Raw genomic sequence first — 59,359 nt, 5'->3', positions numbered from 1 at the left:
AGGCTTGACTTGTGACCCAAGATATGATCTATCCTAGAGAATGTTCCATGAGCACTAGAGAAAAATGTGTATTCTGTTGTTTTTGGATGGAATGTTCTATAAATATCAATTAAGTCCATCTTGTTTAATGTATCATTTAAAGCTTGTGTTTCCTTATTTATTTTCATTTTGGATGATCTGTCCATTGGTGGAAGTGGGGTGTTAAAGTCCCCTACTATGAATGTGTTACTGTCAATTTCCCCTTTTATGGCTGTTAGTATTTACCTTATGTATTGAGGTGCTCCTATGTTGGGTGCATAAATATTTACAATTGTTATATCTTCTTCTTGGATCGATCCCTTGATCATTATGTAGTGTCCTTCTTTGTCTCTTCTAATAGTCTTTATTTTAAAGTCTATTTTGTCTGATATGAGAATTGCTACTCCAGCTTTCTTTTGGTTTCCATTTGCATGGAATATCTTTTTCCATCCCGTTACTTTCAGTCTGTATGTGGCTCTAGGTCTGAAGTGGGTCTCTTGTAGACAGCAAATATATGGGCCTTGTTTTTGTATCCATTCAGCCAATCTGTGTCTTTTGGTGGGAGCATTTAGTCCATTTACATTTAAGGTAATTATCGATATGTATGTTCCTATTCCCATTTTCTTAATTGTTTCTGGTTCATTATTGTAGGTCTTTTCCTTCTCTTGTGTTTCCTGCCTAGAGAAGTTCCTTTAGCAGTTGTTGTAGAGCTGGTTTGGTGGTGCTGAACTCTCTCAGCTTTTGCTTGTCTGTAAAGGTTTTAATTTCTCCATGAAATTTGAATGAGACCCTTGCTGGGTACAGCAATCTTGGTTGTAGGTTTTTCTCCTTCATCACTTTAAATATGTCCTGCCAGTCCCTTCTGGCTTGCAGAGTTTCTGCTGAAAGATCAGCTATTAACCTTATGGGGATTCCGTTGTGTGTTATTTGTTGTTTTTCCCTTGCTGCTTTTAATATGCTTTCTTTGTATTTAATTTTTGACAGTTTGATTAATACGTGTCTTGGCATGTTTCTCCTTGGATTTATCCTGTATGGGACTCTCTGTGCTTCCTGGACTTGATTAACTATTTCCTTTCCCATATTAGAGAAGTTTTCAACTATAATCTCTTCCAGTATTTTCTCAGTCCCTTTCATTTTCTCTTCTTCTTCTGGAACCCCTATAATCCGAATGTTGGTGCATTTAATGTGTCCCAGAGGTCTCTGAGACTGTCCTCAGTTCTTTTCATTCTTTTTTCTTTATTCTGCTCTGCAGTAGTTATTTCCACTATTTTATCTTCCAGCTCACTTATCCGTTCTTCTGCCTCAGTTATTCTGCTACTGATCCCATCTAGAGTATTTTTCATTTCATTTATTGTGTTGTTCATCATTGTTTGTTTCATCTTTAGTTCTTCTAGGTCCTTGTTAAATGTTTCTTGCATTTTGTCTATACTGTTTCCAAGATTTTGGATCATCTTTACTATCATTATTCTGAATTCTTTTTCAGGTAGACTGCCTCTTTCCTCTTCATTTGTTAGGTCTGGTGGGTTTTTATCTTGCTCCTTCATCTGCTGTGTGTTTTTCTGTCTTCTCATTTTGCTTATCTTACTGCGTTTGGGATCTCCTTTTTGCAGGCTGCAGGTTCGTAGTTCCTGGTTTTTTTGGTGTCAGTCCCCAGTGGCTAAAGTTGGTTCAGTGGGTTGTGTAGGCTTCCTGGTGGAGGGGACTAGTGCCTGTGTTCTGGTGGATGAGGCTGGATCTTGTCTTTCTGGTGGGCAGGTCCACGTCTGGTGGTGTGTTTTGGGGTGTCTGTGGACTTATTATGATTTGGGGCAGCCTCTCTGCTAATGGGTGGGGTTGTGTTCCTGTCCTGCTAGTTGTTTGGCATAGGATGTCCAGCACTGTAGCTTGCTGGTCGTTGAGTGAAGCTGGGTGCTTGTGTTGAGATGGAGATCTCTGTGAGATTTTCACCATTTGATATTATGTGGAGCTGGGAGGTCTCTTGTGGACCAGTGTTCTGAAGTTGGCTCTCCCACCTCAGAGGCACAGCAGTAACTCCTGGCTGCAGCACCAAGAGCCTTTCATCCACATGGCTCAGAAGAAAAGGCAGGAAAAGTAGAAAGAAATAATTAGTAGAAGTAGAAAGAAAGAAAGAAGGGAGGGAGGGAGGGAGGAAGGAAGGAAGGGAGGAGGGAAGGAAAGAAAGAAAGAAGATAAAGTAAAATAAAATAAAGTAAGATAAAATATAATAAAGTTATTAAAATAAAGAAATAATTATTAAGAGAGAAAAAAAAAAGGACAGATAGAACCCTAGGACAAATGGTGAAAGCAAAGCTATACAGAGAAAGTCTCACACAGAAGCATACACATACACACTCACAAAAAGAGGAAAAGGGGAAAAAATCATAAATCTTGCTCTTGAAGTCCACCTCCTCAGTTTGGGATGATTCGTTGTCTATTCATGTATTCCACAGATGCAGGGTACATCAAGTTGATTGTGGAGCTTTAATTCGCTGCTTCTGAGGCTGCTGGGAGAAATTTCCCTTTCTCTTTTTTCTCACAGCTCCCAGGGGCTCAGCTTTGAATTTGGCCCCACCTCTGCATGTAGGTCACCATAGGGCATCTGTTCTTCGCTCAGACAGGATGGGGCTAAAGGAGCAGCTGATTCGGGGGCTCTGGCTCACTCAGGCCAGGGGGAGTGCCGGGCGAGCCTGCGGCGGCAGAGGCCAGTATGACGTTGTACCAGCCTGTGGCGCACCGTGCGTTCTCCCGGGGAAGTTGTCCCTGGATCCTGGGACCCTGGCAGGGGCGGGCTGCACAGGCTACCCAGAAGGGGTGTGTGGCTAGTGACCTGTGCTCACACACAGGTTTCTTGGTGGCGGCAGCAGCAGCCTTAGCGTCTCATGCCTGCCTCTGGAGTCCGCGCTTTTAGCTGCGGCTCGCACCCGTCTCTGGAGCCCCTTTAAGCAGCTCTTGCCTCTTCGGCAGGTCCAGCCTTTTCCCTGGACTCCCTCCCGGCCAGCCGTGGCACACTAACTCCCTGCAGGCTGTGTTCACGCCGCCAACCCCAGTCCTCTCTCTGCGCTCCGACCGAAGCGCGAGCCTCAGCTCCCAGCCCCGCCCACCCCGGCGGGGAGCAGACGAGCCTCTCGGGCTGGTGAGTGCCAGTCAGCACCGATCCTCTGTGCGGGAATCTCTCCGCTTTGCCCCCCGCAACCCTGTGGCTGTCCTCTTCTCCGTGGCTCCGAAGCTTTCCCCCTCCGCCACCCACAGTCTCTGCCCGTGAAGGGGCTTCCTAGTGTGTGGAAACCTTTCCCCCTTCACAGCTCCCTCCCACTGGTGCAGGTCCCGTCCCTATCCTTTTGTCTGTTTTTTCTTTTTCCCTACCCAGGTACGTGGGGGGTTTCTTGCCTTTTGGGAGGTCTGAGGTCTTTTGCCAGCATTCAGTAGGTGTTCTGTAGGAGCTGTTCCACGTGTAGATGTATTTCTGATGTATCTGTGGGGAGGAAGGTGATCTCCGCGTCTTACTCTTCCGCCATCTTCCCAGAAGTCTCCAGAATTAGGTATCCTTCGATCAGCAGCAGCATCTTTTGAAATTGAAGTTGGATAGATTATATGGTGATCTGCCTCTTCTCTCCTTCAGAGTTCGACTGGGATATATGAGCCTTGGGAAAGGTGATATCCAAGATCCATAACGGCTCTTCAGTTCCACAATTCTACAAGCTCCTAGAAGATTGGAAGTGTGGGCAGAACCTCATCATAAAGAGGAAATCTTTTCAGATGAAAGCCTTTCAAGCCGGGGTCCCACAAGGGTCCTCCTGCCGGGTGTTGCTGGCCCCAAGGGAAAGCTTCGTTCTTTGATGAATGAACACGGAGACCGAAATATTTTCTATCAGTCCCCTTAAAGGAAAAGTTAGCTAGCCCCTGCTTTGGAGAATGGGCCAGAGTTTCTTGGTTCTTTTTATGTCAGGTAATTTTGGATTGTAGTCAGTATATCATAAAATAAAATACTGGATTCTCTTATTTTTCACCAATGAATATGGCTTCTTTTGTTTTAGCAGGCAAATAACTGGGTTGGACTGCAAACTCTGTTTCTTGTGTTCCAGCTCCAATCTCAAGTTAAATTTTTTTGTTTGGTCTAGCTGCTTTGCACCTGCGTTATGCATGTGAACATATTCAGGGATCAATCAGAGCTATGGGAAAGTAGGATTTGGGATGCCCTCTCTAGTGTTTTCCTTTCCAAGAAAGGAACTCCCCTCCCTTCACCCCACTCTCTTGATAGCTGCAGTTGACCAGCCATCAGTCCTCTGGATTTCTAGGCCAGAAACACTGCAGTTCCCCTGCCACCCAACACCACATACACAGTTGACTTCAACTGTCCTGAAACTAAAAACAGTGAAAACAGGGAACTCCAAACAATTTTCCTCCTCTGAGTGTGGACACCTCATCCAAATCTTCCTGCTTCTCATCACTCTCTGGGGCTTTCAGACAGCTGCTTTTTGAAGCTTACTCTAGTTTTCTGAAGGAGAGTCTATTTGGCAGGATCTTAGCCATTACTGGCAGTGGAAATCACATATTTAGAATGTATGGGTTCAGGAAATTCTTATCCACAGAGCTTGATTACCATTTCTGAGTACCTGATTGGGAACCAAAAATTTGTTTATGTTCTTACAAGAAACCCAGAGTACAATACAATTTCTTTTATGTGTTTATAAGATATATGAAGAAGATATACTTCTAAAGATATCACAGGGAGATCAGCTTGGTGCTTTGCAACGACCTAGAGGGACAAGATAAGGAGGGTGGGAGGGAGGCTCTAGAGGGAGGGGATATGGGGATATATGTATGCATATGGCTGATTCACTTTGGTGTACAAAAGAAACTAACACAGTACTGTGAAGCAATTATAGTCCAATAAAGATCTATTTAAAAAAATAAAATAAAAATTGGGGGAAAAATCACTACTTAAGGTTTTTGGTAAAAAATAAAATTAATAAATTTTAAAAATTAATAAAATCCATGAAAAACCACTGGAAAACAATAAAGAAAGAAAAAAATAAAGATATGTTCTAGGGACTGTCTCTCCTCTAAACCAGAGTTATATGATCAGGCATTATATAAAATGACATAAACTTATTTGATAACGAAATAAGAAATTAAGCTGATACGAATTTTAGGGCAAGCAAACCTCCCAGATCTTTCCACCCAAAGATATAATCCAAGAGTAGTAATCAGATAAATATTTGTTTTACTGAGGTGAAATTCACATAACATAAAATAATCCTTTTAAAATGGCATTTCTTATATTCACAATGTTGTACAACCACCACCTCTATCTATCAACAAAATATTGTCAGCACCGCAAAATAAAATCTTATGCCCATCATGCAATTACTCCCCATTCCCTCCTCCACTCCCTCCCCTCAAGGCCCTGGCAACCACCACTCTGCTGTTGCTATGCATTTACCTATTCTGAATATTTCATATAATCATAATATGTGACATTTTGTGTCTGATTCACTTAGCATAATAGTTTTTTTGTTTGTTTATTTGCTGTTCCTCTTCTTATTCCAGCCCTTTGATGTCTCTGGTAGCCATGGAGAAGCATAATGTTCTGAAGGTTCATCTATGTGACAGCATGCATCAGTACTTCATATCTTTTTATGGCTGAATAATATTTCATTGTATGTATGTACCACAATTTGCTTATTCATTTATCTGTTGATGGACATGTGGGCTGTTTCCATCATTTGGGTATTGTGAATAGTGTTCCTATAAACATCAAATTTTTAATTTTTTTTTATTGTGGTACAATATACATAACACAAAATTTTCCACTGTAACTACTTTCAAGGATACAATTCAGTGCATTAAGTACATACACAGTGTTATGTTAGCATCACCACTATCAATCTCCAGAACAATTTCATCATCCCAAACAGAAATTCTGTACCCATTAAATAACAGCTCCCCATTCCTCCCTCTCCCGCAGTCCTGGGTAATCACGCTTCTACTTTCTATGAATTTGACTAGTCTAGGTACTCCAAGTAAATAAATCATATAATAGAGGTCCTTTCTTGTCTGGCTATTTCACTTAGCATAATGTTTTCAAGGTGAATATCAAATTTTTTATCAAATAAAAACTACACATTCCATAGGTAAAAACTACTAAAGTTTAACACTGTAATCAAAAGCAATGACATCATCAACAACATGTACAAAGCACCTTTTGCTGGTACCACTTCCTTCCTTCCTCATAACTGCCCTGTGAGATGGGCTTTACAGATGAAGGAATGAGGCTCAGAGAAAATGAGCAACTTGCCCAACGACATGAGTCTTATAAATCAGACAAGCATGCTTAGGTCTTCCAGCTCCGCTCCCAGACTCCCAGTCTTTTTTATGTACAGGGTTAACTGCCTCCCAGCATACCATTTATAAGGATGGTCAGGAGACACCTATGTAGAAGGAACAGTCAGGGAAGCCTCCAAAAACAAGAAGGATTTTTGAGCCAGAACTTAATAAACTAGTTTTTGCTAGAAAGAAGGGAACAGAAAGGGCATTCCAGGCAGGTGACCATCAGTGACCTGGGTGCAGAGATGAGCCTGGTGGGTATTGGGCAAGAAGAAAAGAAGCAGCGTGTGCACAGTGACAGTGTGTAACCTAATCTGATTTGAAAAGAGCTTAGAAGAATCCTTTCTTTCATTCCCATCTACAATGGATTATCTTAAACAAGGACTTTTGTCCTTTTTGTTTCCTTGCTTCACCAGCATATACAGACAAATAGAATTTCAGCCAAAAGCTACAGGTCCCCCCTAGGGCTTCCTGGTTGGCATCTGCTGCATCTGTCTCTTCCCACCACAACCTGGACTGGGGCAAGATGTGGAGGGATGAATATCACTTAACACACATTAGAGCCAAAATCCTGATAACCAAGTAGACACTAAAGTGTTATTCGATAACTTATGCCATAGGCTACCCACGTCCTTAAGATTGATTTCCAAAGATAAGAAAATAATAAAAACAAAAATAGCCTCAGTTATGAATGCTACCCCAACCACAACTTTCTAGAATTTGTTTCACTTTTTTTTCAAAAATAAATAGTTTTTTTTATTTTATAGAAGAACCCATCTTTAAGAAGAAAACTCATGATTTTGCTATTTGGGGCAACATTGCTGAAGATATAAAGGCATTTCGTTTAACAATTACTCCTATCAAAAGATATCTTTAGGGCTTCCCTGGTGGCAAAGTGGTTGAGAGTCTGCCTGCCGATGCAGGGGACACGGGTTCGTGCCCCGGTCCAGGAAGATCCCACATCCCGCGGAGCGGCTGGGCCCGTTAGCCACGGCCGCTGAGCCTGCGTGTCCGGAGCCTGTGCTCCGCAACGGGAGAGGCCACAACAGTGAGAGGCCCGCGTACCGCAAAAAAAAAAAAAAAAAAAAAGATATCTTTAAAAAAACAGATTGTTTATTACAAAATCAAGAAGGAAAACTGAGAGGAGCAACGAATAGGCATTTTCAATTTGTAGATGTCAACCATTCATAAGCAGAAGAATCATAATTTGATATTAGTGAAAAGGTTTGTTGGTCTACTAAGGTTAAATGACAAAGACTTCTTTGGACAACTCTGTATATCAATTGATGATATATCAAAATAGTGCCAACAGATGAATCAATGAAAAAGAAAAGTTAAAATAGGTTAGCCTCAGCACTGGAAATCCAGCAAGCTCACGAATTTGAAAACGAAACCCACCAAGGTTCATCTCCTCCTTAAACAAATCTTTCCTTGTCAAATGTATAATATAATTTATTAAGAGAATTTTATTAACCTTTAGGCCCCTAATAATTGAAAGTTAGAGGAAAATATTTTAATATACATTTAACTTTCTATACTAAACAAAACGTTTTTAAATAAAGACATTCAAAAGGAAAGTTTAGACTGTAAATAGCCTGGCACTTATAGAACATAAACACGGAAAGTTCACATCTCAAACCCTAAGCTACTTATGATAAACACCTGTATAAAGAACAAAAACATATCATTTTACCCAGTGAAAGATGTAAGATACATCGCTGAGGCTATTATTTATGCCAGATAGAATTTAAGTCCTTGGACCAATCAGAAAGAACACATAAAAAAGTAAAATATGCCTCCCTAAACTTTTTATTTTAAGAATGTAGAGTTTTGCTTGTTTCCTCTGCCTAAGATAGTTATGTTCATTTGTTACAAGGTCACGGGAATGTAAAGGGAAGTATCAAACAACGGTTATAAACAATCATGGTTAGAAAACAAATAGAACTGAAACCAGAAAATAACAACATTGGTCCCTAATTTCAGTTTGTAACCTATAACTGTTAGGAAAAGAGAAAAAGACAGAAATTTTTCAAATAAATATTAAGAGTTGGTGAATTTTAAGAGAAATGCCATCCCAAGATATTATCTAAGTACTAAAAATGAATCAGCACAAGTGAACAGTAACAAAGCAGTAGTATTATGGCGCCACCCACTGGCTAGAAGTCCTCATAGCAAACATGAGACCCAGTCATAAAATAGAAATTATTGGAACCGGAAGGGAAATAACATTGATAATTCTAATTCATTATAGCATCAGGATCTTCTAACAAAATAGTACCACCCATATTATTTTATTACCACAAGGACAAAGAATAACTCTTAAATATGTTCACAAGAGTGAATTTTATTAATTTTGAAATGCAAGTCTACAATCTCCAAAGGCTAAGACAACCTCAGAGTCAAAACAATTAGCATATAGAATGCCATTTTAGCTCTGTAGCTGAATATATAAAGACACTCTTAATCAGAAGATGCACACTTGCATTTCACTGCTAAGAAAGAAATTATAATATTAATAATATATTTAAATGTTAATGAAATGGTGTTAGCCCTACTTTCACCTTTACCAGGGAAGTAACAAAATACATGAAACAAAGGATATGTCCAAAACACTGGACTGAAAAACGTGTTTCCAAAAAATTTTTAAGAAAGGGGGTAAGGGGACAAAAATCCTAAAAAAAGACCATTCAGATAAACTAGTAAAAATTAATGTTTTCTTTAAAGTACCACAGCACCTTTATAGTCCAAAATATATTTACCTTAATACTATCTGCATTTTATCCTATGACATCTTTTATGTTTTTCCAAACAGTTATTTTCTTACATGCTAACATTCTTAAAACTTCAGCATAAAAAATATTTGAGTCATTTCTCCTCAAGTACAATCTTCCCTTTAAGACTCAGAATAATACGTAAAAGCTTGACATCAGTTTGTAGCCCATAGGACCCTAGTGAATGTTGATCTCTAAAGGCCAGACTTCTGAATTTCTCTACAGACATGGCCTGGTCTTCCTAATTAGAAGTCATGAATACGCTCCAGTCGATACAGGCATCAAGTTTTTTGGCTTGATGATAATTATCACCTGGTCTGCAAAAGCCAAGGTCTTCGCTCGCTCATAGATGGTTGATTGCAGATAAGAACATAGTGAGAAAAGTCAAATTCCCACAGACGTAAATTGCTAACACTGCCTTTTTAAAAGCATAACCCTGAAAGAAAAAAATTGAGATATGAAACAAAAAGAATAACTATCATTAAGGTTTGTGTCAATAAAGAAGAAAAAAAGACTTACTTCTGCTTCAGCTGCAGTAAATGACTGGAGGATCTGAATTCTATCATCATCCAATATTTCATCTGTCAAGAATAAGAACATAAGTTTGTAAGGCCAGTGGGTATGCAGATAAACTAATTCTCAAAAAAAAAGAAAAAAACCTGATTTGTAGCGTTTGCTGATTTCCAGGATGTTCATTCTCCCATTTCAAGTGACCAAATGTTGCAAACTTCTTGAATACTTAAGGCTCTCACAAATTAAGTCAAGCTGGCTACAGCATACATTTGTTAAAAGACTTTCTCCTAGTCAATAAACACCATACCAAACTCCTAACAATCCAAGTTTTAAGCACATATGTATTTTAAATAGCAAGCCATAATCTAGCGATCAAAAGTCCTTTAAGACTCAAAACCCATACAATATTGTAAATCAACTATACTTCAATTAAAAACATCAAAAAAAAGACTCAAACCCTATGTATGTGACCCTATCAAGAACCAAAACATGGTAGGACAGATATTTAGTACTCAGTTCCTAAAAGCTGCCCAGGCGCCTAGATTCACAGCACACACACTAGACAACAAACAGGTTTTGTTTTTAGAAGGCCACCTTTACTTATTTGAGGGGCTGAGAACTAGATAGGACACAAAAGACAGACTAGAAATCAAGCTAAAATATCACTGATTCTCTACTAATCTCTTCTAATGGCTACAGGTATCTTACCCTGCCTAGAGGTGAGACCAAAACAGACCTTGCCACTAGAGAGCACCGGCAAAATAAATCCTTCCTATCTAGCGCGCTGGTTAGCTAGCTACATATGATGTATAGGGCAACCTAAGTGACAGCACACAGGAAGTTTGTCAAATAGGTAAAATTTGTTTGCAGCTTTGCCCTGTGTTGACCATGGGCATCTCTTCTTCCTCCATCTCAGGGGTCTCTCAGCTCCAGGCATTCAGGGCTCTCAGTGCATTCTAGCCCCAAGTCAGACCAGCATGAAAAGTAAAAAGTACCTACAAAGAAGGCCTCTTCCCTAAAACCTCTTTCCCTTGCATTTTACTCACTGATTCTAATACTAATGAACATAAAAAACAAATGCAGAAATTTTCCACTATTTTTACCACAGACTGAGTAATCAAAAGAGAAACTTTTAGTAAGCTACCATGTAAGGGTCAACCATTAGTGTCAAGAAACTAATTATATTCCAACAGTTTGTATAAAAGTGATTCTACATAACACTGCTCTTTCAACAGGTTACCTTTTCTAGAGAGTCGGTAAGTGTGTACCTCCAGAACAATCTCTGTCCCAACATGCCAGGCTACAAATCCAATCATTGCATAGGTTTTCCATGGCCCAGGAAGATTCAATCCTGGTAAATCCATTCCCAGGAACATTGTTGCCACTACATTCATAAGGAATAAATACATATACTCAAATGCAATTCAAGAGGTAACTGTGTATGCATGTATGCATGTGTGCTAATTATATCAAGTAAAATATACTAGAAGAGTTTATGATATCAATTAGATTAATATTTAAGACCAAATAGTTAATTTAGTCTTTTTTTTTATTTTAACACCAGAAAGGCTAAGATGGGAAATTATAATTACAATCTACCAATTGTTAAAAAAGAGGTACCCAAATTTTTCAAAATGTTTTAAGTCTGCAATGTAGGAAGGGAGAAATGTAGGGGAACCATTTCTGATTATACCTCCCCTTCCACGAATTTCTATAGACTGTAGAAATGTGAGGGTAGGAGGTGTCAGCTTAGGTATTTATTACATAAAGCATCAAAGTACACTGGATAATCATACTTGACTTTTGAAAAACACCTTTCCCTGGAAGGTACCATCCCCATGGAGAAAACCTGGAGACAGAGGGCTGGGACCCTGTAGCCCACTTCAGCCCAACCCACGACTGACCCTCAAGTTGAGCTGCTTAAATGTTTGGTCATCAGCATAGCTTATTCTGTTGGCAAAGGCAAATGCTAAAAAAACGTCTCAAAAGGAGAGTTTTAAAGTCATTTTAAAAACCTTGAAACTGAAGAAATGGCTTAAATAGTTACCTCTAGAAATTACTTTCTGGATTTCAATGTTTGACTGATTTCTCCTCAACAGCAAATTACTCCAATTACTAATGCATCTAAAAATCATTTAAGCCAAATTACAACTTGCAATATAAACAACCTGCAATTATATATGAATAAGTAGCATCACAATTACTTACCTGCTATTATTCTAGCAGCTGTTCCCATACTCCAATGAGTCCACTTAAACATTTGCCTTCTACCAAATAAAGAACCAGTCAGTATTCTTGAAAGTGATGGAACTACAATTAATTCCCAAGAGAATAAAAAGCATGTAATTTCCCTATTGCCTAGGAATTAGATATCTGAAATACATTTTAAATCCTTTTAAAGTAAGTATAATTTATCACTGAATTTTATAAGATGCAAAAAAGGAATTGGTTTCCCAACTAATGACATCTACATTAAAAGCATTTATAAATAAAGACTTAAGTACCTTGGGTCATGTAAAGGTGGTCTGAAGGCTGCCGAAAGAAGCTGAAGAACTGCTAAAATCATCACTATACAACCAAGGTATGGGTGATAACCTGCATGCTGAACAAAGTTATATCATTTTAATGGTCTCAATCTTGCCCATCGATTAAACCCTCAGGTTAAAAATAATACACACAGATGTATTCTTAGCGTTTTTCTGTAGCTTTAAACATCTAATAATGATAGTTATAATAACAGGCACCATTCACTGAGTGTCTATACCAGGCACATACTTTATACACATTATCACTAATGTTCACTATGATGCTTGACAGTTAGTTATCAATATCCCACTTCTACAATGGGGGAACTGAGGCTCAGAGATATCAAGTAATGCATCCAAGGCCACACAGTGTGTAAATGGTTGTGGTAGAATCCATGCACAGAATGCTGCCTCTTCCCACCAGGATGTTAGATGACCACCAACACCAGCACAGCCATCTGAAGCCCACCTAGGACTAGTTAGTATCTGCATGTCAGGAACAATCAACCCAGTGTATTTTAATTACTTGTTCAGACCTCTATGTTTCCTGGAGCTGAAGGTTCTACTTGATTCCTTGTAACCCATATGCTTAACAGAGCCTTAGTCACTCAATAAATGTTTGCTGATCAAGAGAACAACCTGCACAACCACTGTATTAAAATCTCATCTCCTCTGTTCAGAACGAAGGTCTAAGCCAAGAAAAATCATCAACACAATACCTCAACAGTTTCGGCTACACTCCTCCCTCAGTGATGTGTGCCTGCTGAAAACAGCAGACAGTTGGATTAGACCACTGTGCACAATTATTTCATTTAAAAACTTAAGAGAAGAATTAAGAAGATGCTCTAATATGTTACACGTTTAAATAGAGGGATATCACAGTCTGTTGTCACTGACTCCCATGCTTGGGAAGGCTCTAAAACCTGTGATCTAGAACAAGGACATAGTGGTTTCCAAGCCAAGATAGGAAGATTTTGCAAATTAGGAACTAAAAGTTGACAGAAGAGCACTATAAAACTTTCAAGTCATGGACTCAGTTATACACAGATAAGTTATAACCTGGACCCTGGAGATGGAAAGTGCCTCTCTCTAATAAAAAACAGTAACAGCAGCAACAAAATTCTTATATATTTAGAATGTGCTGGGACTATCCTAAGTGCTTTCAGTTAATTAACTCTCAACCCTCAGAAAGCCTATAAGGTAGATACTCTACTATCCCCACTTGAGTAAACCGAGGGACAGAGAAGTTAAGCAACTTGCCCAGGGTGTCCCAAGTAATAAATGATGACATGAGAATTTGAATCCAAGCAGTCTGGCTGTACAACTGTGCTCTTAACCTTTTTACTACCATAGTCATAAACTGCAAAGACTACAAACTACAAAGTTTACAAAATAAGTATTACGCTTGTCCAAGTACCTGGATAAAATAAAGTTTCAATATCTTGAGTCATATCAGAAAATCTTCATAATTTCCTTTAAAAAAAATTAGGTTGACCATGGAGGTTCCTTAAAAAACTGACAATAGAGCTACCATACCATCCAGCAATCTCACTCCTGGGCATATATCCAGAGAACACCATAATTCGAAAAGATACATACACCTCAGTGTTCATAGCAGCACTATTTACAATAGCCAGGACATGGAATCTAATCTAAATGTCCATCAACAGAGGAACGGATAAAGAAGATGTGGTACATATATACAACGGAATATTACTCGGCCATAAAAAAGAATGAAATAACACCATTTGCAGCAACATGGATGGACCTAGAGATTGTCATACTTAGTGAAATAAGTCAGAGAAAGACAAATATCATATGATATTGCTTATATGCGGAATCTAAAAAAAGGGGTACAGATGAACTTATCTACAAAACAGAAATAGAGTTACAGATGTAGAAGTTAAACTTACAGTTACCAGGGGGTGGGGGAAGAGGGGTAAACTGGAAGATTGGGATTGACATATACACACTACTATATATAAAATAAATAACTAATAAGGATCTACTGTAGAGCACAGGGAACTCTACTCAGTACTCTGTAATGGCCTATATGGGAAAAGAATCTAAAAAAGAGTGGATATATGCTTATGTGTAACAGATTCAATTTGCTGTACACCTGAAACTAACACAACATTATAAACCAATTATACCCCAATAAAATTTTTTTTAAAAAAATAGGTTGATCAATCTATAAACTACCTAAAAAGCAGAAAAGAGGTTTCCTAATAATATTGTGACCCAAGAGTCATCAATCTTAGCCCTTGTAGCAACAGCCCAAACTGAAATATTAAATTTTAATATCAAATTCTGACTGGCTCTTAAACTAGAAGAGTATAATGGAAGCACAGGCTCTGACCTTAGGTACATCTCCAATTCTCAATAAGCCTCATTCATTCATTCCATAAATATCTACTGAATATCTCATGTACCAGAATCTGTTCTGGGTGTTAGAGATACAGTAGCAAACATACCAGTAAATATCCTGTCTTCTCATGGAGTTCACATACTAGTGTGAGAAGACGGACAAAGAAAAGATATAATATTTAAGTAAATTATCTGAAACGACATAAGGTAAAGATTGCTTCAGGAAAAAAAATGAAGCAGAGCAGGGCTCTCTGAGAAGCTATTATTTGAGCAAAGACTTGAAGAAGGTGAGGGAGTAGAGGAGGCATGACCAAGGCAGAAGGAAGAATCTTTGCAAAGACTATAAAGCAGAATAAATAAATTAATTAATTAAAAAAAAAAGACTATAAAGCAGGAGCATACCTAGCATTAGCCCAGTGTGAAATGAAATGAGCTATTGGATGAGGAAAAGAGCAGATCAATTCAGAGAGTAACTGGGAGCCAATCATGGAGGACTTTGGTTTTAACTTTGATAAAAACTGAGAGGCATTAGAGAAACCAGTTTGGGGCACAGGAATGACATCATCTGATTTACATTTTTTAAAAATCACTCTGCTTCTTGGTTGAAAACAGATTGTACACGAGCAAGGGTTGAAGTAGAGAGACCAATTAGGTGCCGATTGCAAAAAAGTCCAGGCAAAAGATGATGGTGGCTCGAAGCCACATAGTAGTGCCAGTGATGGTGAAAAGTGTTGTTTTTGACGTGTAAAGCCAATAGGATTTCCTGATGGATTTGACATGGGGCGTGAGAGCAAAGTGAAGAATAATTCCAATGTTTTGGCCTAAGAAGGGAACTGCAAACAACTAATATGGGGATGGCAGCACATGGAGCAAGATTGGGAGGAGAGGTCAGGAACTCCGTTTGAGGTGCCTTAGACATGCAAGTTGAGTTCCTGAGTAGAAAGCTGTTTGTGTGAGTCTCAACCAGGGTAGAGGTCCAAGCTGGAGATACACATTTGAGAATAAGCCTCAGTTTCTTCATTTGTGACATGGGATTATTATCAATAACAACTTCATTTGAGGTTTAAATTTGATAACACATGTAAAGCACTTAGCACAGTTTGTTCAGTAGGAATGCAACTAATGTTAGCTTAGTGATAGTCATAGTATTAGTTAGAGAAAACCACTTACAGTGTTCATGTTCCTCAGATATAATGCTTTCAATTTGTACCATTCTATAGCAAGAAAATTTATTAAAGCTATATAGTGTATATTTAAAATTTGAGGCAGTCTAAAAATACATTCCATTACCAAGTAATCTGCACTTACATTCTCACTTCATCCCTGACCACCAACCATGTGAAATAGTCATCAGATAATTCAAAAAGGAAGGAAAGAGGGATACATGCAGAAATATCTTTTTACCCATCATCTGAGAATAAAACAGCAATCTCCTTTGGCACCAAAATGAATTTTAAACATATAAATAGAATAAAAACATACTTTTTAAGATCTACTTACCCAATTCCAGCCTCCTCTGTAAATAAAAGGCAGAAGAAAAGCAATGAAAGTGAGGGCAGAAGTAGTAAGCATGAGCATTCGATGTACCTGCAAGGATGAAATCACAAATGAGAAGAGAGTTAACTACATAAGAGAAAGGAGTTGACGTCACTATGAAGGTCATGGGATGAGATTCACAGAAGGCATGCATTCAATTGACACCTAGCCACAATTTGTGGTCAGTTAAAAACAAAAATCTTACTATTCCACTGAACTTTAAAGAAAAGCCTAAGCTGCCAACCTCATCATTCTAAAGCATCTGCCAAGAATTCACCTGCCCAGAACAGCAGGAATGGATATTTCACACACACAGAGCACTTACTTGCCAAGTCCATCATTTTCTTCCAAACACATTTATTAAGTTCCACCACCAAGCACAGTGCTTGGATGCAATGAAACTGCAAGGAAACAGAAAGTACTGTTTCCTGGGGAGTCTGGGATTTAATTGAGCAGATAAGAGAACATATTTGAAATGTGTAATTCATTATCCAAATGAGGAGAATACCGAGAGTGAAAATGGGCACTGTTAGTTGATTATGTGAGGATAACTGGTGCAAACAAAAACTATCCCAGAGAATGTAGGACATATAATCACTATATACACAGATAGATAGATACACACACACACACACACACACACAGACATATATGGGGTGTGTGTGCATATATATATATACACACATCAGCAGAAAGTAGAACATATAGTCACCCGATATACATATAGACACCATAGTTTTAAAGACAGTGGAGGGTTTGAATTGGTAAAGAGGAGACATAAAGAGTTTTCCAGTTGGGAATATCCACATGAGAAGAGGGGAGAGAGAGAGAGAGAGCAATCAAAGGCAGAGACAGGAGCAAGGATGTAGCAGTCATTACTGAGAACAAATAGAACAGATTAACACTGCCAGCCAAAAGCGAGAAACAATTTTAGATACGGTAAATCTTAAAAGCTACAAATTTATATAAAGTTTCAAGAATACCTCTTATAAAGTCAAAACTGTTCCAATAAGCAGTATTTTTTTGTATAAGCAGACATGTACATTCTATCTCAACACATAGTCATTGATCTTCCACTATATGTGCAAATATCTGTACTCCATGACAAATGAAAGATAAAGGTTTGTTTTGTTTTGTCTCGAGGGGTATTTATTGACTCTTGCTCATGTTTATATTAAAAGACTGCCTCCTCATCCCACGGGAAGGGACAGCATTAAAAAGGACACTTTTAATTTCTCTTCCCATCCACACAGGAGATACATGATCTTGACTGGTGAGCTAGGGACGGCCTAACATTCACTGGCCCATCAACCAGAGGACAGACCACTGCTTTGCAACATAGTAAGCACCCACTATTTCTTTCTTCTTCTCTGCTGCCCTCCTCAACCCATCTGTACTCAGTGCAGTGGGTAAATGTTCTTCTAGTCTCTTCTTCTGCAACTAGACATGTAACTCAAGATCGTTTGGGTCCCAAAATCCATGTTCCAAAGAAACGCACATGGCACTGATACATTCTCCAATCCAGCCTGGCCCTTCATAGAGCTGTCTTTATTTTTTTTTCCATCAAGTACCTTGTGTCTATTCTCAGTTGGTTAGGAAACCAAAGAGCAAAAAGAAATTATGAGGATTCCAAAATTACAACTATAACCATACATAAACAACAAAAAAAATCCGCTTACTTCATGTGTTTTCATGTTGCAATGTTCAAATAATATGGAAATTGCATTAACCTTTTTCTCTACCTACCTGAAACCAAGCTGCATCACCAAATAAAGCCTTTAACCAAACAGGTTTGAAGAACCGGGCAATCAGTACACCTACGCTAACTGTAGTCATCCATGCCACAAACATTAAGGCACCTACAGGTGAGAAAATGCAACGGTTGACAACACAGTCTAATTAAGCTGTCTCTTAAATGACCAAGCCAAATGCGTAGAAAATGTAAATAGCCAACAAAAATACATTCAGCTGACATAAACATAACCTAAATATCAATGCTTTTACCACCACCACTACTACTTCTAATAGCTAACACTTCCAAAGCTCTTATTTCATGCCAAGCACTGTCTCCGAGTGCTTTATGTGTATTAATCTAATTGATCTTTACAACAATTCCTATAAAGTATAATTATTATTCCAGTTTTGCTGTATGGAGAAGGAAAGCACAGAGAAGTTAAGTAACTTGCCCAAGGTTACTGAGTTGGAATTTGAACCCAGGCTGGTTTGAACAACTGTGCTCTTAATCATTATACTGTCTGAAGTTATACAGCCTTTCTGAACTTATCTCAGAATCTTCTCACATTTCACTCCAAAAAATAATGGAAAACAAATAGGCACATTATTTCTGAATCCAATTACTGTTCAACTAGAGCTACTGGTAGAAGCAAAATATCAACAATAAAGATAGCTTCAAGCTTTATTGAAACTCTCACTAGAATGGATAACTCTGGAGAATATAAAGGAAATATACCAATTAAGGAAAGTTCCCACCAATATTAATACATTACAATAGTATAGTATAGTATACACTTACACTATTTCCCTATTTTTCAATCCCGTTTTTCAATAATCAACTGAACTACTTTTCAAATGGAATCAACTTTCACTTGTAGAACCAGAGTACATCAGAGCCTTATTTCTAGGCTACTGCTCTTCCAACTTGGTTCCCTTCATCACTTTAAGTATATAATACCTAAGTATAGCACTGAGTTCTTTGTATACCCTCAAATACTTGTACATTGATCAGTTCTTCAACAAAAAAATTGTATTTTTGAAACCAAACTACTATTATAATTAAACAATCACAATCATAAACCACTCTTTTATTAGCAATTTTTAATAAATGGTATAATTAATGTCTCATAAAAATTAAATTAATTAACCCAATGATACTTAATCCTGGCTGCAATTAGAGATGACTATCGTACTTTTTTAAAATTACAGATGTCTTAAAAGCTCCTCTGGTGATTTTAATGTGCAGTTAGGGTTAAAACCACTGAATTATCCCTACTCTTCATTTTTAATAAAAATTATCAAACATTAAAATAGATAATGCTACCTGCAAATGTTATTGTTTATGCTACCTACAAATGTTATTGATTTATGAACATTTGCTAAATTATGCCTGGTACCATTCTCAATCTAGCCAGCACTAAATTTATTCCACAAAGTTAAGTATATTCCACAAAGCAGTAATGATATTACACATGTAACTTACCATGAACCTTCAGAAGGAGTAAAGAATGGGATCCTCCTACGTTCTCTGGATAGCCTGTCACATTGTATTTGTCATATGTAATCAAAGGTTGCTGAGAATGCTTATGAATCCGACCTGAAATTTAAAAACAAAAAAAAAGAAGAAGACGAATTACTTTCTCAGGAGAGAAGGAATGGAGAGACAATGGCATGGCATGGAAACAAAATTTCTTAAGGTAATAAAAAATAAATAAATTTCAATAGACATGATATATATATACTATTATATATTGATATTATATTAATACACATGTATTAATATAATATAAATATATGTAGTATTAGTATATAATATAATAATATTCATTATGTATAAAATTAAATCTGTGCATGTATAGAATTATTCCAATTAGTCTGTGTATATGGGTATGTATGGGTGTGTGTTAATTCTGGGGATCTATCTTACAGAAATATTTACCAAAGGTATATTTTTAACCAAAGGTATATCTATAAGCATGTTAATAGATACTTTCTTTTTACACTGGCTAAAAAAAATTTAAACAAGCTAAATGTCCATCATTAGAAGAATGAGTAAATAAATTATGGAAAATACATTGTTTTTAGAATACAATGCAAGTGTCAAAAAGAATAAAAATAATTAAGAAATTTGATATGAGATATGTATGAATCTTTGTTTCAAACAAATAAGTGTTAGACCACAGACTACACCTCAATGATTTCCAAAAAGAAATATTTATATAGGTTATATTATCTATCTAAAATGAAACAAATTAACAACAGAAAGCTAGGAAAAAATGGTCCAGCTAGATATTTAAGAAACTCCTCTTCTAGGGCTTCCCTGGTGGCGCAGTGGTTGAGAGTCCGCCTGCCGATGCAGGGGACATGGGTTCGTGCCCCGGTCCGGGAAGATGCCACATGCCGTGGAGCAGCTGGGCCCGTGAGCCATGGCCGCTGGGTCTGCGCGTCCGGAGCCTGTGCTCCACAACGGGAGAGGCCACAACAGTGAGAGGCCCGCGTACCGCAAAAAAAAAAAAGAAACTCCTCTTCTAAATAACCCTTGGGTTAAATAGGAAATCAAAACTTAAATCACAAGTCTTCTTAAAACGAATAACATTGAAGGCACTTCATAGCAAAACACATGTGATGTAATTAAGGTACTATTCAAAAGAAGTTTTTAATCATCTTAAAAGCATTTCCTTAAAAAAATATTAAAAGACTTTAAAGTATTGAAATAATCATTTAAGTCAAGATGTGTTTAAAACAAAACATAACCCAGAAAACCAAAAAGGAGGATTGATTAAAAATAAAGGTAGAAATTAACAAACCAGTAAGTCTAAAAATGAGAAAAATCAATGCTGTAAAAGGCCAATAAAATCGATTGATTTTTTGACAATCTGACCACAAGATAAAAAGAAATATCACAAACAATATTAGAAATGAAAACAGTGACATAGCTGCTGATATCGAACATATTCTTTAAAATTATGTGAAAATGCTATATACAACTTTAAGTCAGCCAAAAATATTTCAAAATCTAAATAAAATGGATGAATTTCTGAGGAAATCTAGAATTACAAAAATTGATCAAAGTAGTAGTAACTCTGGAGAATTATAACAATAAAAATTTATTTTATGAGTCAAATATTTCCATCCCTAAAGTCTCAAGCTGTTATGTGGATGAGTTCTATCATACCATTTAAAAAATTTTTTAACTTTAAAAATTCATATTTATTTAAACTCTTCTTGAGTTCTTTTTATGAGATTATCATAACACTGAAACCAAAATGAGGCCAACATGCACACACACACAAACACACAGAATCCTATGACCATACACCAAAATCATTTATGAATATAGATGTGAAAAGCTTAAATAAAATATTGGTGAATTAAATCAATTATGCAATAATAAGAATAATAAGACATGACTTTCATCCCAGGAAAGTGAGGATTGTTCACCATTCAGAAATCTACAAAAGTAATGATAAACTTCAGCACACATCCATGACATGAACTCTTTGTAACATTAGGAACAGAATATTTCCTAAACACAATAAAATATATCCACCAGAAAAACACGACAGTGAATATCAGAAGCATTCCCATCAAAATCAGGGATAAGAATACTTACCATATCACCACTGCCATTCCACATTTTTCTGGGAGAAGTAAGCAATGCAGTGAGACAAGGAAAGAAATAAAATGAGGGCTACTATGCCTGTCATTATTTGCACAAGATATGATGTTTCATCTAGAAAATCCAAGACCATCAACTGGAAAACTAGGTGGCTACATTCAAGATAAGCATTCAAAGATCAATAACTTTCCTATACACCAACAAATTTAGAAAATGTAAGAAAAAATAATCCCATTCACAATAGTTTGTAATTAGAAATCTATAAAATACATAGGAACAAAGTAACATAAATAAATAAGCCCTACAGGAAGATATGAAGAAAACCACAGGATCTGAATAAATGAAATATCCCAATATACTCCTGGATAGGAAGACTCAAGGACATTGATTATTCCACAAATTAATCTAAAATTTCATTTCAATTCCAGTCATAACTCCAATAGGATTTTTAATGAAATTTGATAAATCATTTCTGAATTTTATCTAGAAGAGCCGATACACAAGGAAGAGGCAAGAATTCCTGAATTCCTGAAAAAGAAGGCTAGGAGAGGTGTCATGCTTTATCAAAATTCACAACCTATTATTAATCTATAGTAATTTCAACCAGTGCAGTAATAGACAAACAGATCACTGGAAGAATAAACTATAAACAATTTGATTTACTGAAAGATTTTTAGTGTATAATAAAAAGGCTTTTGAAACAGTAGAGATAAAATGGACTATTCAAAAACTGGTGTTTGGACACCGGGTTATTCATTTGGTGAACTATTATATCATGGCTTGTTATTACAGAGAAGATCCGAGATAAAGCAGAAAACGAGAAGAGTTTTATATCGTGAACACCTAGAGACCTGTGTCAAGAAGAAAGAGACAATAACTATCAGAAGCTACAAAAATGTCAAAAAGAAAAGAATGAAAAAAACTATTGAAAATGACAAGAAACACACTGAAGAATATAAAAATACTGCATTAGTAGAGTGGTAGCGATAAAAACCAGACCACATTCCTAACAGCCTGAGAGTCAAGTTGGAAGAAAAGTGTTTTTAAACTCTGATTCACCATGGAGCCATGGGCTAAGATGAACTTAACCTTCATTAAAGCAGAAGTCCATCATAATTTTGAAGTTCCACTGTATGGCTCCATTATAATTTAGGCGTTATGCTCTAAGGAACGTTGGGTTCATGTGTAGTACACGGCTCTACAGTATTATTCCTAAATTGTCAAAATAACAGGTCATGTGATAACAGGGTCTCTACTTCATTAATTATTTAAATTGGTAGATTTCCAAATTGGGAATTACTTATTCACCCAAGTGAGTTCTATCTTTCCGTTCACACACTCAGCATTTCACATGACTGCTTATTTCATGATAGGATAAAGTGAACTTTCTGGGGGCAAAACAGCAGTTAGAAAAACGTTTTAAATTTGTTTTACTAAATATGACAGTACTTTCAACTCTCAATTATCTTTAGTTTGCTTCTGACCCCTCTTCCTAGGTGACTTCTCCCATTGTGGGCCATTTCTCAACATTTTCTTTTTAAAGGAAAATACATATCTTGTTTCTTTTCATTGATCAGGTCTGTAAATGTGCTGGAAAAAAAAAATCAGAGTTTATTTATAAACAGAATAATTTACTCACAGGGAAGGTTTTTTTCCTCACTGACTTTGTGTAATGCATTAATTCCATTTGTCACCAATGGATTTCACCAGCCTTGTTTACAAGGGAGTCGGGTAAAAATTTATACTGTTTTGTTCGTTGCATTTAGTAGACATGAATGTTCAATAGTTATTAAATTGTGATGTAAAGAAATGTGACAATATTCAGGTATCTCTTTTCTGAATGTTTCAAATTCCAATCTATGAGCATTGTTGACACCCAGAGAAGAGAATAAAATTACCTGTGAAAGGGTGAAAAAAAACCTCAGCAGTTAGAAAAAGAACAGAAAGATAATTATGTGCTAGCTTACAGCAAAAATAAGGGTAACATGAAAAATTAGTAGAAAATGAAAACCTGAAAAGTTATCTGAAATCTGAAAATGTTAAGCAATTTCCCTTGTATTTTAGTTTTGATCACTCTTGCTGAATCACTTTTGCATATTTGGATGATGAAAGTAGTTAATTTTTCTATTTTTACTAATAATGTAGCATCCTTCAGAGCTTGGCATAGTTTTTAAGAATCATCTGAAGCATCTGACTCACCATGGTGTTCCCTCTGACCTTCAGACTGCCAGTAAACAATGCCACCTGAGAAACAGATTTGCCCAGGTTGACCTCATTCTACATTAACATGGGTTACAGAGATTATATGACTGCTTTGAAAAATGGTTTCAACCTCACAAAGTCTCACTGCTTTTAAGCAGTGCGCAGCATATAAATGATCCACATACATATGACTAGATATCAGAAGCGACAGTTGATTTATGTGGTGACTGTACTTTGTTCCCCAATACAAGGGAACTAGAAAGTGAATTCCCTGAAGCGGTAACGTTTAGATTTGTTTTTTTGAGGTTTTGTTTTGTTGCTTTGCACTCCACCAGTTAAAAAAAAAAATGGGGGGCTTCCCTCGTGATGCAGTGGTTAAGAATCCGCCTGCCAACGCAGGGGACACAGGTTCGATCCCTGGTCCGGGGAGATCCCACATGCCGTGGAGCAGCTAAGCCCGAGCGCCACAACTACTGAGCCTGTGCTCTAGAGTCCACGAGCCCCAACTACTGAGCCCACGTGCCACAACTGCTGAAGCCCGCATGCCTAGAGTCCGTGCTCCACAGCAAGAGAAGCCACGACAATGAGAAGCCCACGCACCGCAAGGAAGAGTAGTCCCCGCTCGCCGCAACTAGAGAAAGCCCAGGAACAGCAACAAAGACCCAACACGGTCAAAAAAAATAAAATAAATAAATTTTTAAAATTTAAAAAAAACAAAAATGAGTCTGTGACATATGTATATTTATGTTAATAAACGTATTTATGTACTATTGTTTTAACACATTATGAACACTATTAAAATAGAAATTTTTAGTGAGATAAAATAAATCTAAGAAAAAAGTTCTGGTATTGTTTTCTGTATCCCCTGGACTACCTTACAATATGTACACCTTCGTTGGAAGAACATTGTCCTAGAGCAGTAAGTTATTGAACCACAGTATACAGAACAATTACCTGAAATGCTTGTTAAAATGCGGATTCCAAGCACAAACAACAGAGATTCCGTGAGTGTGGGATGGAGCTAGGGAACCTGCCTTTTGAGCAGTCATTCCAGATGGTTCTGAAGCAGGTTATTTGAGCCCCATGCTTTGGGAAACACCACAAAACACAAGGTAGAGATTCTCCCTACCATGCCACGAGCATAGCAACACCAGCAGGAAAGGGAGATAAAACAGTGCTCTATTCTGTACATGAATCGTCCACAAACTAGGTTTTTCCAGGAAAATGTTAGAACTATTACTTAACATATTGTTTCTATCAGAAAATGCATTCCAAATTCTACAATGCTGGCCTAAGAAATTTTTGGCATCACCATACACCCAAAACCACACATAATTTATTGCACAACAGAATTCACCCATTTAAATGACACTGCTTTTCTTTTAAAGTATAAACTTTTTAAGTATAAACTTTTTTAAAGTACAAATGCAAACTGTTAAAATCTCCTAGCAATTTGTCATCCATTCAAGTCAGTAATCATTTATGGAGCACCTATAACATGCTGGGCACAAAAGGAAGCAGTTTGATATGATGAAAAGGGCACAACTCCTGTAATTGCAACAGAGTTGGGTTTAATTCCTGACTCTGCTACTTGTTTGATTTTGAACAAGTTACTTCACCACTCTAGGCTCCAGTTCTCTTATCTCTACAATGGGCAACATATTATCTATTTACAAAGCCTCTGTGAGAAATAAATGAGATATACGTAATATACAATAAGTGACAGCTGCAATAATAACAATAAGACAATAACCTGCACTTTAGAAATATTTGTTTAAAAATGCAAATATTTGACCTTCTCCTTAAAAATTCATTTCCCACATTTCCCATGTTAGAAAGTGAAACACTTGGGCTCTGAGGTCAAAGAGTTCAGGTTCAAATTCCAACTCTACCATTTACTTGTCTGGGCAAATGACTTAACCTCTCTAAGCCTGTTTCCTGCCAGATAAAATAAGGTTAATAATAGTACTTATCTTATGTAGGTTTCTATGAAGATAAAAATGAAAACCTTAATGATAGTGCTGAGCCAGCAACTGGCACTCATTAAGTACTAAGTAATTTTTGTTCATTATTATCATTTAACCAGGAAATTATTTCCAGCTACATTTGCTGTTGCTGGTGCAAGTAAGAATACATGATTTGACTAAGATAACCAAACATATCATCCACAACTAAAGCTGCAAATATTCCTAAATTTTCCCTAACACTGAGTTGATATTTTGTCCTGCTTTAAAACCTTTTGAATCCCTACTTTACTTATAGTACAAAATTTAAACCACATGAGAGAATATAAACTACGATATATAAAATAGATAAACAACAAGGTCCTACAGCATAGCACAGGGAACTATATTCAATATCTTGTAACAAACTATAATGGAAAAGAATCTGAAAAAGTATATATATATATATATATATATATATATATATATATATATATATCTGAATCACTTTGCTATACACCAGAAGCTAACACAACATTGTAAATCAACTATACTTCAATTAAAAATAAACCACATGATTGGGCTTCCCTGGTGGTGCAGTGGTTGAGAGTCTGCCTGCCAATGCAGGGGACATGGGTTCGTGCCCCTGTCCGGGAAGATCCCACATGCCGCGGAGCGGCTGGGCCCGTGAGCCATGGCCGCTGAGCCTGCGCGTCCGGAGCCTGTGCTCCGCAACGGGAGAGGCCACAACAGTGAGAGGTCCGCGTCCGGCAAAAAAAATAAAAAAATAAACCACATGATAGAATATGCAAGGCTTTTCACAATTCTGCCTGTACCACATTTCTGTTCCTGCTCCTCTTTTACCTCACCCTCATCCTTCCATTCTATATGCTCAGTTTTTCACCATTTTCAAAGTAGGCCATATGCTCAAAGTTTGGGGGTAGTATTATCTCCAGGGAGATGAGTCACTAAATATTACACTACCTTGGCATTTCCTGCAGTTCTTCAGAATATCATTAGCCAAGACCTTAAACAAAATCTAATTATTCTTATTAATATGTGTTGCAGTACCTACCAGGGCAGTCTTAAGTATAAACTAAACATTCAAACTCATAAAACTACCTTAGGCTACACTTGGCATCAGACTGATTGAGAAGGACGTGGGACAGGAAACACAGCACACCTGCAGGGCACCATGAGGCATTCTTTTTCAAAGGGAGGTCCTGTGGAAGCTCACTCAGCTGTCCAGGAGCTATTCTCTTTACCCCTCTCTACCTCCCTGGAGAAAGCTCAGGTCCAAGGCGATGAGATTCATACTGGATAGGGCATCCACAAGAGCCGATATCTCCTGCAATAACCCCAAAGTCCTGCTTCTAGCATCCCTGCAAAGGATCTAACAATGTCACTGCACTCAGGGAAGCCCAAAGACATGGCTTCTTACTAGGTATTTACTCCTGGTCCAAATGCAGTCTACCAGCCAGAAATCACTTTTATCATAAGCAGATTGCCTTATAACCCAGTAAACACTACCTTTACCTAGTTTCCAGGGGAACAAAGCTAGAAGGTCAACCAAAGTCAAATTGTCAGGCAAAAATGGAAGAGGGTTTAATAACTCTTTACCCACAAATGTATATCTTAAAAAAGAGCAATTACCATAGTCTCCCCCAAAAAAGAGGGAAAGGAATAAAGTGAGCGAAAAAAAACTTTAAAAGGTAGTTTTTTATCAATATACTTACCATGATCAGCTGCACCATCTGCTAGAAATATGTAGTAGCTTGCATTTAGATCAAATCTATTCTTAACCCCAGGAAAGGTAATGTTTCTTCTGAAAGAACACTGCATAACACCATCCGCCAACCTCCAAGCCATATCCTCAAGAGGATCCTGCAAACACATACAATGGGTCTTCTCAGCACTTTCCAAAGATTTGCTAAAAATAAGATATGATCAAAATCCTGACCTGTTCAATTTCCTTTCCCTAAGTTCCCCTGTTCATGTTTTGTCTGCAACATCATTGTTTTCCCACTTCCTCTTTGAAGAGTACAAGAAACATATTCTCCCAGTTTGTCTTTATCCCACTTGGCAAAGATAGTATTTTTACTACCTAGGCTAGAAACTTTGGCAGATGTACTAACTTCATCTGGCCACCAATATACAATCAACAACACTGAAGAAACACTTAGCAAGTAATACTCTAGTGGCCAAAATGCAACATGCAACTGAGGAGAAGTTCCAACCCCATGAGAAAGCTATGCAGAGTACAAAACATGTCATTAGATGATAGCTACTGCTCCATCAGAGCTCATTTGCTTGTCAGTTGCCATGTGAAAATGACACTTCTCTACCAGAAATAGGCCATCTTTGGCAAAGGTGCCAACAACGGGCACTTAAGACATTTGCCCAAGGCACTGAACCAGTACCTACCATATGTGCACCTCTTTCTCACCAATCAAGAAATTCTGTGTCACTTACATAAGCCTCTTAAAAATCTGTCTGTAGGTTTTTGAAAAGGGGCTGATGACCCTCTTAATAAACCATAAAATATTTTTTGTAAGATGCATTAATAAAAGGATTTAAGTAACACAAGCAAGAATTCATCTTTTCCTCAAAGAGAAACTTTTCTTATGCTTTCTAAAGCATAGAAAAAGGGCACAGTATCTGTAGTTAATACTGTACTATATACTGGAAATTTGCTAAGAGAGTAGATTTCAGGTGCTCTTATCACAAAGAAAAAGTAACTATGTGAGGCAATGGATACATTTATTAGCTTGACTCTAGTAATCATTTCACTATGTAGAAGGATATCAAAACATCATGTTGTACACCTTAAATATATATAATTTACATATATATATGTTAAAAATAAAACGCAGAAAGGCTTCTCCCAGATTATAGTAAGAGAGGAACCCTGCTGCCAGGCCCCTGCTTGGTCTCTGCTGCTATAACTGCAGGTTTGGAAGCTATCTTGCAGCATAGCCATGCCACTGTCAGCCATATAGCCAGAAGGTGGACCGGCCAGATGGAGATTCTCAGAATTTTCACACCTACCCTGGAGTCCATTACAGGGTGATTTCGCCCTGTCAGATGGGAAGGTTGTATGTGCACAGTCTGATCTTCAAGAATACACACATAAGCATCATCATCACCCTGAAAAACAATTGCAAGTGAGAAAAAGTTCAAGGGAATTTCATTTCTTTAAAAAAGAAAAGTCCCTGGGGCTTCCCTGGTGGTCCAGTGGTAAAGAATCCGGCTTCCAATGCAGGGGATGTGGGTTCAATCCCTCGTCAGGGAACTAAGATCTCACATGCCACAGGGCAACTAAGCCCGCGCGCCACAACTACTGAGCTTGTGCGCCTCAACGAGAGAGTTCACGTGCTCTGGAGCCCGCACGCCACAACTAGAGAAAGAAAACACTCATGCCATAACTAGAGAGAAGCCCACACGCTGCAACTACAGAGAGAAGCCTTCAAGCCACAACGAGGACCCGACGCATCCAAAAAAAAAGTCCCTAATGTTATCAAATACTATTTGATGCTTTTAAAACATAATTTACTGACTCAATCTTAAAACGATACCACAAATTCTAAAGAATTGGCTGTCTGATATATTAATTAAAAATGATTATCATGCAAAAGCAATAAAATTTCAGTGTATTAAAATAGACATATAACATGGTTATATGCCCATAACCCATCATCAATTGAACACCACTGTTAATGCTTTTGTATATATTCATCCAAACCTATTTGTATTTATAACCTATTTTTCTCCCCAAATGGGAAAATATAAAGTTTTGTTACCTTTTTCACTGAAGTTTTCATAAACATTGCTCTGGATATTTATTTGTAAATAAATGTGTCCTACAATTTTCATAACTGTAAGTGCACTGCATTCTATTGGATTTGGGGGGGTAACTTTTAAGATGTAAGATACTATAATCAAATATTGCTAATATTGTACACACTTAATAGATTTACTACTGCATATTGAGACCACAGTATCTGAGCTCAAGGGGGCATCCTTTGTCAGTCTAATTTTTATCTATCCTTTAATCTCCAACATTCCTTAGCTCTAAAAATTAAATCTTATTTAAAGTGGCTATCGGAGGGCAGACTGCATCTTTAAAGCACATTTAAGTCACGGTACAAAAGAATAATCTGGATTTTAAATTCCTGCGTATAGTTTTGGTTCTTTCATCTATTCTAAACTGCTCTCCATAAACTATCTAACAAGGTCTTTTATGTGCTTTAGTCACTAAACTCCTTAAACAAGATCCAAGACTAACCAGTTATGATTTAAATTTTGCTATGAATACCAATATGATATTCTAACACGTTTTAAATTTATTTTTAAAAGTTCCAGTTTTAACTCTCAAGTACATAACCTTAGCAAAGAAATTATTCCCTGTTACACATCTTATATTCAAATCAGAATTAGTGCAACTCAAGATAAGAAACTTGTAGTCGTCATAATTTAAACCGCTACACACTACAGCTCACAGACCAACTTCAGCCTGATGCCTGTTTTTGTACAGGCCACAGGCTGAGGATGGTGCTTACATATCTAAATGTGTTTTTTTTTGATTAAAAGAATAACATTTCATGACAAGTAAAAATATATTAAATCCAAATTTCAGTGTTTATAAATAAAGTTTTATTGGAATACAGCCACCAACTTACGGATAATCTACAGCTGCTTTAGCGCTATCACACCAGAACTGAGTAGCTGCAACAGAGACCATATGGCCCACAAATTCCCAAGTGGTTGCTATCTGGACCTCTGCAGAAAAAGTTGGCTGATCTCTGATTTAAACAAACAATGTGTGTTTTCTAGAATGTTTGGTATCAATGAGGTATAGGAATTTTCTTGTTATTTAAAACAAAATTTAATATAACAGAATGGTTGATTTTGAGGCAAACTGATGATAAGAAGTCAACTGAGTCATTAAGGCAGACCTCCCAAATACTGGAGAGGATGACAGGGATGGAGAAGAGGAAACTCTCAATTCTCACTACTCTACAATGAGGGTAAGATAAGGTGCTATGACAACCTTAGGCTCCAGGCAGCTGTAGAAACCCCAAATCTGGAGCATTGGAAGGACACACATGAGGAGCTTCAACCAAATCCCTGAATTGGACAGAACCTCTTACCCCCGTTTGTTCCTCTCATTCCAGCATTTAGAATGCACTCTATGAGAAAATATCATGTGGAGGAAATAAAGATGACAACATAGTTCTTACAATCAAAGACTATGTTTTAATAGAGGAGACAGTTAAAATAGTACATGAAATATGATAAAACAGAGATTTAAACACAGTACTATGGAAAGACAAATTAAGTAAGGCCAAAGGATTGAAAAGGCTTATCAGAAAAGATAGCATTAACTAGGCCTTAGAGAATAAAAAATATATGTGGATAAGGTAGAGCTGCGATTAAGAGAAAAGTTTTTCAAACTGAGGAACTTCTAGGACCAAAGATACAGAAATATAAAAAATATAGGGAAACTTTAGGAAACAGGTAGTTTTGTGAGCTAAAACATATACAGGGTAAGGCCAGAAATGGACTTTGAAGAGTTTTGAAACTATGCTAAAGAAAAAAACATTTTCCTATAACTACTAAAGTTTCACCTTACCTACTAAAGGCTTTTGGGGCTAGGATTGAGATTACCTTAAATGCGGTCAAAAACCATATTAACCTGAGTCTATTGTAAAAATTGTGGGACACTCTACAAAACAACTGGCCTAAAAGAAAAAAGGTAGGGTAACAGTTCTAAAGTAAAGGAGATTAAAGAGATATACCAATAAAATGCATTGAGTGATAACTGATTAGTCTGTATCAGAAATTTTTAAAATATACATATACATATGACTTTACTGGGATAATTGGGGAAATTTGAATATAGGCTCTATTGCATAAAATTATTATATATTGTGATAGTGATCTTATAGATAATTGTAGGAGAATATCCTTCTTAGGAAACACATGCTGCAAACTAGACTTAAAATGTCATGATATCTGCAACTTAATTTTCAAATAGTTCAGGGAAAAGAAATGTGTGTTAATATACAGTGAATAAGTCAATCTACACATATACAGAGAGAGAGAGAGAGAGAAAAAACAACAAATGTAGGTGAAGGGCTTACTGGTGTTCATTGTACTAGTCTCTCAACTTTCATGTAGGTTTAAGGCTTTTCAAAACAAAAAGTTGGGGTGCATGAGAGAAAGAAGCACCTGAAAGGTAAATAAAAAAGAAGAATCTAAATCACAAACGAAGTTTCCTTGAACACCAGAGAAGTTGGTGGCAGCAATGAATGAGATAGTCCCTAAATTGCCCCAGACAGTATCTGAAAAGAAGAAAGAAATCGATAATAGTAGTTGCTTTTTTTACTATTGTTGTTGATCATCAAGAATGGGAAACACAAAAGGACAGCAGGAGGGTAGATAATAAATTCAGTTTGACAGATGATGGTCTGTGTTGTCCAGAGTACTCAGCTGGAAGAGACCACCCAGCAGCTGGAAATTCCAATCTGGACACACACAAGAGAGGTCAGGATTGGGAACGTTGTGGAATTTGAGTGTTGAGAAATTATGTATAGAATAAGACGACACTGGGCAGGGGAACGCAGAGAACGGAAGCTAATATAGTGTATATACTTGAATACTCTATCTCATATAGCAAAATTTCTGAGATGAGGAAGAGGTGTATACTTTGAATTTCAGTTAAAATTCAGATATTAGCAAGTCACTGTTAGCAAAAATATGGATAGTTGTACTTTCACCAATTTTAGTGATGAGCTCTAATACCAAAACAACTGCTATCATTAATTTATAAAGCAAACTGAAAAAGCTATAATTTAGCTTTTTCTAGCTAAATTTATCTAGTCAGTATTTAGCTTTTATCTAGTCAGTATTTAGCTTTTAATTTATCTAGTCAGTATTCATAACATCAGATACCTTCAGTATTTAAATTTACATTACATACTGATAAGAAATAGCAGGTCACAAAAATATCCTAAGATTTTTAAAATAATCAAAAATAGAAACAACCACTTCAAAAATATTTTTGACGATGATTTATTTTCCCCCCAATTTAGGCAAACAGGTGTACAGATGATTTTAATCATCAAATAGGGTTTCTCTGTAAATCAACTGCACCTGCATAATTAAGTCTTTTTTATAAACACTGTTGATGAGTACTATACTAGAAACATAAGATTTCTAAGTAAGATAAATATATCTTGAATTAGAGACAAAGGTTTTTGTGTCATCTATGCCTACAACTTAGAAATAACTGGTCTACTTGCAGGCGCCTCATCACAACACTCACTGCAACAATACTGTCTTTTCCTCTGGCTGACGGATTTTATGTGACCAGAAAAGGAAATGTGTTAGTATACTTTTGCAAGAAGTTTGGCTACAAAGTGACTAGAATATTTTTAATGAAGTGACTAGAACACCTATCTAAATGTGTACCCTACCTTAGACATGCACCATAACGAAGCTACACACTTATTCCAACAAGGCTACCATTGTTAACCCTTGTTGGATTCATCTTCAGAGTTTCCTTCAGAGCCAGTTCCATTCACACAACAAGCCACCAACTTTCCTTATTGCTTTACAGTCATATTTTATTTTTAACCCAGCCCCCTTATGCACCTCAGGCATAAGGTTCATTTTTGCCAGAATTGAGAATACCCAAAAGGATATGCTGTAGGTCTGATGGTAATTACAAAACGGAAATGGGCAAAATGTTTTGAACAATTGCAACATCATTTGAACAAGTATAAAATTTCCCATAAAATCAACTTTAAAAAGGAAAGAGTCATAATTTATATGCTCTTTTTAGAAGTCGATGACATGTCTTCTATCTCATAGGTTTAAGGTATACCCTTCATTGAATGAAAAAAGATAATGAGCGCATTCTGGAACTATATAGTAAAATATACAGGTCATATCGTATATTACAATGACATCCCCCTAAAAAAGTTACACCTGGCTCCCTGCAATATTTGCAGCCAGCGTAACAAGGACCACCATGATTAGAGTGCACTTTGAAGGAAAATATTTGTTCTTGTATCACAGATTCTCAGAGTTCCTTTTCTCTTTTATTGAAATAATGATTTCCTTAAAAAGTGATGTTAAGTTTAAAACCTGACAGGAAGAAAACTCTCAGGAAAAGACTCCTTGCATTTGCTAATGTGGAAGTAAAAAGCCTTCTCCGTTTGTAGTCATCCCCCTCCACAGCCAGCCTGCTGGAACGGGACTGTCACATGTCCTGGCCTTTACACCCTTCTTCCCTCTCCCTGGGAAATCAGAACGCTAATGCAGAACTCTGCTCTTCCACACCACAGCACAAGGCTGCCACCTACAGAATCTTTCAATCCATTCTGCACTACCCAAGGAGAGGGAGAATCAGGTGAAAATAAATGCTACCTTCTGTACACCTGGTAAAGGATCCATTTATGCCTGGACATGCCAGGTTTAATTTCCTGTTTGGGAAATGTGCCGATGGTGGGGGGCAAGAAGATGAGCACCCCATGCTGTCGTTGCTGGCCACTTGAGAAAACTAGGAGTTGAAAAACATCACAAACAACATGAGATTGTATGCAGAGCAACTTTTTCTTAACTGCACTTCCTGTTTATCACAGAGATAGACAGAGGTAGACAGATAAAGTGGCAAATCCACTGAAAATACAACTAACTTTCCTAATGTCCTAACTTTCCTCAGGACAGCCTTGTTCTTAGAGGTATGTAATTGCCCAACTCAAAGCTGCTTAAACTTAGAATCTAAGTTAGTTTCTCTGCCCTCCCTTTCCATTCCTCCCTTAAGTATGATAATTTGACTCTGGAACAAACAACTAAACTGCTATTGATGAGAGCTCACCCCAGTGACTCTCATTTCATTACCACTTATGTAAGTGAAAGGTACAAACCATCCATTGGTCGTGAGAAAATGCAAAGGATAAATAGCCTTTACTGGGACCGCTCATTTCAACCATCACTGACTTGGCATCTCGTGTGAAGGACAAGAAGACACAGGCAAGCTCTTTCTCTGGGTCACAGTTCAAAGGACTCCTAATACAGAACTTCTTGTTCCCACAATCTGAAGCATTGAACTAGAAAAATGACAGGGGGAAAAAGTCAATTACCAAACAGGCAGTTCATTTCCAATGACAGAAGAGCTACTACTTTGAAGTATGGGTTTTAATAAGAATACGTTTTCATAATAAGGATTCAAACAAGGGAACAAAGACACATCCCAAATTAGAAATTATCAAAGCAGTAGTTAGGCTGTGAACTTTTAAACTTAATTAATTTTAATTAAACTTTAGAAGACACAACATTAATTGGACTGTAATTATGCATGAGTATTAAAATCTCTTTAATACACAAAATACTTCATGTTAATTATGTTCTGGAGCAAAGTTTCTGGTAAATTTTGAGAATTTCTTAGGGAATATTTACATCCACATTGACATTCTTGCCTAAAGGGTGTCCTCTAGTTTTCAGAGATGGAATTTTTAAAAGCAAACAAACAAACCCTTAGCAAGTTTTATATTTAGATCCTGGACTCTGCTTCTAGAATTCAGGTTCAAATTTGACATTAAGATAATGTAAGAAAAAATGGTTACTCCTGGGCTTCCCTGGTGGCACAGTGGTTGAGAGTCCGCCTGCCGATGCAGGGGACGCGGGTTCGTGCCCCGGTCCGGGAAGATCCCACATGCCACGGAGCAACTGGGCCCGTGAGCCATGGCCGCTGAGCCAGCGCGTCCGGAGCCTGTGCTCCGCAACGGGAGAGGCCACAATAGTGAGAGGCCCGCGTACCGCAAAAAAAAAAAAAAAAAAAAGTTTACTCCTATATATACCACCACTCCAAATAATAGTAAGAACAATTTAGTGGGGGAGAAACAAAAATAACCTACAATGATTTAATTCAGAGCTTCTTGGTGTGGCAAATAAGAAAGAGTATTGAAAAATGTCAGCTCTACAATCTGACAGGGCAAACAAGCAGTTATCTTGTGTTAGAATGAGCTGTGACACGACATTTCAGAAGAGAGCTAAACATTACTTTAAGTAGCTAGATTCAATGGGAACTGTACAGAAAAACTCTCATTTCTTCTTCTACTCTACCAATACATCTGGCCACCAAGTGGGTGCGGCTATTTCCCACACTAAGCAATTCTGCAGTTCTTTGGAGACATCAGCTGTGTGTCTTACAATTCAATTCTGTTCTGACACTATCTACCTGAAGTTAGTGTCAGATCCCACAAGTGAAGGGCTCAGTCCCACAAGCCTGCACCCACTTCAGATGCCAATCACAGATGCCAACCACAAGTCCCAGGTTGTCACCTGTACTTCTGAATGGTCGGCCATAAATTGGAGGTTTCCAGCACCTAATCCTCAAGTTGGATAATTTACTAAGATGGCTCACAGAACTCAGGAAAATAGTTTACTTAGTAGATTACCAGTTTATTACATTGATAAAAAGATAACAACCCAGGAACAGCAAGATGGAAGAGATGCGTACAGCAAGATGGAAGAGATGCGTAAAGCAAGGTATGTAGGAAGGGGCACAGAACTTCTGAGGCACCACCTTCCCAGCACCTCCACGTGGTCCGGAACCCAGGAGCTCTCTGAAACCCATATATCTGGAATCATTATGGAGGCTCCATCACGTGGACATGATGGATGTTTAGCTCAATCAGCCTCTCTCCCTTTTCTGGAGGATGGGGGGAGGGGGCCTGAAAGCTGCAAGCTTCTAATCATGGCTTGGTCTTTTTGGTGACCAGCCCCCATACGGGAGCCCACCAAGAGTCACCTCATTAGAACAAAAGATGCTCCCATCATCCAGGAAATTCCAAGGGATTTAACAGCTCTGTATCAGGAACTGGGGTCAAAGGCCAAATATTAACAGAAACCAGGCAGAAGCTGTTTTATTTGTTTCCTTATTTATTTCACAGGAACTTAAAGAGAAATCCTAGTCGAGTGGAGAGAACAAGCCACGAGGAGCTAGGAACCATGGGTTTTGATCTCTGCTCTCCCCTTTACTCCATCACGTTTGCTAAAGAACTTATTCTCTCAGGGTCTCTTTACCTTTAACTATGCAGCAGTGACCCTGAGGTCTCTCCTAGTTCTCTACAAATGCCATCATCCTGTGACTCTGAATGAACCTCTCTATAATTAGAGATTATAACCTTGGTGCAGAGATACAATCAAAAGCTCCAACAAGCGCTAAAGCCTTTTATATGAATTTATGGAAAGATAATAATCCTGTCAACAGATTCCTACTGGGAAGCTCAGGTCCAAACTGACTGTGGACTCGCCTAAAGCAGCTTTTAAATAAATAAACATTAACACTAAATAAACTGAGAACTAATGCAAATAATAGATCGAATTGTTTGGTCAAACAAAAGTTCATACTAATGTAATCAAATGGCTCATCATATATTGCATAATGTAGAAAAGAAGGAAAACAAAATGAGACACTGTATTGGAGTACAAGAGAAACAAAGAGTTATAGGGCTTCCCTGGTGGCGCAGTGGTTGAGAGTCCGCCTGCCGATGCAGGGGACACGGGTTCGTGCTCTGGTCCGGGAAGATCCCACATGCCGTGGAGTGGCTGGGCCCGTGGGCCATGGCCGCTGAGCCCGCATGTCCGGAGCCTGTGCTCCGCAACGGGTGAGGCCACGACAGTGAGAGGCCCGCGTACCGCAAAAAAAAAAAAAAAAAGAGTTATAAAAAGACAAGAAAGGGAAGGAAGAGAAAAAAATGAACTAATATTTACTGAATATCTATTAAGTACAAAGCCATTAGAAATTAGTTCTCATAGTAATACTATGTAAGAGCTAGATATTATTTCTCATTTTACAGGTGAAGAAACTGAGACTTTAGGAATTAAGTAATTTTTCCAAAGTCAAACAGAAATTAGACAAATCAGGATTCAGGCCCAAATTTGTTCTTGCAACTGTAATAACCTACTTTAAAACATTTTTCATTATATTTACTTCTGAATTGATAAGTATAATTTATCAGAATTGCTTTCAGTAAAACCTTTCTAATGTTTCTAATATGTATCACCCTTTCTAAGGTATGTTTTTTTAACAGTAATTCTTTTGAATCAGAGGGCTTAAATGGAATTCTAGCTGATAAGCTTGCAAAAGAGTTTCTGTGGTTCAACACACAGAATTCCCCAGTACTCATTGGCCTTAATCAAATAAGATTGAAGAGTTATATCACCATTTCAAGATTCTCCTCCAAATCTTGTCTAAATTTAGCTTAAGCTTTAAGTTCCCTCTCCATGTGTGATATTTGGCTGTGTGTTTTTGGTTTTCTAAAAAAAAAAAAAGAATGGAAGAAAGCTGCTGCTTCAGATTTACTTTCAAATGAAAACATATCCACCGCTAGTATAGACTACATGTGAATGTCATAACCACACTTTGAACATGCAGGGTCTTACACTCCTCTTATTCTAACCTATAAATCATAATGTTACAATGAAGACTTCCTCCTGATTTCCTGAAGGGAATTCAAAAACTTGCTACCACAACCCAGGACAGCTACTTCTCTACACATGTTGCCAAGCACAGAACCACAATTTCTAAGGAAGCTGTTCCTTTAGATTGCATTTGGTGAAACCATAAAAATGTTACTTACTGATTTCGTTAAATGGGAGACTGGAGGTAATGTTGGCATAGGTGCTATTGTAGCTTTAGGTGTTGTAAAAGGAAGGACGTTTGGTTGTGAAATTATAGGACCAGGAATCTTCACCCAGTAGATATCGTACTTCTCAACAACTGTGGCTCTGAAATGCAGTACCAGCGAGAGTGAGATTAGACAGAACCATGACTGTGGCCCACCATAATCAAATCGAAAGAAAAAAAGTAATGAACTAGGGACATACCACTTAATACAAGTATACCTTGGAGATATTGCAGGTTCGGTTCCAGACCACCACAATAAAGCGAATATCACAATAAAGTGAGTAACAGAATTTGGGGGTTTCCCAGTGCATATAAAAGTTATGTTTACACTATACTGTAGTCTATTAAGTGTGCAATAGCACTATATCTAAAAAAAAAACAATGAATATACCTTAATTTTAAAATACGTTATTGCTAAAAACTACTAACCATCATCTGAGCCTTCAGCAAATTATAGTAGTAACATCAAAGATCACTGATCACAGATCACCGTAACAAATATAATAATGATAAAAAGTTTGAAATATTACAGCAATTACCAAAATGTGGCACAGAGACACAAGGTGAGCAAATGCTGTTGGAAAAATGGTGCCCACAGACCCACTCAATGCAGGGTTGCCACAAATCAATTTGTAAAAAGACAATATCTGTGAAGCCAAATAATGCAAAGCACAATAAAACAAGGATGCCTGTAATACCTGACAGAATTTCATGTGAGGCAAATCTCTAATGACTCTCTTCCACTTCATCACCAAATGAATTTTAATTACTCTCTCTCCCTCTCTTCTCTTACTTGTCTGTTCTCTGGGCATATGCACAGCAACCAGGAATGTCAGACCCCGGGACTAAAGTGCACAGATTTCCACTCCTGACATAAGAGAACATACTACTACTACTACACTTTTCATAGTGGTCAAATTATTCCAAAAGCCACGTGTAACAGGCAGCTACAGCAAAAAGCTATATAGAGGCTGCATAAGCAACCATCAGTTCTTACTGGGGTCATATCCCCTTTCTCACATTCCACTCAACACACAGGTGCAAAGCTGCATTACTGTGTGCCGGTGACCTGTGCACAAAGTGAGGCAGAAAATAGTGCCAGGCCAGGAAAGCAATTCTCCCTTTAAAATATGTCTATAACACCACTCAGGAATCATTGTATGGCTTTATGACATTCCATTTCCCCCTTGCATGTAAGATTAAGAGAGAAGTACTATTCTAATTCTACTGAATTTCATAATTCTGAGGAGCACACATGATCTTACTTTTTTGACAGTCTAATCTGCAAGTTGAGACACTGCAAAAAAAAAGTCATCCAAATTTCAGGACTGCTTCTTTTCATATTCTCATACTAATACAGGAACAAATCTATAAAAAAGTATTAGTCCATATACCATATAGACTCAAGTATTAATTGATGGCTCTTATTAGTGTGAAGGCACTACAACACTTCATTCACTCAACAAATGTCTATTAAGTGTTTATTAGGTCCTTGGTCCTGTGCTAAGTGCTCAGTATATATGCTGACAAAAAAAACAAACAAAAAAGCAAAACAGCCACTTACATCAGTAAGGTGGTGTCATTACTACACCACACCGCTGCCATACAGGTGAATGTCCAATAGGTATAAAAAAAGATACAGACTATCATTATTTCAATTATACTAGTTACAGAGTTGTAAACTCTTCTACTCACAGAAACTTTATGTGGTTTGGGGCACTGCTTGGAGCATTCCAATAGACTTTAATTTCTGCTTTATTGGATGGACTTGTGTGACTCACAGCTGATCCCTGAAATAAAATGGAAAAGAACTACCATTCAGACACTCAATAGCTCAACATAGCTGGAACTACAGCCATTTTGCAAATTAATTTACCATTGCATGACCTTGGCATTGTGGTAAAGACTTTTATTTAGAACAGGGACTCAGGTGCTCAATAAATACATGTTGACTGATTGACACCAAATTAGCAGCCGGCTCTATGAACAAACTAGAGTCAGCAGAAATTTAAGAACTGAAGAGAGTTATGAATACTGAGTGTGTTGATGTTATATAAAGCCTGCTCATTATTTCATTTATACTGTAAGTTTATTTTTTTATTAATAGATGCAAACAGAATGCAGAAGATTCATCAAAAGAAAAAATTCCTGCCTCCAAATATGCAATATTATATTTTAGTAATTCCTTTCTCTTGAACAATCTTGTTTCCCACATTCTTTCACCTGGCAAATTCCTACGCATTCTTTGAGGTCTAGCTGAGATAATCTCCTCTCTCTCAATTCCCTCCAGCCTGTGTGCAGCACCTCTGCTATGCTTCTCATCCACCCTGTGTATGGTTCTAATCTAAGTCATCATACTATTCCATTTATGTGTCTGTCCTATATCCATACGTTCTACTTATGTGCCATACAGCATATGTCCATATGCTTTACTTATGTGTAAGGCTATGAGCTCTTCAAAGAACAAGTCCTGTTCATCACCATAATCCATGCAGGAAAGTTCCTGGTATAATAAATGTTCATTAAATTAATTAATTACAAAAATTAGACCTCTGTTCCACTCTAGAACTCTATCTTCAATATTAACATCTTTCGAAATTCAATATAATAGGAGTCTATACTATATAAAATATCAAAAGCTATAAACTCCTCAAGGTGCAACCCTACCTTTTCTAGGATGTTGTATAAAAATATCTTGCCAGTAGAAAAATTAGGGGGAAAGTCTGATCAACATGGATGTACTCAGATGTCTGCAATGCATGGGTAATGTCATTGTTTATCTTGCAAACACCACCTTGTAGTGAAAAGACCCATGGAAACTGACAGAAATCAGTTTCAAACTAAACACAAACCTGTATATCTTCACAGGTCAGAAGCTGTGACACTTGACTGTCAATCAATGTGAAGGAGCCAATAGGAGGGCCAGTCAAATTCTCATCACGTGCTTCTAAGAGAAAGCCTTTAAATGGTGGCCCTGACAAAGTAACTAAGAAACAAACAAAAAGATAAGTTAAGAGTTTAGCAACATCCCCCAAAAAACACTGTTTAAAGGAGGTACATCACCAAATCGGGTGTACATATAGAAAGCTACTCCAGGAGAGAAAACAGTAGAGATCATCCTATAGTCAAAGAAATTCTAAACCGTGTTCCACAGGACATTATTCCATGAGATGTAATAGCCATTCCACAGGGAAGAAAAGGTAGGTTATGGTCAGAGTGTGGTCCATGGGGCCAAAGTAGTTTGAAAAATGCTGGTTGAAAGTAAATACTTTTGTCTTTACTGCAAACGTCTCAGGCCCTTTAACATTCTACTGTGCAGTATGAAACTCTAAGAAATATATATAACAGAGTGTTCCAAATTTATTTTTCCATATACCCTTTTTGCTAGAGCGTATCTATTAATATTCTGCATTTCTAAAGTTGCAGAAAATAGAATTTGTAAAATGCTTTTATAGATACATCCTTAATAGACTATTAAGTTTTTTAGTCTTTTGCCAGAATTAGGGAAACACAAGAGATTATACTATGTCAAGAAGGATAAGGGTTTAACACCTTAAGCAAGATAAAATAAGCTTTATTTTATGTATTTCTATTGAGTAAATAGTACTGTTAATGAAGATATATTAAATACTGACAAAAACATATTTTCAAGCCTATTCTGGGGAATTCCCTGGCAGTCCAGTGATTAGACTTGGTGCTTTCACTGCCAGGGCCGGGTTCATCGTTGGTCGGGGAGCTGAGAGCCCGCAGGCCATGTGGTGTGTCCCAAAAGAAAAACACCTATTCTGAATGGATATAGTAAATATACTACTTAAGTAATATAGTCATCTGTAGTAGTTAAACACAAAAATGAGAAGTATAAGATCATGGTATCTTATAAAAGCAGATGAACAGATTAACTGAAACTGTATAAATCCAACAGTAATAAAGATTCAATTTACAGTAAAAAAGTGAAATTCAAAATGTAAATTGTTAATACCAGCACAGTACCTTTGATCTTCTCTCCTGGTCTGAATGTCATCTGACTCACTGAGATGTAGCAAGGGGGATCAGACTGTGGAGTATGACCATGTTCAGGAATCATTCCACGGCATGACTTCGTTACTTTTCCATTGGGATAATTAGCCACAGAACTAACGAGCAACAGAAGTATGAAGGCACCAAGGGTAAATCCAGGAACTGCCATCTCAAAAAGAAGATTAAAAGCACATTATTTTTAAAGGTAATTAGTTAAAATATAAATGCTTTCACATCACAGGATAGTAAGTTCTAGACAACTATTTACTTTCATAGTCAGTTAACCACATTCTCAAATATATGTACTATAAAGAATGTGATGTGTGAAGTTTGTCCTGGATTTGAATCTCAGCTCTACCAATTACCAACTGTGAAACTTTAAGCAAGTCATTTAGTCTCATTCCTTACCTGAAAAATAAGGAAACGAAAACCCTCCTTTCAAAATTTTATTAAAAAATAAAATTTAGATACAGCCAAAGGTCTGACAAGGAAGATAATAAATGTTAGCTTTCATTAGCATGATGGGGAAATAATAAAATAATCCAGTAAAAGCAAAAGGTTTTGCTCCACTTCATCCTAGAAAGCTTAAAGAACAAATAAGAAATGTTTCTTCTGGATTTAAATATCATCACCTGAATAAATCTCTGATATGATTTCTCCCAACTTCCCATTAAACTAGTCATGGTGACAATTTAATTTGCAACACTGAAAACTGAGGCTAACAACCAATTGCAAGAGACAGTATTTCTATTACCTATAGCCCAAATACTTCTGAATTAAGAAACATGATTGTTAACCCAGGCAATTTTCTTCTCTCATCCAGTTTATCTGCCTCTTACCATCTGCCTAACAGAAAACCAGTCCCACCCTTGTCTAGCTCACTTTGTGCATACATGCAGAACCTGCAAATCATAGTATTTAACAAGGCTAGAGGTAGATGGGCAGGGACATGTTATGTGGCAGTAAAGTCCACACGCTGGACAGGCTGCAGATGGGAAGAGCTCAAGAGGCAGTTCATTCTCCACAGAAATGGGCGTTTTCTATACATGGTCATAGACAAAAATAAAAGCACCCTTAGAATCACTAGAACAAATTATCCTTTTATAGTCATGTAAATTATAAACCCCACATTGGACCAGGGCTAAACTATAGAAATTCCTGCTAGACACCAGAAATTGTGCCGGAGCTCTACTCTTTAACCAGCCCTGTACATTACACCAGTAGCTACCAAGTAGGTAGCTTTGGGTCCAACTCTATACCCCTATCTTTCATCAAACATTGATGCTAGATAGAATTCTTCTCATTTAAAGATAAGCAAAAGGAACAAATGAACCATTCAAGAGCTTCTGAAAAATTCTATATCATAAGAGCAGCATAAGATTTCTCTGTAGACTCAGAGGAAAAGCATAACCCTGAAAATAGTTAATTACTATAGGAAACAATATTCAAGAAAATAACTGCTAAGGAATGGAGCAATAGAAAATCTTCTGTTCAAACATGGCTTCCAGGTCCTTTCGTTAGGGGCAAACCTGATTTTAGGATCATACAAGGTTTACTGGAGAGGATCAAGGTAATTATTTTAACCATGTGATCTTGGCCAAGTTATTATGAAAATTAAATGCAGAAATGTGCCTCACTCAGAGAATGGTACAGTGGGAAGAGTTAGTTTGCTTTAACAAATATTTATTTGGCACTGACTTCCTGCCAGGTGAAAGTGGAAACAAGACTTTATTTCTAGTCTCTGCTATGCATTAAGTAGCTGAATAACATCAATCAGGTCACTTAATCTCTCTCTCAGTTTCTTCATTTGCAAAATATAACAGATGAACTGGAATAAATTCAGGGCAATACTAACATTACGATTTTAGGATAAAGCAAAGTGGAAAAGCATACTGGGAATTATTAGAGCATGAAGTATAAGATGGGAAAGGGAAGTGACAAAGACACCACTACCTGTCATTCATTAGGAAAATATAACAAACAAGGTCAGCGACAGAAGTAGACAACAGCAATTACTTTGTCCTTAGTCAGGTACTGACCACTCAAGGTAAAGTTCTATTTTCATAACAATGGCCAATGATGGTTTCCCAGTTAATGATTTAAGGAAACTTTTTCAAATGAATACATTAATTCATTAGGCAATCTATGCCAACAGATTGCATAGTTATGAAAAGGAATAAAGAGTTATACGTGGAAACATTTAAGCTAAAATTATGGAATGTGGATATGAGCTATTATATTACGAGATCATTCTTCAAGCCCTGGAAAAACTTGTATGATTTTTGTATTTTGTATGATTTTGTATGATTTTTACAGGTATGTAAAATTTTGTATGATTTTTGCAGGTTTTTAATATTTTGTATGATTTTTATAGGTTTTTAATATTCACATTCTACCATGAGTATAATATAGAGAAATAAAAGAAAAGATATCATAACTTGCATTTTGTCATCCCAGGACAAAGACAGACCTATTAGTTTAAAAGGTTAAAAGAGAGGTTATCCTGATTCTCTAACTGAAATATTACCAAACCTGATGAGATTTATACAGTTTTCTTTCTTGCCTGAAAGACAGGCACTTAGTAAAAAGGTATAACGACTGCCTTTACCATACACTACATACATCTCACATGAAGATAAAACTTCAAAACGAGTGTATTCTTTATTATCTGAATACCAGATATTGATAGGCCACTCAATATGCAATTACTAAACTAGGCCCAGTTAACAGTAGCCAAAAGTCTCCAGACCATCTGTCTTACTAGTCTGTTATGGTCCAGGAAATGGTTCCCTCTTGTTGCTTCTTCCCACAGCTAGAGTTACACTATTACAATCATTGATCTTATAGTACTATATATTTGGTCAATTGTTTCAGGTTTCCTAATCATCACTAAATGTATCTGAGGTTCAGCCACACGTTGGTAATGCAAGAAACAATAATCGTGTAAAATAGGCAGAATACAAATAATACAGCTAGTAACATTAATAAGGTCATAAGTAAGAATTTAAGCTAAGAACTTCCATTAGGTATAGCCCAGTATCTCCCCAGGTCACCTGACCAGCTTGTTTTACACCAATCACTATCTTTAAGGGAAATAATATATTGGCATCATACATAAAGTTCACCAAAGATGTCTGCATGTACAAGGTGTGTGATGGGTAATCAACCACTTACTGGATTGAGAAAGGAATGTTATTTTTCAAGGAGTTACATGACTGGTGCCAGAAGAAAAATCGATCTTTATGGTTGAGCAGGTATTTCTGCCTTTGGGGAAGTCTGGTTAACCCATAATACAGATGCATAGTGCACACTAGGGGGGAGGGAGGGGGGAGTACACACACAAAGGGGCAGAGAAAAAATATTATGTTTAAATTCTTCTTGTACTGCCTTAAAATGTGAATATTTATTTCATCATAACCATAATATACAAACACTGCAATCCCTAAAGCACTTAAATGCTCCATTCAAAATTTCCATCAGGTACATACTACAAACAATGTATAAAGTAAATAACTACTTATTCAATATTGTTTTTATTTTATTTTATTACTAAAACTGCAATGGCATTATATTCTTTTACTTTGTTATAAGTATAAAATTTTCAATTAACTTATGAGTTAAACATGCTTTAGTTTCTGGGCTTTTGGCCTAGTGACAGAACCACCATTTATAATATTGCTTCCATTAAAAAATAGAATTGAAATTCCAAGCGGAATTAAAAGTTAATTTTGGGACACAGCACATGTGTAATTTCAGCATTTCATCTAGGATCTGGGGCAAACCTGGTAGGCCTGTGACCAAAACCTAGATGGACTGGGGTTAGAGGTACAAATAGATGTTCACTTGTACAGTGAGAGAATTAGGCAGAAGGTTTTAGAAAAGTAGGTGGAACCAGAGAAGGATAAGGAGGTTGATAAAATCAGAAAAGTTAAGACTAAGCACAAGAGATATACAGAAAGCAATGAAATTTCTATAACAATAAGAAAGGAAAGGATTACATTTTAATACGGGGTGGGGGCGGGGGGAATAAAGGGGTCATGGTGTGAATAAGAAGAAAAAGAAACAGACATTTGGTGGGAAACTGGTAGATAGTACATCTAATGTAATCCTTACAACAAGCAGATATTATCATCATTTTAGAGATGAAGAAACTGAGACCAGGGAGTGTACCCGAAACCGTGCACACTTTTAGGATTAGAACCTAAATCTAACTCCAACATTCCTATTCTCTTCACTCCACATCATTGCTCCCTCCTTGGAGAGAGAAGGATGTGGAAAGTAAACAGGTACAGCAAGAATCCAAATTTCACAATGAACAATGTGAGTGGGGGCATGCTGTGACAAACGTGAAATCTAAATTAGCCTACTTGGGCTTCCCTGGTGGTGCAGTGGTTGAGAGTCCGCCTGCCGATGCAGGGGACACGGGTTCGTGCCCTGGTCCGGGAAGATCCCACATGCCGCGGAGCGGCTGGGCCCATGAGCCGTGGCCGCTGAGCCTGCGTGTCCGGAGCCTGTGTTCCACAACGGGAGAGGCCACAGCAGTGAGACGCCCGCGTACCGGAAAAAAAAAAAAAAAAAAAAAAGTAGTACAATGCCTAAAAACACTAAGTTGCCAATAAATGGTAATTGCCATTATTTATAATCACTAGCAACTTTCCGCATCACCAGTATGTGCTAATTTCTTCTGAACACTATTGTGGTTAAACAACGGAGGTTTCCATATATTTCTTTCATCTGCATTTAACTTGTTCAAGCCTTCTGAAATATTTCAGAAAATTTGCTCCCCTTCTTTCCAGCAATTTAACTTTACATTCATAGAAAACTTCCACATCAAGAGTTAAATTGACTTTGATAGCTGGATCTCAAATTATAGGGAAATTGAAAAACAGGTCAAGTATTTCCACTTCCCCAGATAAAAATGTTTCAGACTCCATTTTCACAGCAGGAAGTACAGAGAAAAATGATTTTTTAAATTAACAATTGGAGTTATGACATTTTCAGTAAAGATTCTAAAAAACATAGAGCATAAAAAATGGTGGCACAATGAGATCTGTCAGGTCTGACAACCTAAAATGGTTGAAAAGAATTCTGAAAAGAATTTAGAGTTTAAGTAAAAGGAAAGGTAGAGGAAACCACTGAAGAAACAGGAATTGGGAGCTCTCTGATATAATTCTGATTCCTCTAATCACAACATCATCAGAAAGCAACTTTTCCACTTTATTCATTCTCTGGAAAAATGATTGGAAGCAAATATCTTATTACACACAGAGCTTTCATCTGGATCATTCCACATGGCCCTCACAATAGTCCTGTCCTAAAAACAATATTAGGTGCTAAGTGGAATGGTCCCTTCTCTAAAGGCACAAAACTAATAGATGAAACAAAAGCAAATACCATTAATATATCATTTAAATGATGTTACTATTTATTGAATGCCTGTTCTATTCTAGTCAACATAGTAGGTGCTTCACATGTATGAACTCTAATCCCTGGAAAAAACAAAAACATATTTTTATTGCATGGAAATTGAAGCTCACAGAGGTTATTAAAAAAAAAAAAAAAAACTACTGCCTAAGATCACATAGGGACAGAACAGGAAAAAAACTGCATTTTATTATGGCAATTGAGAGGTAAAGGAGAATATGATACAAGCGCTAAGGGCTCACAACATATTAGGCATCCTGTCAAGGACTTAGCACACATTCCTCAAAACAACCCAGGAAGGTGTGAGGGGTATTATTGTCCCCAGTATGTAAAACAGGGCACTGATTAAGATTCTTGCCGAAGTCACAGCAAATGAGTGGTGAAAAGTATGATCTCCAGTCTAGTCTGTGAGGTTTTAACCACAGGTTTAATCCACAGCTTCAAATCAGACACTAAAAGCTGACACAGTAATCCCACAGGAAAAGGGATTCAGAATGAGCACAGTTTGGGAGCAATAAAAGAAGTAGAGATAGAAAGAGCGAAGTGAGAATGGACTTTGGAGGGCAGTGAAGAATAGCCTAACTAGGTCCAAGGTCAAATGTTAGAAACAGTCGTTATAAAAAATACTATAAATCTGGTCCCTCTTCATGACCCTTACATGAAGATATCCATTCCCAAGACTGTTTTCCTTGACCCCCACATTTCTCTACAGGCTATCCCTTCCATAGCTTCGATTATCACCCCTGAATAATATTTCCCAAGCCTTTCAATTGCCCCCATCCCGCATCTCCACAATGCTTCAACTCAAATTTCCAACTATACATAGATTTCTGTTTGGATGACATTAAGCTCAATTTTTCTGAAATGAAATTCATTATTTTTTCCTCCAAACTAGTTCTTGAATCTGACTTTCCTATTTTGACGGTGGCCTATCAACACATTTCTAGTCAACAAGATTTGAAACCCCAGGACTTCCCTGGTGGCGCAGTGGTTGGGAGTCTGCCTGCCAATGCAGGGGACACAGGTTCAAGCCCTGGTCCGGGAAGATCCCACATGCCGCGGAGCAACTAGGCCCGTGCACCACAACTACTGAGCCTGCGCTCTGGAGCCCATGAGCCACAACTACTGAGCCCACGTGCCACAACTACTGAGGCCCACGCACCTAGAGCCCATGCTCTGCAATCGGAAAGGCCACCGCAGTAAGAAGTCCGCGCACCACAAGAAAGAGTAGCCCCCGCTCGCTGCAGCTAGAGAGAGCCCGTGTGCAGCAGCGAAGACCCAACGCAGCCAAAAATTAATTGATTTAAAAAAAAAAAAGATTTGAAAGCCCAAATTCTCAAGATTTGACTCCAAACACTCTTTGGGACCCCAATTTCCAAATAAGTTCAGCAGATTCGACCTCCACCCTTCCGGACATCTACCTATCCCTTCTGTTTCTCTCTTCTACCTTCCATTCCCTCTATTACATCTGTCTACAGTTTTCCATTCTGACACCACCTTCAAGCACAAAGCCTTCATTATCACCCAGATTCATGAAATACTCTCAATTGGCCTCCCTGTTTCTGTATCTCCATTCGAATCCTACGCAACACCACAAGACCATTTTCCTAAGGCACAATTCTCATCATATCACTCCGCTCACCAAAAACCTTCAACAGCTTCCCTGGAATTATTCAATTAAAGACAAAAGCATTAGGCATTTAATGTGTATTCAGCCCAATCCATGTTCTATCAACAATGTACCATTTGTACTTACTTCTGGAACAAGTACCTCACTTTTTTTCCTCCCCATGTTCTGTCTTCTAACTGGGACCTCCATTATGCCATCCATCAAATTCCTACCTATGTAAAAACAGATATATGTTAAATGGGAAAAAAAATAGATACAGAAAATATCTGAACACTGTGCTTAAACTATGTTAAAAATAAAGGTACATTGCCTATCATTTCATGTAAAATGCAAAAGACTGATAATATCCAATATAAGCAAGCATGTGGAGAAATAAGTGTGCTCATACACTGAAGCGTGTAAATTGCTGCAATATTTTTGGAGGAAATTTGACAATTTCCTACTAAACTAAAATATGTTTAATCTTTGACTGAGGAATTTCACTTCTAGGAATTTATCCTATAAAAAACCCCACACAACAAACAGCACAGGGAATACAGTCAACATTTTATAATAACTTTGTATGGAGTATATTCTATAAAAATGTGAATTACTATGTTGTACACCTGAAACTAATATAATATTGTAAGTCAACAATACTTCAATTTAAAAACAAGAAAGAAAGAAAGAAAAAGAAAACCCCCACAATTATGCAAGGATTATTTGTAATAGCAAAAGTTTAAGACAATTTAGGTGGTTACAAAAATATACTATGCTATACCCAGACTCTAAAATACTGTGTACCCACTACTACAGATAACCAACAAGGATCTATATATAGCACAGAGAACTATATTCAGTATTTTGTAATAACCTATAAGGGAAAAGAATCTGAAAAAGAATAGACATATACATATGTGTGCATGTAAGTGTGTGTGTGTGTGTGTATATATCTGAATCACTTTGCTGTACACCGGAACTTAACACATCATTGTAAATCAACTATACTTTAATAAAAACAATTTAAAAATAAAATACCGTGTACCCATTTAAAAGAATGAAATAGAGTAGACAATGACCGAAATAACAGCTAATAATTCCTGACTGCTTTCTAAGAGCTAGGCATTCTTTTAAGTTCTTTACGAGTGTTAACTCTTTTCAGAAAAGCTTAGGACGTGAATCTGCATGTACTTAGGTGGAAACATGCTCTTGTCACAATGAGGAATGAAAACAAGCAAACTACAAAATGATACATAATGTAACAAGTGCATATAAAAGAAAAGGGAAAAGAAAAAACACCATGCTTTAACCATTCTCAATAGTGGTTACCCCCTAGGAAAGTGTTTTCAATATGGGAAAAGAAGTGGACTTCTTCTTTTTAATCCTCTTTGAATTTTGCATATTTTTTAAAGCCTGTAGTGCTTTGTAATTTAAAAAACACTGCAAGACATGCATATTTGAAGACTGTAAAGAAACACATTAAATTAATTGTAAGGTGTTCAGATTTTTTTCTATTTTCAAACATTCTATATTACTTTTACTGTTATTGTCATTCAAGGTCCATTTAAAATGCTATCAACTACTCTGTCCTATGAGACAGTGTGTGGTAAGGACTTTGAAATCACACAGACCTAGGTTTGAATCCAGCAGGTACCACCTTAATGACTGACCTTGGACAAATTATTTAATCTCACTGGGCCTAAAATTTCTCATTTTGTTAGAGACAATGCTACCAATATCAAGGGATTTATGTGAAGATTAAATGAAATAACATCTACGAAACATTTAGCACAGTGCCCACCATAAAGGTCTTCCATTAAAATCCTTTCTTCCTTGGAATTTTGCCTAATTCCGCCAACTTTAACCAGTCTCTTCTGGGACGCTCCAAAAGCTTTGGGTTTTTTGCTAATAAAAAATTTTTCGGCCACAACTGGTTGACTTGTCTTAAGGCAAATTTCTGAAGGCAGCAAAGGCATCCTACTCCTTGATTTCCTTTCACAATGACTAGCAGACAACCTTGAAAACAGCACTCAATGCAATGTACTACAATGTGATTTCCAGGGAATCTGACATTACCTAAGTGGACAGGTGTGAAACAGAAGGTACAGCCAGCAAAGAGAATCCACATACTGGCTTATTAAAAGACTTAGCAGAACACATCCCTTTAAACAAAACCATCCTTTAAAAAGTCTAGCTCGTTGTTTTCAGTAAATCAATAGACCAAATTTTAGCCTCCCACTTCTCCACTATCCAAGTAAACATTCAAATCTTTCTATTTTTTCTTTAATTCAGAGAAAAAAGAAAATATCTGAACTAAGAAGTTTAGCTTTATAAAGAAATACTTCTAATAATACATTTACAAACGGAAAACCCCCCTTTGCCCTTAGGGCAGCACAAGACGTAAACAAATTAAGGGCAGAGGTAACACCTAGTCACCCCAGAGAGTCTCTGAAATTCTAAAGGCACACCAGAGGTGGGGGTGAGGGGAGCTAAGATTTCTAAATTAAAAGACACTTTAAAAGCCAAATAGGGCTCTAAGTAAACTCCATATAGGTAATTACGCCATTAGCTTTAGATAAAAAGGGAGTTTCCGTTGCTTAAAATTAAAAACAAAAAATAAAAACACTGATGCATGAATAAAGTCAATGCTTTCCATGATCCCAGACACGTTTCTACTTACAATCACCCTTTTCATGGGATTAAAGTTCCGTAGTCAAAGTCACGTGACTTATCATTAATCTAACTCGTTCGTGAGCACTCATTAGCTCAACACAAGCTCGCAAGCTCCAGAACACAGTTTGTTAATAAAGCATCCATCCTGCTTCGCCGACTGCCCGGGTCAGCACAGGCGCCTGCTCTCTCAGTACTGTCACCGAGCTGGATTCAATTTGTAAGCGCTTTGCGAAGAGCTCGGACATAAAGAAAAGAGGAGACACTTACCTCGAGAAGCAAAGGCAGCCTATCCAACTTCCGGTTTTGTTACAACTTATATCTCATTTCAGCAGCTGGGTGGAGCCAGTTTACCCATAAAGAAAAGAGAACGTTTCCCAAACTGAAACGGAAAACTGGATTTGCAAGACCAGTGCTAGTCTTAGGACTCAGTTTCTGAGAATTAACCATTCTATTTTACACAAAAGAACACTTTTTTCCAACTAATAATTGTTTCACTGAGAAAATTAAGTTCTTGTCTTTTACTATAAAACCATTTGAAAATACAACCTGTTCTATATAATGCTAAGTAAAGACAAACCAAAGAACCTGTTTGTGCTTAGGTTAGGGTTGCCAAATTTAGCAAATTAATGTATAGGATGTTAAATTAGAATTTCAGATAAACAACAAATAATTCATTAACCTAAGTATTGTCCTATGCAATATTGGGGATATACTTATATTAAAAAGTAATTCATTGTTTTCCTGAAATTCAAATTTCTATTTTATCTGGCAACCCTATCTAGAGAATAACAGTAATTAGCAAACTATTCCAATTAACTACAAAATGTGTAATAGAATCAGACTGCATAGAAATGAAGCCTTTGAAAGTGTAAATGACATAATGCAAAAGAATTCTTTTATTATGCAAAATTTACCTTGGAATTTAGGAGTTCTGTTTGTTTTTGTTTCTTTTTAAGCCTTTAATCATTGTTTTTCCAAGATTCTTTTTGCAAAAAAAAAAAAAAAAATCAGGGCTAGGAAAAGATAATGTTCTGAAAATATTAAACACTTCAGACTATGACTAACATGTGCAGACTGGAAAATAGACTCTGTCACAGACGCCGTGACCTGTGATCACTGGTTGGCAATCACACTAGTAAACTCTCTAGAACCATTTCTAAAGGGGAGAAAAGTAGGGAAAGAACACCATCACTTTAATCTTTCTCTTTAGGAACTTGTCACAAGTAACAAAAGCCCCCTTTACAGGATTTTAGAGAGAAGCTTTATATAAAGAAGATGCAGCTCTGGTTTTCTATCCTAAAGCTGCTTGGAACGCGAATGAATTTAAACTAAGTCAGTTGATCTTCAGTCCTTCTATATAAAGTGCCAAGTGGTGACATAACTTTCTCTAGTTTTAGTTAGGCTCTTTCCAGTAATAGTCCCCAGTGGACACTTTACATGCCAAAAGCATGATAAAAAGTCTATAAAACAAATAATTCTTAGAATATACTATCATAATCTTTAATCCTAAAGTACAGTAGAAAAAACTGAATGGAGAGGCTTAGCACTATCTAAAACTACCCTTTCCAGGCCTGTCATTTCCCTGAAAGTCCCCAGTTATAATTCCCCTTATCATTTCCTCCCAGAAGTTCACCTCTACGGGGTTCTTCATCAGCTACTTGTCAGCTGCCAGAAAGGAAACCCAATTTATTAAAGTCTTCAATGGACCTTGGACTCTGAGAAGTACATACTAGCCTATTGGAGCCTGCTCTCATGTCTCTAAATTAGCAGTTCTCAAATTTTTTTGGTTTCAGGACCCCTTTGCAACTCCTAAAAATTACTGCAGCCTCTAAGAGATGTTTGGTTATGGGGGGATGTCTGTCAATATCTATTGTATTAAAAAAAATAAAGTGAGAAATATTTAAATACTTATTCACAAATTCCACCAATTTATTTATGGACAAATGACAATAATGAACTCTACATGTTGACATGATATTTTTTTACTCTTGCTTTTATAAATGTTTTTCAAAAATAAGAATTTAGTGAGAAGAGTAGTATTGTTTAAATTTTTACAAATTTCTTCGGTGCCTGGGTTAATAGAAGACAGCTGAATTCTCATATCTTCTGTATTCAGTCTGTTGCAATATCATATAAGCACATCATGCAGCCACTGGAAAAATCTACTGCATACTCATAAGAGAATGAGAATGAATAAGGCAAATAAAGTATAGCAAGAACAATAATAACGATCTATTGAGCTTCTGTCCTGACCGAGGCACATGAATTATCGTATCCAAGTCTCACAAGGACTCTAGGTAAAAGGTATTTGTTATGGACATTCTGCAGCTGAGAAGGCTAAGGATGTGCCTGGCTAAGTAAATAGCCCAAGGTCAGGCAGAGGAAAGTGACAGATCCGGTTCTAAGCCAGAGCTATTAACTCTCTACACTGTCAAGTGTGAATGAAGGCTGATGGACCAAGCTTAAAAACGGGAGCGGTGTGTTTCACTGGTGGCGCAGTGGTTGAGAGTCCGCCTGCCGATGCAGGGGACACGCGTTCGTGCCCCGGTCCGGGAAGATCCCACATGCCGCGAGGCAACTGGGACCGTGAGCCATGGTCGCTGGGCCTGCGCGTCCGGAGCCTGTGCTCCGCAACGGGAGAGGCCACAACAGTGAGAGGCCCGCGTACCGCAAAAAAAAAAAAAAAAACGGGAGGGGGAAGGGTAAGCTGGGACAAAGTGAGAGAGTGGCATGGACATATATACACTACCAAACGTAAAATAGATAGCTAGTGGGAAGCAGCTGCATAGCACAGGGAGATCAGCTCGGAGCTTTGTGACCACCTAGAGGGGTGGGATAGGGAGGGTGGGAGGGAGGGAGATGCAAGAGGGAAGAGATATGGGGACATATGTATATGTATAATTGATTCACTTTGTTATAAAGCAGAAACTAACACACCATTGTAAAGCAATTATACTCCAATAAAGATGTAAACAAAAACAAACAACAAAAAAAAACCTTCCTATTATAGTCAACATTTCATTAAAAATTACATTGAAGTAAAACATCTCCAATTGATTAGACCCTGCCTCAACTCAATAAAACCAAACCCACTGTCTAAAATGGACTCATTCTCACTCGGCCTTTAATTATGGCCATCTCATCCAAATTCATCCAAATTCATCCCCTCTTCTCTATCTCCACTGTCATCACTCTGGCTTAGGTCCTCATTACTTTTCAACTGGACTATGGTCATTATCTACTAAGTGCCTCCAGTTTCTCACCAACCTAATAAGCCATCCCACATGCTATCATATTAATCTTTCTAAAGTATAACTCACATCATGTAATTCTTCCGCTCAAAAAACCTTCACTTACTACTTATTACTGAATGAATGAATGTCCAGATTCCATAGACAGATGGTAAAATGAAATAATATCTGTAAATCACAGTGCCTGACACAGAAGTGTTTAAAAAATCATACTTAAAAGAAAAAAACTTTTTTTGATTTGTGAATGAGATGCCCCATCTTCCCAGTGCTTCACAATAAGAAATTGTTCCAAAATTACCCATGAACTTCTAACCAAACTCTGTTCACTAAATCCATATTTCACATGTTCTCTGACAACACAAAGCCATTCTCAGCATTAGATTAGTAGTAGCAACATTCTTCTTCATAATTTTCTTTCTACCAGTTCCAGGTCACTTCACATTATTCTCCTCTAAACACAGCCTACTCCTTAAATTACTCAACATAATGTGACTTCTCTATGATGAATGATCCTGAAGAATATCTGCCACTTCACCCAAACCCTGGCTAAAATTATCTGTGTCTTCAAAACATAACTAACGTTGTGGAAAGTGTCCAAAAAGTTTAGCTTATATGAAAAGGTTGTTTTGGGACGGCATTCTTGAGAACAGGGAAATGTCCTCGCACACAAGAGACATCTGGCTGAAGGATCACAAATGGTTCCAGCACCTCTTTGAAGTGTTCAGAGAATTAAGCGTCCTGGAACGACTTGTTCATGTTGTTTAAGAACAAGAAAAGATTGAACAATTTAATTACTTTAATGGGTTCGCAAATGTTTTTGTACGAACTTGCCTGCAGGTCGAAACATATTTTGAAGCCGATGATCTGTATCTGATTTCTATTTTTCACTAGCTGAAAAACAAGCTCATTGTGTATCCAGTAAATAAATATGTGGACAGGCAGAGGTTTGGGACTCTTGACTGTTGGAGTCCTGAGTCCCCTGCTGTTCATCTGTTTAAATCCATTCTCCTTGTCCGCCTCTTCTTTGGGACCCGCACGACAACACTAACGTTATTACTGAGACCCAGTTTTGACATCTCTGGATAAAATTAATCTCTTGAAAAAATCTTTACTTTCACCATAATTTTTTTTACCATAAAAAAAATGGAGATGATCTGAAGTCATAAAAGTCTACTCTAATGTAAATACATAGAGGATAACTCTTTGTGGCATAGGACATTGCCTTCTAGTAATTATTTTCAATTGAGCTATTTCCTTGTTGTAACACACTGTCCTGCTCATAATAGAATGTCTAAGCATTCCATTATTCGAGCTATAAAATACAGAAACCCTGCTCTACCCATTAATAGTGATAACCCAAAAAATGCCACTACACATTTCCAAAGTTGCAGCAAGAAGCAGATATAAGGTATGAGAGTGGATCCACTGTGTAAAGCTGTGATTAGATGAGTCACTCTGAGTCCCTGTGGAATGAAGCATTTTGCTTTTGAAGAAAATAAATACCAACAGGGGAAAGACCTAGAGTATTACCGCATTTTAGTAATAGTACTGCTTCTTTAGGTTGACAGGTGAACTGAAAAGAAGCCTGGCTTAAAATGAATGTGAAAAGGCAAAGGAGTGTGGTGAAAAGAGCACTAGATCATTTTAGACAAATCACTTATCTTCTCTGTTTTTGTTACCTCAAGAGTAAAAATGAGACTTCCCTGGTGGTGCAGTGGTTAAGAATCCGCCTCCCAATGCAGGGGACACAGGTTAGAGCCCTGGTCTGGGAAGATCCCACATGCCGCGGAGCCCGTGCACCACAACCACTGAGCCTGCGCTCTAGAGCCCACGAGCCACAACTACGAGCCCATGTGCCACAACTACTGAAGCCTGCGTGCCTAGAGCCTGTGCTCCGCAACAAGAGAAGCCACCACAATGAGAAACCTGGGCACCACAACGAAGAGTAGCCCCCGCTCGCCACAACTAGAGAAAGCCCACGTGCAGCAACAAAGACCCAAACGCAGCCAAAAATAAATAAATTAATTTTTTTTAAAAATTAAGAAAAGCAAAAGAGTAAAAATGAGGGATTACAACCGGAACCATATATCCTCTAAGGTTCCATGCCAAATTCTGAATGCAGGTTTCTGATGTCCAAGAAGAGACACATAATGGACCAGAAAAATACTAGATTTTTAGGGCAAAGGTCACTTAAAAGGCAAAGAATTATCACAATCATCCAACAAATATTTTGTCAAGTACCTACAATATGGCAGATATTGTGCTAGGCACTAACCTGTATTTGTACAAAATGGTTCTACATCTACTCTAATATACTGTGATTTCTTAGGTGGATGAGAAAGAAAAAAAAGAAAGAAAGAAAGGAAGGAAGGAAGGAAGGAAGGAAGAAAGAGAGGGAGGGAGGGAGGGAGGAAGGAAGGAAGTAGGAGGGAGGAAGAAAGGAAGGGAGGAAGGGAGGGAGGAAGAGGCACAATTACCTGGTAAACCCATGTGCCTACACACACGCAGTCTCCAGAAGCTGAAGAGACAAGGAACAAATTCTCACCTAGAGCCTGTGGAGGGTGTGTGCTTCTGCCAACATCTTGACTTTGGCCCAGTGATACTGATTTTGGACTTTTGGCCTCCAGAACTGTGAGAGAATAAATTTTTGTTGCTTTAGATCCCAAGTTTATGGTAATTTGTGTCAAACAATAATCAGTATTGAGGCAGCAAAGAAAAAAGAGCTTTATTTGGGGTCTTAGGAATTGCAATTTGGGAGACACAGATTCAGGGAAAACCGAAAGAGTGTTCCGGGGAAGAGAAAGAGTCAAGGGCCCACAAAGACTAAAGCCACATGGCTGCCAAAGAACCGTGACCACCCCTGATTGCACGTCAGGAAACATCTGTCCTCCAGGAATCGTGAGCTGCTCTAGGGCAAGGGCCCAAACAAGCAGACAGGCTGCCAGGAGCCACCCTAGAGTAACGGTCCAACAAGGATTCTGAGTAGGACAAGAATCAAAAGACCAGATTTCATCCAGGCCAAGATGCACACAAGTCACACCTCCTCAATGGCCTCCTGGCTCATTTTACAGAGCTCTCTTAGCAACACCAACTCCATTTTTATTTTCCTTTCACATTTGTTACAGTAGCCACAGGAAACTTATCAACTCCCCTTTCCAATTTCTTCTTTATTTTTATCAATTAGTGGTACCCATTTTCTTCACCACTCAAACTAAACCTGGAGGACTTTCAACTTTTTTGTCTCTTTCATATTTTATAGCTTAGAGTTTTTCAACTCAGAGCCACAACCCATTTGTCAGTGGACTGTAAAATCTTTAGTGGTCACAATCAGTAAACTGTTAATGAAATAAAATAGAAAAAAAAATCAGAGAAAATACCTTTATATGATAAGGGTAAGTGAATGCTATTTCATGAGCTTTTCTGATTATGAGTAGATATATGCTGGTTTGTGAGATGAAATGTATTTCTTACTGTGGGCAGCAGCCCAAAATGTTGAAACCAATTGCTTTTAATTTCCCCAAGTCAATTATCAGTTCCTTCTTTCTCAATATTGTTGGGAATGAAGAAATTTTCCTCTACCCTTCAAGGTTCTTCTGGATGGTCTAAAAATTAAATTGACATGAAACAGAATAACAAGAGAAAATCAAACAAAAGTTTAATAACATGAACACCTGGGAGAGATCCAGGAAAACTGAGTAACTTGCCAAAATGGCCTAAATCCTCACCTTAAGTACTATCTTCAGCTAAAGACAGAAGAGGATGCTGGGGGTAGTAGTTTGGGCAATTTAAAGAGGAGGAAGGTAATTGACATAGAGGTAGAAAAGTAAATGTTTGGTAAATAAATGTTTGCTGGGCCATGCAGAGACTACGGGACACAGAGTGGACTCTGATCTCTAGGTCCAGCTGAGTCCCCATCCCTTCCCCTCCCCCGACCACACTTATATCTCTGGTGATAGCTCTATTCTGGGAACAGGCCCTTTATCTAAATTATTTAGGCAGCCAAGGAGAATGTAGAAGAGAGACTTCCTGAGTCTTCTGTTTCTTAAAAATAATCAGCTTAAATTAATCCTCATGCCAAAGAGACACATTTAGGGGTGGCAAATTTTGCTCCCCTACAATACTTATATGTA

The 59,359-nt window shown here is 37.5% G+C and overlaps 1 protein-coding gene across 7 annotated transcripts; it reads right to left on the bottom strand.

Moving 5' to 3' along the window:
- Window positions 1-8,669: 8,669 nt before the first annotated feature.
- FRRS1 (ferric chelate reductase 1) lies at window positions 8,670-58,785 on the bottom strand. Of its 7 annotated transcripts, none has more exons than XM_022584251.2 (18): window positions 58,607-58,785; window positions 57,775-57,858; window positions 49,453-49,538; window positions 42,246-42,441; window positions 41,108-41,241; window positions 39,951-40,045; window positions 38,209-38,356; window positions 34,489-34,671; window positions 28,604-28,702; window positions 27,292-27,439; window positions 19,275-19,388; window positions 17,804-17,916; window positions 16,022-16,108; window positions 12,134-12,231; window positions 11,838-11,896; window positions 10,870-11,013; window positions 9,636-9,697; window positions 8,670-9,552 (listed from the first exon to the last, which is right to left on the bottom strand). In XM_022584251.2, exons 3-18 carry the CDS (start codon window positions 49,525-49,527, stop codon window positions 9,460-9,462), a joined length of 1,848 nt encoding a protein of 615 aa, XP_022439959.1. In that variant the 5' UTR covers window positions 49,528-49,538; window positions 57,775-57,858; window positions 58,607-58,785; the 3' UTR covers window positions 8,670-9,459. The 7 variants fall into 7 exon arrangements, with proteins under 7 accessions (XP_022439959.1, XP_022439960.2, XP_089778672.1 ...); XM_022584252.2 differs by lacking the exons at window positions 57,775-57,858; window positions 58,607-58,785 and adding exons at window positions 46,640-46,783; window positions 52,246-52,306; XM_089922546.1 differs by lacking the exons at window positions 57,775-57,858; window positions 58,607-58,785 and adding exons at window positions 46,640-46,783; window positions 51,986-52,148.
- Window positions 58,786-59,359: the final 574 nt, after the last annotated feature.

Source organism: Delphinapterus leucas, chromosome 1, assembly GCF_059928025.1.
Source record: "Delphinapterus leucas isolate spDelLeu-1000000601 "Yukka" chromosome 1, BTC_Dleu_Yukka2, whole genome shotgun sequence".
NCBI lineage: Eukaryota > Metazoa > Chordata > Mammalia > Artiodactyla > Monodontidae > Delphinapterus > Delphinapterus leucas.
The sequence above is the reverse complement of the archived record's forward strand: the minus strand, read 5'-3'. Positions and strand labels throughout refer to the sequence as shown.

Excerpts from the sequence above, each read along its gene's own strand:
- FRRS1 (XM_022584252.2), bottom strand. The coding sequence starts at position 49,527 with ATGGATGGCATAATGGAGGTCCCAGTTAGAAGACAGAACATGGGGAGG. Across the intron at positions 27,440-28,603 it reads ACCCTGTAATGGACTCCAGG|GATCCTCTTGAGGATATGGC; the intron begins GTAGGTGTGAAA and ends ATGTGTTTGCAG. Across the intron at positions 9,553-9,635 it reads TTACTGCAGCTGAAGCAGAA|GGTTATGCTTTTAAAAAGGC; the intron begins GTAAGTCTTTTT and ends TTTTTCTTTCAG.